Source organism: Oreochromis niloticus, linkage group LG3 (genome assembly GCF_001858045.2).
Source record: "Oreochromis niloticus isolate F11D_XX linkage group LG3, O_niloticus_UMD_NMBU, whole genome shotgun sequence".
Classification (NCBI taxonomy): Eukaryota; Metazoa; Chordata; class Actinopteri; order Cichliformes; family Cichlidae; genus Oreochromis; species Oreochromis niloticus.
This window is the reverse complement of record NC_031967.2, coordinates 50,108,838-50,180,926: the sequence shown is the minus strand read 5'-3', so window position 1 is coordinate 50,180,926 and position 72,089 is coordinate 50,108,838. Positions and strand designations below refer to the sequence as shown.

At 40.8% G+C, this 72,089-nt stretch overlaps 2 protein-coding genes across 2 annotated transcripts in view; both read right to left on the bottom strand.

Moving 5' to 3' along the window:
• LOC109199763 (centrosomal protein of 290 kDa-like) overlaps positions 1–12,465 on the bottom strand; it is a 14,417-nt gene extending 1,952 nt beyond the window's left edge. Inside the window, exons 1-6 of the mRNA XM_025905148.1 lie at positions 12,358–12,465; positions 11,763–11,852; positions 11,368–11,466; positions 10,390–10,488; positions 8,025–8,087; positions 7,158–7,346 (exon numbers count right to left, since the gene is read on the bottom strand). Coding sequence (XP_025760933.1) covers positions 7,158–7,346; positions 8,025–8,087; positions 10,390–10,488; positions 11,368–11,466; positions 11,763–11,852; positions 12,358–12,465 — 648 coding nt within the window. The remainder of the gene's footprint in view (positions 1–7,157; positions 7,347–8,024; positions 8,088–10,389; positions 10,489–11,367; positions 11,467–11,762; positions 11,853–12,357) is intronic.
• Positions 12,466–31,528: 19,063 nt separating this feature from the next.
• LOC109199757 (butyrophilin subfamily 3 member A2-like) lies at positions 31,529–60,481 on the bottom strand. Its single transcript, XM_025905147.1, has 7 exons — positions 60,387–60,481; positions 41,764–41,799; positions 41,297–41,399; positions 33,193–33,534; positions 32,566–32,859; positions 32,404–32,456; positions 31,529–31,537 (listed from the first exon to the last, which is right to left on the bottom strand). The coding sequence occupies exons 3-7, from the start codon at positions 41,388–41,390 to the stop codon at positions 31,529–31,531; spliced, it is 792 nt and encodes a 263-aa protein (XP_025760932.1). The 5' UTR covers positions 41,391–41,399; positions 41,764–41,799; positions 60,387–60,481.
• Positions 60,482–72,089: the final 11,608 nt, after the last annotated feature.

Here is a 72,089-nt window from a genome sequence, read left to right as displayed (position 1 = left end):
CTGTGTAAACCTCAAATATCTGCTCGGTTTATCAAGACACCACATACTTTCAAAAGCGCTCCGACGTTTTCGGAGACGTCTGTTACCCACCAGCTCAATAGCTAAGTGGGGTTCAAGGCTCACTAGAGCCGGTGAGAACACCGGACTCCCGGCAAATCGTTTTCAAACCCACCGCCGTCTTTCGCTACTCAGGTTAAATATATATAAGTCACTTAGATAACTTAAAATGTTACTGTTTGGCTTTTTTTTTAGTATTTTATTTGTTCCTCAGTAAATCGGTTTGGCTGAGATTAAAGTTATAGTTTTTTACACAGCTGAATAAACATCAAGCAGACAACTGATTATCAGAAGTGTGAGATGCTCAAGAATATACTCCAGTGTCCTGTTAGGAGTTTATTAAAGTTTATTAATCTGCAAATTTCATTAAAATTTAATAAACTATCATCTTGTCTTTATTTTTAGTTAGCACATACCTTAAACACTTCAAGCTGTAAGCTAATGATAGTTATATAAGAGGAGATGCATGCTGGTGCAATAAGCTGTACGTTTTACGTCCAATGGATGATGATCTGATTAGTCGCCTAATCACAAAAATAATCGGTGACTAGTCGAGTGTCAAAATAATCGTTTGTGGCAGCCCTAAGAGTGGGGAATGGCAAAGACCAGCCATTACCAGCCAGCCTCTACCTGCAAGCAGCAGCAGCTAAAAAGGCAGTTGTATCTTCATATGAGCTTGTGGGCCATTCAGCTGATCCTTGTAGAGCAGGGGTGGGGAGGCTCCAGGCCTCAAGCTGGTGTCCTGCAGGCTTTAGATGTGTCCTTGACCCATCACAGCTGATTTAAATGGTTAGATTACCTCCTCGAGGGCTGTGTCCCAATTCAGGGTATGCACGCTTGAAGTACGCATTTCAACTGCGAGTACGTCACCGCCACGCGACGACGGCTGTCCCAATTCAAAGTGCACTTCAAATGCATACTCCAAATGCGCCGTCGATTTCCCCAAATATCAAGCGTGGTCCGGTGCACGCTTCGTGGTCCCATATATCCCACAATCCATAGCGCGGCGGTGGGTGTGGATAATTTTGCCGCAAAATAAGGCAGAAGGGAGCGGCCAAAGAGTGAACTGTCAAAAGTAAGTACTGAATATTATGTCACTTATTTATGTGCGAATGTTTAAGAACATTAAAACATTACTGTTGCCACATGTCGGCAAAGTTATGTGACATTAGTGATGTTTGTACTTTCAGCGTCAGCTCGGTTTTAAAGCCTCTACTTCTAAATATGTATATAGCTGACCTTAATCTTACAGAGAATGTAATTATCCATAAAATCATCAAAGTCAGTCATACATCCACAAACACAACAAGCTGAAAGTCAGTGATGCTGCTCGGTTTGCAGTCCTGAATATCACGGCACAAGCAGGATTCACTGCACTGTTAATGTTAGCTATGTTATATTGCTGCCTCTGTTCGGTGGTGTCGAGCCAAACGGACTTTAACGTGTGTTTGAACGAGCTGACGGTTCACTCGTTAAGCTGAAAGAAAGATGCTTTAATCACAGGAGTCACACATGTGTCCACTGTACCATCTGGGAACTCTTCTTGTTTAGCACTCGTAATAACACAAACACTAAATCCTCCTTCTCTTGTGCTGTTTTGTAGCAGTGTATACACCTGAGACTGTCACCTGTCTGTCTGTCCTGCACTCTCTCTCTGTTTCTTTCTCTCTGATTGTGGAATAAAAGTATGAACATGTATTTATAAGTTACACTTGTGTTTGAATCCTGCAGCTTATCACACATTTGATTTCCATGTGTGACAACTGCAAGTGTCCAGAGTGAGGACAGACTGAGGGACCCACTGCTGCACATCATCTGTGAGGCTTTGCACCCCTGATGATCCACCAGGACAAATTCAGCAGAGTGTGAGGAAGAGGAGGAGGAAGAGCCAGCAGCAGCTGACAGATGGAGAGAATAGACAGACTGTTCCCTGTTTGTGAAGGACTGCTAGAAAAGTTTAAAATAACTCATTGTCTGTCCTGAATCAGTCTTATTAGGTAATGTTCAAATAATTTGATCATTCCAGTGTTTTCAGTGTGGGAGAAAGTACTCAGGGCCTTCAAGTTACACACTATGAAAGGCAGCAACAAGTTTAATATTCAGAAACCTAAAGTATGTATCAGCAGCAGAATGGAGCTAAAAATAAATGTTTGTTTCAGTTCTATGAAGCTTTGACTATTTTGGATTAGTAGTACTGCTGTGTTTGTTGCATCATATTGCTGTAATTGTTTATATGCTTTATATATTCTGAGGTAAGTTGATCTATAGTGTTACATCATATTCTATAAGGATGTTATGTGTTTGTATACTTTCTTTGTATACTTTTCTGATCCATTTAGCAGACGTCAGCCTGTTTAAGGCTCTGATATCTGTTCTGTATGACTGAAAGCAGTTATGACATGGTCTGATTTTCTCACCCAATAAAGGAATATTTAATATATCAGTCTACTCTTCATTCTATCAGAAACAGTTATCACAGCTCGTACATTTTGTTTTTACACATATATGTAAGCATTGAGCCAAATTTAGTAATGCTAGACTGTCAAAGATGCTTGCTTCTTTGTCACTGCTTGTAAGAAACCTGTTCATGCTGTGTTGATCTCTTTGCAAAGGTTTTGACTTTCTTTTAAAAAATCCAGATAATCTCTGTACAGAGAAATTTCTTCTGTGACTGATGTTTGGCTGTAGACTGACTCAACATGCAGATCTTAAACTGAGTGGGGAGGGTGTTGGGTCTGTGTTTCCACAAGCCCCACTAGTTTAGAGACTTGTTCATCATGAAGAAAACAAGACATAACAGAACATCTTCAACCCGCTAGCGAGAGAAGTCTTTGGTCAAGAACCAGCTCTTAACCTGTCTCCAGCCCAAAGTCCTTCAAAGAGCAGAGGTCCATTCTTCGTACCTCGCTAAGTAAGTTAGCTGGATTTGATTGTTGACGATTTCGCGTGATCTTGGATCGTTCGGTTCTCCGAAGCTCATCCGGGACTTGCTGTCATAGCAACAGATCCGTAAGCGTAAACCTGCTTGGGAGCAGGCTTACTTTATGTAAACAGGATTAGATCGCGGCCACTCAGGTATGTCCGCTTCATTTATACGAAAGCAACAGCGATATTTCTCCACTGTTTTTCCATAAATAAATATTATCAATGTAACTAAAGATAATGCAGTATTTGATTCTTTTATTGATTTCATACAGATACATACAGGTCATTTCCTAAAAAAAGGGAAATGTACTATTAATCATTCTATTTCATGTATTTGATTATTTCAGATGTAATTCATATTTTAGAGTAGTAATAGTAAATTACTTCGTGTAATCAAGATGAGAGACCACGGCTATATAAGCGAAGGTGGATTTGGGAAGTCTGTCGCAGCCATGTCCTGTCCGTTTGTACGCGAGCAACCCATTGCGGAAGGTGCAAGATTGATAAGGAGAGTTTTCAGAATTCAGCGGATATTGCGGGATAGACGGGATATATATATATATATCTATATATCTATATATAGATATATATATATATATATATATATATCAACTTACTGTGCATGCTTCAGTCACCCCTTGCATGGGAACAGGTAGAAGTGATGGAGTGTTATGTAAAACTACACACAAAAAAACCCACAATGTCAATAAATGTCACAGTACAAAAAGCATTTTAATTAAGGCAACAACCAAATATTTTACATTGTACAAATAGAATTATGAGCTCATGAAGGTGCTGCTGCTACTGCACCCCGGCTGCTGGTCTAAGGAAGAGCTGCCCCCAGGGATGCCCTCAACAATGGGTCTGGTGGCATTCAACCCTAGGGCCAGCTCCTCTGCCGGGGTGTGACGAGGGGGTGCAGGACCACCACCTGTCTTTATTTGCTCTGCCCTTTTCTTGGTTGCTGTTATAAACAAACGAACAGATTATTTCAGGGTCTCTTTTCAGGAGACTAAAAGCAATATAAGTGATAAATATTACCATTCTGTAGAATATTCTTATATTTCACTTTTACTTGTTCCCATGTTCTAGTGGGTCCTGTTGTGGCTCTAATGTGAAAGAGGATATAATGTAATATAATAAATTACTTACGAGTTTAATTTGTCAGCAACTTTCTGCCAGCCCTCTCTCCTTGCTTTTGCAGCCTTTGCAGTGTTCCCTTGCGTTTTAATTAAACTCTGAAACTCCTGAAATCCCTCAATCAAGAGTTCTTGCTCTGCTGCCGTAAAATACTGAGCGCGCTCCTTCGACATCTTCGCCGACCAATCACAGGGTTGCCGATCAATGTTTCTACTATCGATGCGTAGCCCCTTTTAAGCCACCCAGTGATCTCACATTACTTCATCCAGCTATACTAATCGTCAACAACAGGTGTGTTCGGAGAACCGCATTAGCGAGCTCAAAGTTAGCGCGATGATTTGATCTTGGATGTGTCATTTGATCTTGGATGTAGTAAGCGAGGTACGAAGAACGGACCCCAGCTCGCTGGCAGCTATTTATTGACAAACTGTTACAATACACAATAAAACACAAGCACCTCCCACCATAAAACCCCCCAATGGTTTTAAGACAAGACACTATGTGTGTGTGTGTGTGTGTGTGTGTGTGTGTGTGTGTAAGCACCTGTATGCATGTGCAAGAACGTGTGTGTGTGTGTGTGTGTGTGTGACCTCCTGCTCACCAAAAGGGTCATAAAAGCAGGAAGCTTACAACAGAAGAAACAGATCTTCCAGATAGGATGTATCTACAAAAAAACCTCCCCCAGCACAGAGTGGCTGGAGAGGTGGTCAGAGACAAAGGAATGTCTTGATCCTATAATTTGGACTCAGACTTTACAAATTTAAGGAACACAATGACAGCATTCAACAATTAGACTTAACAGAGGGTTAGGACAATGAGACCCTGAGATCCAGCACATATTCTTACATGGACACATCCTGGATTCTTTTTTTATATTTCAGACCTTCAGATTTGGTGAGTAAATATTGATGTGCATTCTATTCATGAAGAGAGTTGAGTCAGTAAATTTTAAATGTTTACAACTGAAAGACAAACCTCATGAGAATTCTTCTCCATCTGATCCTTCAGTGTCGATGTTGTTTTTTTCAACTGCTGGAGCTGCTGTTTGATGTTTTCAGTAATCTCCTCTGACTGCAGGTGAAATGTTACATGAAGAAAGAGCAGAAGGAAGAAATGTTCACGTTTAAGACACAATAATGAAACAACCAGTGTCACATTAAAGCCGCATTATGTAAATATAAGGGAGCTGATGTAGCATGATGTTAACACCATTAAGTGTTGTGGGATAAAGTCAACAATCTTGCAGTGGTAGGATTTCAAAGTTGTGTTTGGTTAATGACACAGAAACTGCCGCTGGACAAAACTGCAGGAATATAAGTGCACAGGTCTGTGGGACTCCGGAGGCAGCCGACAGGTATCGACAGGCCAAGCGGAAGGTGGCTCGGGCAGTGGCTGAAGCAAAAAACTCGGGTGTGGGAGGAGTTCGGAGAGGCCATGGAAAAAGACTTGGTGGCAGGAATACTTAGAGGACCTCCTTAATCCCACTGACACGTCTTCCGAGGAGGAAGCAGAGTCTGGGGATGAGGAGAATGACCCGCCAATTTCCGGGGGCGAGGTCACTGAGGCAGTTAAACAACTCCTTGGTGGCAGAGCCCCTGGTGTTGATGAGGTCCGCCCCAAGTTCCTGAAGGCTCTGGACGTTGTAGGGCTGTCCTGGTTGACACGCCTCTACAATGTTGCGTCGAGATCAGGGGCAGTACCCCTGGACTGGCAGACCGGGGTGGTGGTCCCCATCTTTAAGAAGGGGGACCGGAGGGTGTGTTCCAACTACAGGGGGATCACACTCCTCAGCCTCCCTGGGAAAGTCTATGCCAGGGTGCTGGAAAGGAGAGTTCGTCCGCTAGTCGAACCTCGGATACAGGAGGAACAATGCGGTTTTCGTCCTGGTCACGGAACACTGGACCAGCTCTTTATCCGCTCAAGGATACTTGAGGGTGCATGGGAGTTTGCCCAACCAGTCTACATGTGTTTTGTGGACTTGGAGAAGGCATTAGACCGTGTCACTCGGGGTGTCCTGTGGGAGGTGTTGCGGGAGTATGGGGTGTCTGGCCCATTGCTACGGGCCATTCGATCCCTATACAACCGTTGCAAGAGTTTGGTTCGCATTGCCGGCAAGAAGTCGGACTCGTTTTCGGTGGGTGATGGGCTCCGCCAGGGCTGCCCTTTGTCACCAGTTCTGTTCATAATTTTTATGGACAGGATTTCTAGGCGCAGCCAAGTGGCAGAGGGCTTTCACTTCGGTGGCCTCAGAATCTCATCTCTGCTTTTTGCGGATGATGTGGTTCTGTTGGCTTCATCGGGTGGGGGCCTCCAGCTCGCACTGGAACGGTTCACAGCCGAGTGTGAAGCAGCGGGAATGAGGATCAGCACCTCCAAATCTGAGGCCATGGTTCTCAGCCGGAAAAGGGTGGAGTGCCCACTCCGGGTCGGGGATGAGTTCCTGCCCCAAGTGGAGGAGTTCAAGTATCTCGGGGTCTTCTTCGCGAGTGATGGGAGAAGGGAGCCGGAGATCGACAGACGGATTGGTGCTGCAGCTGCAGTGATGCGGACGCTGTATCGGTCGGTCGTGGTGAAGAGGAAGCTGAGTGTAAAAGCGAAGCTCTCAATTTACCGGTCGATCTACGTCCCTGCCCTCACCTATGGCCACGAGCTGTGGGTAGTGACCGAAAGATGGAGATCGCGGATACAAGCGGCAGAAATGAGCTTCCTCCGAAGGGTGTCTGGCCTCTCCCTTAGAGATAGGGTGAGAAGTTCGGCCATCCGGGAGGGACTCAGAGTAGAGCCGCTGCTCCTCCACATCGAAAGGAGCGAGTTGAGGTGGTTCAGGCATCTGACAAGGATGCCTCCTGGGTGAGGTGTTCCGGGCATGTCCCGCCGGGAGGAGGCCCCGGGGCAGACCCAGGACACGCAGGAGAGATTATATCTCTCAGCTGGCCTGGGAACGCCTTGGTGTTCCCCCAGATAAGCTGGAGGAGGTGGCTGGGGAAAGGGAGGTCTGGGCTTCTCTGCTTAGGCTGCTGTCCCCGCGACCTGGCCTCGGATAAAGCGGATGAAGATGGATGGATGGATGGATGGAGGTCTGTGATCATTGGGAGGATGACAGCATCACATGTGTCCATGTTTACCTCTGTCTGCTGAGAGATGCTTTCACTGACCTTTGATTCCAGTGTAAGAAATGTTTCCATCAGCTTCTGAATGATTTCATCCTTCTCAGAGTTGATCATCTGTCAGAAAGACAGACAGATGTTGATGTTTCTGCAGCACTTTGTTGATAAAAAAATTGACAAAACGATTGAAGTTTCACACTGTGAGTGACATGGGATTTCTTTAAATCACCCTGCCATTCTTTCTTTAGCCAAGACTCCTGAGTTAGAAAACACAAACACTGCAGTTTCTTTTACTCGCGAGGACGGTCACAGAAGCGCTCGCACAGGAGACACTCATGGACTCGCGCTTTGTCACCGTCTGCGTTCTTTATTTATACAAGATTGTTCTGTGTGTGTGTGTGTGTGTGTTTTACAAAGATAACAACGTCACTCAGAGCGGCGGGTTTTTCCCTTTCTACATCTGTATGTTCTTTTAAAAGAGCTGAGGTTTCACTTCTCTACATCTAAATGTTCTTTAAAAACAGGAAGCGGTTAGTATCTGCATAAGTTCATCACACAAGTTACTAGGTGAAAAGTCATGTAGAAATGTGCTTAATGGCAAATCATGAAAGGATACATTTCACGTAGCTGATCACACATATATACAATATTCTAACAGTGAGCAACATGTTTATGTAAAGAAATAAAAGAAATAAAAAGAAATAAGAACTTAATTAATTAAGTTCTATATAGAAATAAGAGAATTAGAATTAATTAGACATTTGGTGTTTTCATGTTTACAATGGAAGAACAAACCTCGTGACATTTGGACTTGAACTCATTCTTCAGTTTCTCTGCTGCTTGTTTCTCCTGCAGGAGCTGATTGATGGTTTCAGTTTTCATGTGAAATGTTACAGGAAGAAAGAGCAGAAGGAAGAAATGTTCATGTTTAAGACACAATAATGAAAACACAACCAGAGTCACATTAAAGCTGCATTATGTGAATATAAGATGGCTCATGTAAATAAGTAATGAAGAAAAAATTATTTAAATGCTTTATTTGAATTATTTAAATAATTCAAGTAAATGAAGACCCAAAAGGATATATTTCAGTTTGAATGTAGTGTCTCCAAAAATAAAAGTAGATTTTACATAAACACACACAAAAACACACTAAAACAAAAAACAAAACAACTATTCATGGTTTATTAATCTTTTCCTTGACTACAGCTGGATTTCAGTGTCACTAAAAGCGTTTTGGTGTCTTGTGTTCATTGGTAAAGTTTAACAGCATCAGTGTCAGAATTACATGTAAAAACATAAAAAGCCTCTTTGACTTTTTTGTTTGTTTCATTATTCCTCTTTTCCTCATCCGTGAGTTTATTTCCCAGCTGCAGGCAGGAGGAAGAAACATCACAGTTTTTAACAGGGACACAATAGTGTTTTAGTACTTTATACTTTTATCTTATGCACAAATTACATATAGGATTTTTTTTTCTTTTTATTGGTCAGTAGGGCACAAACTTTGATCACAGCTTCATCCATGTTGTCCTGTAATGTTACATACCAACATGCACCACTAGAGGGCGGTGTTGTAAAAATGTAGAACAATGATGGCGATCTGATAAACCTACATAGTTGAATGTGGCGTTCATTGAAAGGCACTTGTTCCTTGCTGGGGACTTGTTTCATTATCAGCCACCATTACATTTTGGCAACGAGTGACTGTGGTGATTTTTGCTGAGTCATCGTGGCTGCAAACCTACATCAATGCAACAGGTAAAGTCTGAAGCACAAAGAGCTGCTTTACTTCACTCCTAAAAACAAGATGAATTTTCTACTCACTTCCACATACAGGCGACACTTTTGCCTCTGCTGTTGCTGCCCAAAAACAACACTTTTTATTTAAAGTAAATGTTGTGGAAACACAATCTTTCACAAAGTGAACACAAGCTTCACGTGAGACAGTTATTCAGTAAGTGGCCAGCTTGTGTGACCCTGCTTGTAAATGTGAGTTTGATGACAGAACAGAAGAAATGATCAGCTGTTTGATCGTGTGTTTCGCTTGATCATGAGTCTTGCTTGAATCTGATTGACTCTGGATAAAGATTCTACACTGGCAGCACAAACTGAATCAGCAGTTCAAAAAAACTAAGTCCATAGAACGATCATTTCAGCAATGCACCACGAAAACCACCTGACCTTCAACTGGTTACATACACAAAGAAAATAATTCCTGTGTGAGGCTGAACATTATCCTTTTAGGCAACACTGTTCTACCCCAAAGACTGCTCCTACTGCTTCTGTGATCTCTCCCATCACCTGCTTCCTGCATCCCTGCTGCCCCAGATACTGACTGTGTGCATAAAGTTAAACAACTTTGACAAACAACTTTCATGCCTCCGAACGAGGCATGATTGTAAAACAAAGTGGGCCTAGCAAAAAAGTTTGGGAAACGTACTTTTAAAGAGCCCTTACATGATGATAGCTCCGATTTACACCATGAGGAACCAGAAGATTTTAGCCAGTAGCAAAGTGTATGGATGTGAGCGGCCCAGTAGTAAGCTAGAAAATTAGGTAATGCAAGTCCTCCACTAAATCTGCATCGCTGCAGCAAAGTTTTAGAAACCCTAGGTGGTTTCCCTCCCCAAATGAAAGAACCAATAATCTTGTCCAGTGAAACAAAAAAATGTTTCGGCAAAAATAAGGGAAATGACTGAAATAAAAATAGAAATTTTGGTAAGATGTTAATTTTAACAACATTAATCTTACCGATTAAAGAAAGGGGGAGATTACCCCATCTTTGAATATCAGATGTGATCCTTGATATGTATGTTGATATTGTATGTGTGTGTATGTAAAACTACAAATCTTTCTTGTGTAAATGTAAATTTGTCCGTTATTGTGTAAATACCTAAAGCTATTGTGTACTTCACACACACGGAGAAATGCCAAACTGACTTTCATTGTTCTTCTAACAGTGACAATAAAAAGCTATTCTATTTAGTTCTCCAACCATCAGCACACCAAACACCGCCCTGACTGCCTCCCCCCTCCCCTCTGTTAAAAGTTGTGTTTGGTTAATGACACAGAAACTGCTGCTGGACAAAACTGCAGGAATATAAGTGCACAGTTCTGTGATCATTGGGAGGATGACAGCATCACATGTGTCCATGTTTACCTCTTTGTGCTGAGCGATGCTTTCACTGAGCTTTGATTCCAGTGTAATGAATGTTTCCATCAGCTTCTGAATGAATTCATCCGTCTCAGAGTTGATCGTCTGTGAGAAAGAAAGACAGACAGATGTTGATGTTTCTGCAGCACTTTGTTGATAAAAGTGACAAAATGATTGAAGCTTCACTCTGTGAGCAACATGTTTCCAACCATCGTGTCCTCTTACTCAATCTGATTGGTGTGTTTTTAATGATACAGACTTTATACAGTAACATATAAAGAAAATAAATTATTTTAGTTACCGTCACAGATCCATAAAAGCTAAAGTCACTTTATGTCTTCAGCACTTTATTTAAACACACCTACCTACGGTTGGTGCTACTCTGCTCCAGCTTATGACCTTCAACCACACAAACCCCGCCCCACAAAACATGGAGGTCTCAAATATTCTAAAGTCTGACAGCACATTTATTTTTACTGTCAGTTTAAGGTTTATAGAGTAATGATGAATTTAAACATAACCACAGCTTTTACAAGGATACAGTAACGTATGAATGAAATGAACATGAGCAATATTCTCACTCTTGTCTTTGTCTCTTCACACACAGTTAATCACATCAAACGTAACAATAAACAGAAGTTTTAAATCTCACTTCACTTCCTGCTATTTGATCAGCTGTGTGATAATATCAGTACTTAATAAGGAATAAACTCAAACTTCAACAACATTAAATGCTGCCAGTTAAAAAATAAACAAACATCCTTTTTTACCCACATCCAGAAAATCTCTGTAAAGGAGGCGACTCTGTTCATTTACTGAGATCAACATGTTTGCATATCAGAAATTCTTTGTCTCATATTTTAGACCTTTAGATTCATGTATTTATATAGTGCAGTGTGATGGTGAGTAAGTACTGATGTTCACGATTATACTATTCATAAGTCGAGTCAGCAAAATCACAAAGTTTATAACTGAAAGACAAACCTGCTGATTTTTGGACTCCAGCTGATTCTTCAGTTTCTCTGCTGCTTCCTTCACCTGCTGGAGCCGATTGTTGATTTCAGATTTCTTCTCTGACTGCAGCTGAAATGTTACATGAAGAAAGAGCAGAAGGAAGAAATGTTTAAGACACAATAATGAAACAACCAGAGTCACATTAAAGCTGCATTATGTAAATATAAGGGAGCTGATGTAGCATGATGTTAACAACATTAAGTGTTGTGCGATGAACGTGTTCTTTAATTATTTTTACTTCTTTTTTCTCAATGTTGTTCTACAAAACAATTCACATTAAGCAGAAAGTCACAGAGAGTTACATGCTGAGTGCACAGGTCTGTGATCATTGGGAGGATGACAGCATCACATATGTCCATGTTTACCTCTGTCTGCTTAGAGATGCTTTCACTGAGCTTTGTAAGAAATGTTTCCATCAGCTTCTGAATGAATTCATTCTTTTCAGATTTGATCGTCTGTGAGAAAGAAAGACAGACAGATGTTGATGTTTCTGCAACGCTTTGTTGATAAAAGTGACAAAATGATTGAAGCTTCACACTGTGAGCAACATGTTTCCAACCATTGTGTCCACTTACTCAATCTGATTGGTGTGTTTTTAATGATACAGACTGTACAGAGTAATATATAAAGGAAATAAATTCTTTTGATTACAGTCACAAACACGTGAAAACTATCCGTACATCCTCTTCCACTTATCCCCAGCTGTGTAATGTGAGAGGTATTGTGCACCCTGGACAGGTTGCCAGTCTGTCACAGGGTTAACACACAGACACAGACAACCATTCACTCTCACACTGTGGTAGGAAGCCAGAGCACCCACACAATACAATAGAGTGACATATAAAAACTAATACATGAAGAAGCATTTCTAAATAAATGGACAGGTCAGCAGTCTATCGTAGGGCAACCATTCACAGCTTTGAGCAATTTAGGATCATCTGTTAAACTGACCAAACTAACCGCTTGTCTTTGGACTGTGGGAGGAAGTCGGAGTGTACCCTTACAGACACAGGGAGAACATGCAAATCCCAGCCTGGTGCTGGAGTCAAACCCAAGACCTTCTTGCATCTTGGCAATGATGCTAACCACCACGTCACTGTGCCGCCCTGTTGGAACATGCTGGCTCCCAAACTAAAAGCAGCATTTAGTTCAAACACAACTGCACAAAATCTAATGTTTACTAAATCTAGTTTGACACAACGAAGAAAAGAATTTGACTTTGATGTGAATTAACTGTTCTGAATGACAATAAAGTGAAGTTCCTATTCTATTCTACTCTATTCTATATTCATATACATATTCTATATTCTATATTCATACAGAGATCAAATAAAAACTATTTTATGTAAATATGAGGGAGAAGATCTGACATGGTGTTAACAAAATTGTTGTGGGATGATCTGAAAAAAAGTGTATAGAAATGGATTGATAAGTTGTGTTTTTTGTGATTACATCAGTACACACAAATGTGACAAATATATAACAAATGACAAATATAACCCTTTTCTTCTTAGTCTCTGTTGTTCCTCCTTTAGTTTTTTAAAGTTAGTGTGACTTAATGAAGACAACATAACAGCAGTACAGTACAGCTTGGAAATAACCAGGAGTGATGAATAAATAATAAGTGAATAACAAATATCATGAAACCATGGCTTGGGTCTAACACATGACTTTATAATTAGGTGTTTAGGCTCAAACTGCTTTGAGCCTAAAAACGATGAAATAAAAGGTGTTATGCTGTTCGTTTATTAATCACCGGCAGATTTTGCATAAAAAGAGATGAAAGAGGCAAAACTGAGCACCATAGTGAGGAGTTAAAGTTGTTGTACTTTTTTGTTTTGTTTGGGGTTTTGTCCATATTGCGATACTTCAGCTAGTCCTACAAAAAAGGCACGAACATAAAGGGAGTGATGTGTTTTAAGTTTCTTTCAGCTCAACAAACATCAGCAAACAAAACAGTAAATAACTTTGTGTGCAAGTAAATCCTGTTCATCTGGATGTTTTCAGCGGAAGAAACGTTTCGTGACTCATTCAAGTGACTTCTTCAGTCTCAGCTGACTGCAGGTTTCCAACTTCATAAATAGTAACTACATGAGCATCAAACCACAAACAGAACTATTTCTTACCGAAGACGAGTGAAAATCCTAACATCCATGTCTGCAGGAAAATTACCACATTAGTCTCCTTCACTTACATTACATTCGCTTTTCTTCATTTCTAATATGAAGTAATCCAGTCAGTGAGATGTTATGAGGACAAAAAAACCCAAAAAGTGTCCAACAAGTGTGGCATCTCTTCCTGGAGCCTCCGCTGTTTTCCTTCCCACACATTGACCTACTTTGATGGGATTCCCGACAGCTCGGTACACTCAGCCAGAGGAGGAAAAACGCTTTGTGTCGGTCATGTGACCCACCTGTCACGTGACTCAGACTCGCTCTCCTCCAGTCCTCATTTATAAAGTGCTTTACAAACCCAAATGTGATCCTCTTGAACTGATTTTTAGTTTTACTGTCGTTATTTTCCTCTCAGTTCTCGATTTTATCACTAGTTAGGCTTATGTAAGCCTATCAGCCGCAACCAACCACGTGACGTCATCTACCGCACTGACAGAAGATGGCGCTAAACATGTTTTTAAAACTTTAAGTACTTCTTTCTTAAATCCAGCTTCACAGTTACATCTGGGCGTTTCTCAATATGCGTTCTCGTGTACTCGTGATACGTCATCAGTCGGAGACCAAGTACTGTTCCAATTCGAAGTACGCATCAAGCCGAGAACGCGAAAAAGTCCCGGATGTGTTCTCGCTCCGCCCGTTTTATCGAGCATGCATCGGTGTGGACTTGGTACAGCTAAATATCCCAGAATGCATTTCGTCCAAAACTCAACAGCGGACTCCCGGCACATCGTTTTCAACCCCCCCCCCCCCCGCTCGCGGTCTTCTCACTACTCAGGTTAAAGAAACCCCAGCAGCTGTCTATAGTATTGAGTGTCCACTAAAATAAAAACAAAAGCGTTCTAACATCTCACCTGCTTGTTTTTATTAAGGTATGTACACGTATGTACATGTACACTATTTTTATTATTAGAGGTTTCACTACTGAGGTTAAAAATGATATATAAGTCACGTAGATCACTTCTAAATGTTAATGTTTGGTTTATTTCAGTGTTTTATTTGTTCCTGAGTAAACCGGTTTGGCTGTGATTAAAGTTAAGCTTCATAACATGTTACTCACAGTTAAATTAAGAGGGGACGGCAGTAAAAACTCCGGACCTGTGACATCATCATGTACGCAGGTGTTCCAATTGTACATATCGTGAGTCCGTGCTTGCGTTCTCGGCGAGTCCGTACTCCCGTGCATTCTCGGCCAGTACGTACTCGCCGAGAACGCGAGTACGTACTCGCGTACTTGAGAATTGAGAAACGGCCATCTGTGTCAGTGTTTGAGGGCTCAGTGTGTAAATTAGCTTTTATATGTGCAGCTTTCATGTCCTCATAAAGTAGGGTTGCCAACCGTCCCTTAAAAAACGGAATCGTCCCGTATTTAGAAACAAAAGTACACATATTAAGCTAATAAGGGACACACGTTGTCCCGTAATACAGTGAGAAGTAGTCTATAAATGTTAATGCAATTAACGCTTTGTTTGAAAACATAATTCCCAGCCCCTCTCCTGCTTTGTGACCGATAAGCTGACAGCACACTTATGACAATTCGAGTATGACCATTCAGATTACCGCTTATCTCATTGGTCGAGGAAAGGTCGCTTACGGAGAAAATACCGGAAGATAACAGATGACCACAACAAGAAGCATGGCCAACAGGGAAACAAACGCCGACACTGCGGTGCAAGTCTCGGACAACAGTAAACCTAAAGCTGGGCAGACACTGTGCGATTTTTTCAGTCGCGCAATTCAGCTCCTGCTCAAACTGCACGATTGACTCGCAGGGGTTATAAGTTCGTAGGTCACGATGCAGGGTCTCACACTATACGGCCCGATGCTCTGATGTGACCTGAGTGCTCACACTGTGCGTCCATAAAATGAAAGTTATAACAGAAATGCTGTCGCTCACTCTCCCTCTCTGTCTTTCACTCACACAGACACGCACACCACCACCATCAACTTTGCTAAATTCCTAATGAAAAACATTGATCAGGCACCTGTGATGGAGCATCAATGTAGATCCAACTATTTTCACGGTTGTTGTGGTCGTGATAATTTTGTGAGGCCACATCGAAAAGGCTCGGATGAGCTTGCCATAGTTCTACAAGTTGTGCCTCCATCACTTGTGTCCAGATCACACGCTGCACTGCCGTGCTGCGCCGTCTTTTTCGCTGACGTTTGTGTTTGCGCGTGCGCAGTGTGAAAAGCTGCGGTGACACCCTCACGACGGTGCGAGTAGTGAATACAATACAAGCACTGAAGCTTGTATTGAAAAACGGTTCATTACTTGAAGCTTTTCAACACAGTCCTCTCCGGTGACATCTGGTGGCGAAAATTATGAAGAGCAGCTTGAATCTGCAAAATAAAACGGACTGCTTAATTATCACTGCTCACTCCACAGAGTTGAGTTCTCTCTGATATTGGGCCACCGTTGCATTGCTTTGAAGATGTATTTTTTTTCCCTCGATTGGGGGGCTGAAAAAATTGTAATGCTTATTTGCTTAATACATTTTGATCCATAAACTTTCCTTATGTAAACATGCACCATGGTGTGGTATTACTTTGCCTGTCACTTTTTGATGTTGGTAAATAAAATAGATGCAAAATACATATAATAACATACAACACATTATGGAGCATGCCTCTGCTGTGAGGTCCTGCCTCCAGGTACTTCGCTATCTGTCACCATCAACACACTCCACAAATCCCGTGAATGATTCACTTCCTTATATCCATTTGAATCAGGTACCGAAGCAGTTATGTGCGTAATGAAGCTTCGGACATCACTGGTCACGTGACTTTTGCCAAACGAAGCAAGCCTCGACACAGTGCTTCTGAACCGGTGTGTTGTTTTTTTCGACACACGCTCCAGAGCGTCAGCTTCTAGTGATGGAATTTCCGGCTCTTTTTAGAGAACCGGCTCTTTCGGCTCGACTCACTAAAAAGAGGCGACTCTTTCGGCTCCGAACCGGCTCTTCAGGTTGTTTTGTTGTTTTAATTAATTTATTATTATAATAATATAAAATTATGCACAAAAGGAATTAATTACTAATGTAAAAGTGGTTTTATTTATATATGTTTATATATAAATATATACAGTGGCCCCTAGAGACAAAACACGTACAAACTCCAAAAAGCACGTACAAACTCTAAAACACATTTCTAGCCTTAACTGATCACTTAAATTACACAATTGAAAGCATATGTGTATTGTTTGTGTATTTATACACAAGCACTCATATATATTCAAATAATTAAAAAAAAAAAGTTCATTTACCTCTTACTACCACACACCGGTCGTTGGTACTTGCTGGCTTGTGTAGCCTCTAGGTAACAAAAGCTCAACACTGTGCCTAGCATTCTGGAGCACTTCTGTTGTCTTTTGTACATGTTTTGGAGTTTTTACGTGCTTCTGAGGCTACGTCCACACGTACACGGGTATTTTTGAAAACAGAGATTTTCCGTTTTCATTTTAAAAAATAATCCCGTCCACATGTAAATGCAGAAATGAAGGAAAACGCTGCTAGGAGCATGCCAAACCAACAGGTGCCGATATATTCCTAAACGTGTAGAAATGTTGGCCAATCAGAAGTCTAGAAGCCTCGGTGGGAAATAGTAAACAAAGATGGGGCGTAGAAGCAGAACCGAGTCGTATGTGTGGAGGGACAGTAACTATGTGTGTATATGTAAGCATTTAAACATGTTTAAGCCGTTTATGTTTGGACGAAAGGTGCAAACGCATAGAAAAATCTGCTTTTTCGAAAATACCCAGGTACGTGTGGACGTAGCCTGAGTTTTTATGTGTTTTGTGAGTTTTTACGTGCTTCTGAGTTTTTACGTGTTTTGGAGTATGTACGTGCTTCAGGGTTTGTACGTGTTTTGAAGTTTGTACATGATGCTTTGTCTCTAGGGGCCACCATAAATATACTTTTATTTATTCACTCCACATAAAATATAATAAATAAATCATATAATACAAAAACCAACTAGTCACAGTTCAACTTTTAACTATTTAAATTTTCAGCTTTTTCCTTTTAAACAACTTTAAAATGAAACAACACAAAACACTGCAAACCACACCACAATTAAATATAAATTAAAATATGAAAAGAAGATGCACATTCTCTGTCATATGGGCCTGCATGAATAAACTTTCTGAATCCTTTATCATCTGCAACTAAAAATAGTTGTGGATGATTACTATACCTTTTTAATGTGATGTTGTCGTCCCTGGCTCTCTCTTTCTCTCCCTCCCGCTCTGTTCCTCTGCTACTGCGACTTTAACTACCGCCCCTCCCCCCTCTGCCCAGCGTGAAGCACAAGGCTCGCACGCGGAGTGACACAGAAAAATGTGTGAGAGAGAGGGTGAGAGAAACAAACAAACAAAAAAACCCACGGCTTGCGATAAGGAGCCGGCTCGCGTCATTCACGTCAAAGATCCGGCTCTATTCCGTTCGCGACCGACCCATCACTATCAGCTTCACTCGGGCCATCACTAGTTGCGAGGATTTGCAACTAGTGATGGCCCGACCAAGCGATTGATAATCGGGAGCTGGTCGTGAGGTGTTAATTGCTTCTCGTTATGCCGGGCTCACACTGTGCGATTTTTGGCCCATTTTGAGCCGATTTTTGAGTCGTGCGACCGTTTTGGCAATCGGCCCGAGTTTGTCCGTCATCGTGCGTCGTGCATCGTGTAGTGTACGTGGGGTAACGAGAAGCGATTAACACCTCACGACCAGCTCCCGATCATCAATCGCTTGGTCGGGAGGATCCTCGCGACCGTCGTGAGGGTGTTACCGCAGCTTCTCACACTGCGCACGCGCAAACACAAATGTCAGCGAAAAAGACGGCGCAGCACGGCAGTGCAGCGTGTGATCTGGACACAAGCGATGGAGGCACAACTTGTAGAACTTTGGAAAGCTCATCCGAGCCTTTTCGATGTGGCCTCACAAAATTATCACGACCACAACAACCGTGAAAATAGTTGGATCTACACTGCTGCTCAATCACAGCTGCCTGATCAATGTTTTTCATAAAGTTGATGGTGGTGGTGTGCGTGTCTGTGTGAGTGAAAGACAGAGAGGGAGAGCGAGCGACAGAATTTCTGTTATAACCTTAATTTTATGAACGCACAGTGTGAGCACTCAGGTCGCATCAGAGCATCGGGCCGTATAGTGTGAGACCCTGCATCGTGACCTATGAACTTCTAACCCCTGCGAGTCAATCGTACAGTTTGAGCAGGAGCTGAATCGCGCGAGTGAAAAAATCGCACAGTGTGAGCCCGGCATTACACCACGTATACTACGTGATGCACGACGCACGATGAAGGCCAAAATCGGGCCGATCACCAAATCGGTCTCACGACTCAAAAATCGGCTCAAAATGGGCCATAAATCACACAGTGTAAGCCCAGCAATGTTTGTTCCCCTCAGAGAAAGAAAAAAGGCTGCAAAAGTACTGGGAGGAATGGGAAAAGGAAAACACCTGGCTGGAAAAGTGCACGATAACACCTATAAAACGCACTGCCCTGTGTGCCGGCGCACTTTTTCCATAGGCATGCTTCTAATGGTGGGCACATGAAGAGCATGAGGGGCGTGAAAGCTCGGGGAACCCTTAACCAATTTGCTGTCCACCAGGCCTCGGCAGAAGCAGATATGGTATGTAAACACTGGTTTGTTTTTTTTAAACCCTCTGGTTAAGGTTAATATGGGCATGTGCAGTGAATATCAGCGCTATGTGGCCAGAAGTGTGATAATATAATTTATTTTGAGTAATAAACAACTGCAAGGATAGATGATTACAACAAATAGATGACTAATACATAAAAGTAATACATAGATGAATAGTGATGATGAGTTATGATGCGTAATCATGGGAACAAGCGGGTTTACAAACGGGAGCAGCTGATTAGCATTAGAAAAGCTGACTTAATACCTCAACTGAAGCCAATTGTACTAAATGCACTATATGTGCACTGTTACAAGAATGTTTTTCGTTCTATTGTTTTCTATTAATTTATATAATTTTAAGTTAAGCAGGACAGAGTTCTCTTAAAGAAAGATTTACTTATATTCTCAAAAGTTAAGCATGACAGGCTTCTGTTTAAGAAAGAGACCTGTTTTTTTTGTGTTAATGTTGTCATTTTGAGCTAAAAATAAATGGCTAAATGATCATTTGTTTCACACACAAAAAAGAGCTACAAAATTCACCACACTGGGAAGGGTGAAGACAACTGGGTTGACCGGCCCTGGCCACGAGGTGTCCCTTATTTATTTTTCAGGGAGTTGGCAACCCTATCTTAAAGGTCCAGCTGCTGTTTTTCACAGGGAGAGACAAGAAAGAGCTAACTTCACTCAGAGATGGAGAAATCCCACTTTAACCTCTTTTATCTCCATCTTCTGTTTAGAGGGGTTTTAGATATCACCCTGTTTCAACACACCTAATCAAATGATTAGTTCATTCCCAGGCTTCTGGAGAACTTCAAGACACGTTGAGGAGGTATTTTAGCCATTTAAATCAGCTGTGTTGGCTCAAGGGCACATCTAAAACCTGCAGGACACCGGCCCTCTAGGCCTGGAGTTCGACACTTGTAAAGGAAAAGTCTAACCCTCTACAATGGAGGCAACAGAAAATAGAACTTTTTAAACTTTCTTCCAGAGGTGTGGACTCAAGTCACATGACTTGGACTCGAGTCAGACTCGAGTCATTAATTTTATGACTTTAGACTTGACTTGAAAAAAAATGTTCTAAGACTTGTGACTTGACTTGGACTTTTACACCAATGACCTGGGACTTGAATTGGACTTGAACCGGTTTACTTGAAAAGACTTGATATTTCACCCCAAATATAAAATTTAACACGCACATTATATAGAAAGTGTGCACCATTAATTCAATTTATTTATTCACACCACACTCCGTACGTATGTGTGTGTGAGCTGTAGCACAGCCAATCAAATTAACCAGATTTTTTTTAAAAAGAAGAAAAAAAATGCTCAAAAATGCTGCAAGGAGTTATTTTCTTCAGGTACATAAACTATGAAGTAGTCGACAAAAAACCGAAATGCTATATGCAAAACATGCAAGAAGAGAATCACAGACAGAGATGGAACAACTTCCAACTTTCTCCGACAGTTAAAAAGAATAAAGAGCATAAAGAGCCGTAGGTGGTGCTTCTCTTTTGCTAAGATGAGATAGCTGACTTCATCTAACTAGCAAATGTTGTCCAGGCTCTGTTGGTGATACAGTTGTTTTTTTTTTTAAATGTGTATGATATTTTTGTCATGCGATTTTAAAGCCAGTCCTACAAGCACATCCAACAATAACATGCAGCTTATCTCTATGGAACGCCAGGACTGCCATAATGAATTAATTACATACACCATTAAAAAATTAATTAAATGTGTCAATAATTAATTAAAATTGGAATTAATTAATTAAATAAATAGTTATGACACATGTAATTAATTAATTATTGACACATTTAATTAATTATTTATGTATTTCACATTTTAATTAATTATTGACACATTTAATTAATTAATTATTGACACATTTAATTAATTATTTATGTATTTCACATTTTAATTAATTATTGACACATTTAATTAATTATTTAATGATATATTTATTTATTTCATTTTGGCAGTCCTGGCGCCTGGCTCTCACCATGAATTAATTTTATCTGTCAGACTCACCCATCAAACTCAGGGGGCGGGGTTTACGCTGCCTATGCAGCTTCTCTAACATTTGATTGGTTGCCGTGCAATGTAAGTCAAAACAGGTCGATCCTAGATAATCGATTGCTTCTATAGACTTGAGGCAGCCAGGTATCCCAGAATGCATTTCAAATCACAGGCAGCAATGGTGGTGGTGGTGTAGTTTTAAAATACCCCGTTTTTCTGTCACCAGTGTTTTAGCCGCGAATGTCGCGCCGTAATCTTCACATGTCTGGTCAGGTTGTCAGCATAGAACATGTTTGCAAAAGTGCTCAGATGTTTTCAGAGATTTCACTTGCTAACAGTCAGCATGCAGAGTGCACCGAGGGGGTTACGTCAACCGGTTTGTTTACATATTCCACTCTCCGTGTTCCACATGTTGCATTCGCAGATTCTCATTTTCACCGAACGATCGTCTCTTTCCACCTGGTCTTGTGTCTCTGTGCTTCTGTAGCATAAAGAACGAGCTGACATTTTTCTCACGACACCAGCGATCAGCTCAACAGGCCCTCAGTTTACCTGCATGCATCCTCCTCACTTGTCAGCTGTTTAACACCTGCTGCTAATTCAAGAAACACGCCCACGTTACCTGGTGATAGTCACAGTTTAACTGGGCAGCTGGTGCTCGATATAACGCAATGTCAGCGCATTTTTCTGCACAAGATAAGTAAATAAAGTATTTTTCCAGAGCGCAGAGCTGCTGTTTCCTTAAAGAGCACTTTATAGGCGAACCCACTTTATCAGCGGCTGATGTCCAATCACCGGCACACAGCTTTGAAACCTCACCTGAGTTTTAGCTCTCAGTGGTTAAACGCTGGACTTAATTCACTCAGGTTTTGTCTGTCGGGCCACGTTTACTTCGCTGTTTTATTTACAACTGAGCAAATCGGTTTGGCTGAGGCTAAAGTTACGTTTCATAACTGCATAGTTTTACAGACGTTTAATGGTTCACTGGCACATGTATAGACTGAACTATTCGCTTTTCTTTATCTGGTGTGTTTTGGATTTAACAGTGAATTTTGAGATTAAACTGACTTTTAAAATGTTTTTTATACAAAGAGGAAAGAGAAGGCGCATTTCCACTGAGAGGAGCAGAGTTTGCAACAGCATGTTCATCATGAAAACTGCAACCTGGACAGAAATATTATATCATCTGTTTTTTAATAGTTATTCAACTGTATTCTAAACACCAGCTATCTGTTAGAATTTTTAGAGTTTACTTAACTAAAAATAAATGAGGTTAACATATAATTTGTGTGATTTTTCTCTCTCTCTTTTTTTTTTTTTTTTTTTGCTTTTTCGGTCATGTTATGTTTAACTGTCAAAGGCTTGTTACAAACTATGAAACACATCGTGCAGACTTCTGGATGTTAGAAGAAAACTAATACTGCTCATGAATGAGACTAAAGGCAGGGAGGTGTCCTTTAAAACTAAACATGTTAGTAGGACCTCCCTATTTATATCATAGTTTATGATATAGCACGTGTATTTCAGTAATAGCCTACTGATTTCAGTGCAGTGGTGAACAGTCACAAAGCTCACATGGGCGTTATCTGTGATACTCCTTAACTATAATTTATCCAAGTTAACTTCAGTTAACCATTCAGACAGTTCTTTTGCAATGAAAAACATAAACACCTACACTGTAAAATGTAATTCTAGATGTTTGTTATTTCAACATATTATTCTATATCAGTTTGACGATAGATGACTGAAGTTGTTGTTATAACATAGAAATACAAGTTAAAAACGTCCCAATTACACCAAAAAAAGCTAACTTGAAAACTCATGTCCAGCTAAATCAGCAACTTATGTGAACTTGACAATGTGGGTAAGTTGAGCACAGCAGGATTCAAAACTGCCTCACGTGACTGCTACCGAGGTGCATCATGGGGAATTGGCGGTTAACGACATGCTCACTTTACTTGGACGTTTTCTAATCGTCTTCTTTGGAATATGCTTTCAAGGTGAGTAACATTGGTTGTAACTATAAGGAAAGAGAGCTACAAAAGTTGGAACATGTTTTGAATTTATGGCATGATGTGTGTTTTTCTCTTTTACCGAAATGTTTGCTTTAGCTAATGTAACTTTAGCCGACAAGGTCCAGCTTGTGTGTCATGACCAAACCTGACCTAATAAACTGACATATGGCCTTTTTTATGGGTTTAATTTGGCACTGACCAAATCACAAGTATTGTGCCGCTAGCTTTAAGGTTGTGCACTCAACCACTGTTGCAATATTAGCAAGCTAACTCAGCTAATTAATAAAGCTTATTTCATATTGTCTCTGTACTTGTAAATTTCTTTCAGGTTCACAGGCTGTTGTATTTTGGTGGAAGTTCATTTTGGCAATATTTCCAATAACTGGCTGGGTTCAAAAAGAACTTTTTGGCAGGACTCCGATGCTTGTTGTCATCTGTTTACCCCTATGTAATCACTTAAGTTGTTATTAACTGCTGCATGCTAAGCTGCAAGAGTGCACTGAGGACTGAGACAAAATATGGTCTACAAACCAGCATTATATTAGTTTTTATCAGATAGTCCTCCAGTGTGCTTATTTTTTGCTTTAATTATATTGTGCAGTTATTTGTTACCCTGAAATGCTTTATGCTTAACAACAGCTCACCATTTTAACTTATTTTTGAACTCTTGTGATCAGTATGACTAGATTGTGTGAGTTTCCATACTAAAAGAGCTGTAGTGATAAAATAATTGGCATCAGAGACACTGATTTTTGGCATGGTATACTGCAGAAGTTTTTTTTTTTGCATAATTTACCTTTTAATTAAACTGCATTCTCTGTATTGTAACAAAACTAACATTGTTTATATGTCTTAAAATTAGCAAACATGAATAAATGGCGAAAACAATATAATTATAACATATATTTTTATTTTACTTATTTTAGGTCGGTGAAGCCAAACTTGATGCTGGGGATTTATTTTTGTCAGTGGAGTCAAATGGTAAGTTACAATTTGTGCATTTTGTCATACTGGAAACACCACAGATTATATTGTAACTTAATAGCTCTGTAGAACAAATGATATAAAGATTGTAGTGTCAGGGTACTTCTTAAGAAGTAATATTGCACTATTGATGATCGCATGCAGGTGGCATAAACTAAATATTCAGATGTGTTACCAACAAATGATTCATTAACAAAAGCAATGGAGCAGACTGTTTAGGTCTTGTGGTTGTAATAACATCCATAACTGCAGGTTTGTCATTAATTTATTTTCACAGGTCTAGATGATCACATCTGACTTTGTCATTTAAATGAGGTGGACTTGCAAACTTTGCACTCTTTTGGGTAAATTGCTGTCCACTACATATACACAGAATGTGCACAGTATTTCAGATCTAAAAAGGGAGTATGTAATGGACTTGCTGGCTTTAATGTAAAAAGCCTGTTGTGTAACTTTAATGAGGCAGTTGGACTAAAACAGTATTGCTCATCAAGGTAAACATCTGAGGAATAAGGAAACTGTTACTTGTCCTTTTACTCAGTGTTCTTTTAATCGCACATTTACTAAAGTTTTACATCACATATGTCATTTTCACAATCATTCTACTTTAAAAGATTTCAAGTCAGAGCTTATTGTTCTCTGAACTTCCTTGTTTGCTGAACGGCAGGTAAAGTGCATCTTTTTGTTTGTTTGCTTTTGTGTGTTTGTGTTTTCTCTAATGGGCCTCAGATGACCGTTTGCTTAAATTTGGGTCTCAAAGGATCTTTTTTTTATTCTGCCTGTACTCTCCACCCCTCTTCTTCTATTGCTCAGGTTGAAGCAGAATTTGCCGGTCTTACATCTGTTGACCTGAAAGGGTTCCTTTTTGCTGTGCTTGACCATTATGGAGAGGTTCGTGGAGCTGTACAAAATCAAGAGCGGCATAGAAGGGCTAACTAGGCTCATAAAATGCTTCAATGATGATGTAAGTGTTCAACTGCGAAATGTTCTCCTTTGTTTAAGTTTTAGGTTATCCAGTTCAACTGATGAACTCATTGAAAGAAAGCTGATAAGTAAAGTCTGTGATCATATTTCACAACTGGACATTTAGTGTGGTAACTTTTACAGAATCTATGTATATTGGTGGTAGGTTGGATATCATATTCTACTTGAATGTCCTGATAAGCCTGATTCAAAATCTCCAATGATAATCATATATTGATGGAATTATGTATCAAAAAGCTGTGAATTTGGAGCTGTCTACATGCTTCATAAACACTGTTTAAAAAGTGTTTTTGTTTTCTTTTTGACTTCTTTGACCAGAGCCCTACACAAAGGAAGAGGACAGAGGACCTCATTTTCTAAAGGAAGAGCCCTCACACACTTTAAAGACTGTGAAGGTTAGCATTGTTTCTTTTAGTAAATTCAATAATGACAGCACCACAGTGGATTTTAAATTAAAAAGTACATGTGTACTTTTTCCTCACCAAATGTATTATTACAAGATCTTTGACACTGGAGTTGGTCTAGGTTTCAGAGAAACTAACTGGCAAGCTAGCATTGATATTATTAGTGTCTTGTGTTTATTCATGTCTTCACCAGGGTCTTTGACATTTCGCTGCTGTACTGTTCACTTCAGCTTTACGTTTGATTTCTGACATTGTATATTGTAATGGCAGAGATATTAAGGGGCTGCAGTGGCTGCTACAGCTGTGGGGGGCAATACTTTGGTAAAAAATAAACTTTAATCAATAAACTGATTAAAGAAGCATTGTCTATGGAGCCATAATCTGATCCTGTAGTGTAGCTGCAGTTTGCACATTTCATGTATTCTCAGCCAGATTTGGTTTAGAGCACAGCCAATATTTAGCATAAGTAGATTTAAATTCACACACTGGTGATGGCAAGCTACATTGTAGCCACAGCCACCCTGGGGCACACTGACAGAGGCGAGGCTGCCGGACACTGGCACCACCGGGCCCTCTGACCACCACCAGTAGGCAACAGGTGAAGTGTCTTGCCCAAGGACACAACGACTGAAACTGTCGGAGCCGGGGCTCGAACCGGCAACCTTCCGATTATAAGACGAACTGTCAACTCTTGAGTCACGATTCAGTCATCCACCCATATGTGTGAATGACTGAATGTGTAAAGCGCTTTGGAGTCCTTAGGGGACTAGTAAAGCGCTATACAAATACAGGCCATTTACCATTTAAATTGAAAATTTTGTTTGAATTCTGCAATTGAAGACATGCTCAGTTATTTATGAACACGGTCTTTGTTTAAAGCAAGAAATGGATTTGTAACATGGGGGTCCATATCTCATTCTGAAAAAACTTTAACAACTAATAAGTGTTACCCAAAGCCAATCACCATCATCCAAGGCATCAGTATGGCTCTTCTTTGGAAAGACATGAATTCTTAAGCACATGGGATATTGTGTAATTGTAATTGTGTAATTTTTTTTTTTTTTTTTTGTCTTTGAACCCTTTTATAGCCGACAGGTATTGAAGACACGTTTTCTAAGAGGATGAAAGTTGGCATTGCGATGGTGAAAGAAGAAGACATCATCGATGTGTTGGTTGTCCTTGAGGCGGCAGTAATCCTGTCTAATCTGAGGGATGTCTCAAGTGCCATTTCCATGCTGATGGGCCTTCTTTTTGCCCTCAACATAGACTATCCAAAGGAACTTAAGGACATCTTTGAAGTCATTCAGAACATCCTAATGAACATTGGTGGAAGGCAGTGCATCTCACTAGTGCATGGTCTAAGACACAGACTCTTGCAGAAAGCCATGCAGAACTGTAATTGTATGCTCACAGCATACAATTGCCTTAGTGTTAAGGACAGTTTTTATTTTACTGTTTGTTTTTTTAATTCTTGCAAGTTCTCATTCTCACTTTTGTATGTCACTAAATGACTACACTTTACATTCCAGATTAGACAATTACTCATTTGTTCATGGTTTAAGAAACTTATGTGAACAACAATGTAATGGTGGACTCTGCAGATGCTTATCTCATGCAAGTCAGTAGTTTTTCCTTTGTTTTGCAATTGAGCAGACTCAAACTAATGTTTCTGAAATATCCATCTTATCAAATGTTTCAGAAGCATGCACTCATTTTCAGAGATATTGGTTCTGTGGAATTTGTTGCAATTGTAAACGAAGACAAATACAAGAGTTTGATGTCTTAGTTGTTATAAACTGATCTTTACTGTCACTTATCAAAGGTTTTGTACTATTTTAATATTTCACGTTTTATGCTAACAGGTGTGACTGAGCACAATGAAGTTTAAAAATTTTGCAAATGTAAAGAATAACTTTTCTAAAATAGCAAGTGTCCCGTTGATACATTACATTAATGCAGACTTTAGGAGCAGTAGTGATTCTTGTGAAGTAACAACATAGAGTATTGGTCAGAATTTAATCTTCACCCAAACTGGGCTCAAGACCAAGTTCAAATTTATTGTTTCACAGGGAGCAGCCTTTGAGTTTTGATGGATTGTGAGCCTGATGAGCTACGTCACTGATTTTTCTGTTTCTCAGATGACTAAGATGGCACAATAAATGGTGAATGTTGGGTGCTCATGAGTAATTGTCTTGTCATGTTCTTAAAACAAAGTTTCTGTATGAAATGATCAGATAGACTTTAATGGAATCTGTGGGTTTTTATTTTTTTTTCTGTAAACAACAGAAAATTAATTTAAAGGAATGTAGATATTTAAACCTGAGATCTAAGATAAACCTAACAGGTAGTTTTGCTGAAATGGATGTTAGAAAGCTAAAAAAACAAAACAAAACTTAAGATGTTTAATACACATTTTTCTTTACATCCAGTCAATCAACTCTGATAATTAAAATGAAACTGATTTACAAGTTCACTCAGCTACCTTAAGGAGCTCAGTTAATTAATAAACTTAAATCAACTTAGCTAACAGATTATGTTAGTTAAGCTAAAATAGATTCCTAAGTTAAAAGAACTACTAAAGTATTTGAATTAACTAAAAAACCCAAGTCAACTGAACTAGGACAAGAGTTTAAACAATAGATTATTTTAATTTAGCTGAAAGGGTTTTCCCAAGTAAAAATGACAATTAAAGGAGTTGAACTGACTAACAAATCTCAGCCAACTAAACTAAGACAAAAGTTTAGACAACATGTGATTTTTCATTAAGATAACAATTGGTTGTGTTATAAGAACAAACTCTATTTCTTGACTTAACTTAAAATTTTAAGGCAGCCCTGTACCTGATATTTTTAAGTTGAAACAACAAGTTATATTTTACAGTGTATGCTGCGTAATGTTTACAATATAGCTGCTTATGCAGTAACCATGGTAACCACGGACTCTGAGCGGCTGGATCGACGGAGGTCAGACAACAATTTTACATGTATGATCTTAAAACAGGACCCAGCCATTATCCGTCCTGGCCTCATATCAAATGTGAACGCAGACTGAGTCTATGTTTGACATTTGCTTTATATCTAATCTTCCTCTCAAACATTTAAACAGCAGCGAGTCTGCAGCTGAGGGAACACGAACTCAAATTGTCGGAACAGGTTCGATCGTGGATTCATTTGGTAATTTATTAAATGTATAACTGTTATTCTAATCTGCTGCTGAGTCTCTTACACTGATGAAAATGCAGAAAACACAGATCACGAACACCAGTTCAACCAATCACTTTCATTCCACTTTGATCTGCGACAAACTGACGGTTCATCTCTGTTACAGTGTTGCGTTAGACTGCTATATTTTTGTGTTCTTTATGCTGTAGATTTTTACGTCTCTGGAATAGTTGGCAGTATTAAGGATGATTTTCTGTAAAATCATATTGATATGACCCATGACATATTCGTAGATGACAGTTAGATATGTCAGCTGGGAAACTCTGGGTTAACTCAGAGAGCTGAAGATATCGTGGATATGCTGACCTCGCTCCGTGGTGTACAGGTCCGTTTACCCTCATGATTAATATTCACAATAAAAATATTAGCCGAACATCATGAAGTCTGTATGTGTTTCATAGTGTCGAACAACCTTTGTACAGTTAAAGCCAGCAGCTACTACATGACGGAAACACCAACGTTTTCTCTTTTATGCGTTTATACGCAGGTCACGGTGATTACTGAACAAAAACCCAAAGATCAGCTGTTAATCGAATTTATTTGCTCTCTCTCCTCCTTAAACATGTTTTTAATGTTAGTTATAATTCAGAATTGGCGACTGAAACACGTAGGACACATAAGAATGTCAGGAAATAAAACCCCGATAAATATAACCTCAGTAAAAGAAGTCAGTGTCAGCGGGGATTATTACAGCTGTGTACCGGGGCCTGCGCTTTGTCGGCGGTAATAACAGCTCGATTGCTTGCGAGGCGAGCGGGTCTATCCCACGCTTTGCCGTGAGACTGGGCAGACATCTCCGAAATCATCGAAGCACTTTTGCAAAGAGGCTGTATCTTGACAAACCGACCAGACATATGAAGATTAAACCACTACATTCTTGGCTAAAAAAATATTAAAACGGTATTTGGTGACACACAAACAGGGTTTTTCAAAGTTCAGTTCTGTTAGTTTCCAATGGTTGTGTGCTAAAAACAATGGCCACCAGGCCACAGCAATGGTTTTGACTCGATCAGCGTTAACCCCGCCCCCTGAGTTTGATGGGTGAGTCTGACAGATAAAATTAATTCATGGTGAGAGCCAGGCACCAGGACTGCCAAAATGAAATAAATAAATATATCATTAAATAATTAATTAAATACATAAATAATTAATTAAATGTGTCAATAATTAATTAGTTACATATGTCAATAATTAATTAAAATGTGAAATACATAAATAATTAATTAAATGTGTCAATAATTAATTACATGTGTCATAACTATTTATTTAATTAATTAATTCCAATTTTAATTAATTATTGCCACATTTAATTAATTATTTAATGGTGTATTTAATTAATTCATTATGGCAGTCCTGGCGTTCCATATATCTCAGAATTGTCGGTGAAAATTATTCTTGGAGCTAAGTTTAATTGAGCTGCATTTTATAGAGGTACAATTTCACAATTTGTGTATATTTTCTAAGTTCACTATTTCGTCATGTGTTGAGAAAAACAGAGATTTATAAATTACATCGTCTAATGTTTACATTTAGCATATAACTGCAACATTCTTTTTTCGTTTTGTTTTTTTGTTTTAAAGACTCGAAAGGACTTCATACTCAAACATACATACAAGTTTCATACTTGTGACTTTACTCGGACTTTTATACCAATGACTTGAGACTCGACTCTGACTTGCCTGACATTACTTGAGACTTGAGGATAAAGACTTGAGACTTACTTGAGACTTGCAAAACAATGACTTGGTCCCACCTCTGCTTTCTTCTTTTTGTCCGCTGTATAGGAATTTCTTTCACTTATGTATTAATCACGTTATTGTAATGCCTTGGTGCCACTGGATGTCTGACACCCATACTGTAAGAAGGAAGTTGGGGGAAGCAGACCACTCCACAGGAAGAGTCTTTTGTCTCTTCGAGGACTCTGGGAGGTAGCAAAGGAGTGTGAACCTTAAGGTGTGAAACAGCTCTGTACTGCCTTTTGTTCCTGGAGAAGGTATTTAACTGAGAGCCATGCTAGGCTCAGTGAGACTCCATCAAGCTTGGTTGTATGTTGTCTTTGTGTGTTTGGATTAAAGAATGTTGGCTACCGCTCACAGCTCATCTGCAGGCTTTATTTAATGGAAAACTTCCACAACACCGCACAATCTCTATTTAAGAAGTTCAAGCTAATTACAGTTATTAGAATTAAAATTTAGACTAAACTAATGTTTGTATTCCCATTTACTGATATTATTTTTTTTATTAGTTTGCACTAAAATAGTTGGTAGAAACATCTTGCAAAGAGCTACTTTTACTGTTTTACTCTGAGTAAATTCAGAATCTGTACTTTTTCATTTTTACTTGTAAAGAAATTTAATCAGTAGTTCAACTTTTATTGAGTATTTTTTAACACTAGTATCTGTACATAAACTTAAGTACAGAATATCCCTACTTTTGTCACCTCTGGTGTCACCATTAGGTTGATGATTTGTGTCAATCTGTGTGATTGTACTCTTAAGGTTCATATTGTTGAATAGTAATTATGTGAAGGTGCATTTGTGGCCTTTTTATGTAGTAACACAAAAGTAATAAAAGACATAATGTAATGCATTGCTCACTCTAGGTAATAAATAATGTAACACATTACTTTAAAGTGTTATGTGAATGACATCATGAGTGCAACACTGGTTAAAGCTACAATCAGTAAATCTGCACATATGACATAAAACACAGTGATGAGGTAGAAAAACTTGTTTTTCATTGTTGGGTCGTAAATTAAAATCAAATTTAAATTTAAATAAATTAAATAAATTAAATTAACAATAAATTTAAATCAATATGTTTCTTTTATTTATGAGCGCACATGTGCACACCTTGTGTTTGTCGGTGATGTGTTTTCATCGACCAAAGTCCAGGAAAAGTTTGATTATATAAAATAATTTCATTGGTAGCAACATTTTTACTAAAACAGAGATTGTTGTGACATTACTCAAGTAGTATTGTAATAATGATAAATAAAAACACATTATTTCTGCTTCATTCCTTTAACATCAAAAGAGAATTCTTTCCACTCACTAGTAAATACACATAATGTACATAATGTCTGTGTGGTAATTGTGTGCAGTTTTTTTCCTTTCCTGTTGAGCATTATTTCAGGTAGTTTTATTGTGAAATCCTGATTAGTATTTAATTTCATTTTTGAAAAACAGTAAACATTTTGATATTTAACTTATTTGTGTTTATCTACTCACGTATGAAGTCTGCTTCTTAGTTTTGGTAGAAGAGCTGCTGGTATTAAGTAGCTCTGTCTCTTCTTCAGTGGAAACTTGAACATCTCCAGTGTGATCCTTTGGCCTTCTGTTGTTCTCTTTTTGACAATAAAATTAAACAAGAAGGAAATGTCCTAACTTGGATTAAAATATTAACCCTCTCATCAGAGTCTCAAGGAAAACATCGATTCACAGTAGCGGTAAACAATAATTAATCAGTGACTTACTCATCATGTGTTTCCTCTTTCCAAGTAAAAGAACAACAACTGATAAAATTAACAGAATGATGCAAAGAGCCAAACTAACAGCCAACCCAGTGATGACAGCAGAAGAACTGGACGGGATCTCAAAGAAATCTTCTGAAATGGTAAAAAAAAAACAAAAAAAAAACAACAACAATTTTTTTTTCTAGAAATCTGGACTTCTGATCTGTCATTTCTGTCATAAATGCAATAATATAATTTGAACCTGGAACATGTATGTGTGTCTCTCTGCTCTGGCTGATTTTCCTCTGTTGGACTCTGCAGGTGATGTTGTTGCTGTGTCTCTTCTCCACAGTCACTCTGCTGCTGACAGTATAGAGGTCATCAGGACCTCTGAGGGTCTCTGTAGGTCCAGCAGAGAGGAGGTTTCCCTCACCGTCCAACCACAGCAGCTCAGGCTCTGGATACCAGCCTGCAGACTCACACTGTAACACCACTCCTCCTCTGTTTTTGTCAATCCCTGATAAAGTGATGACAGGTGAGGTGGCAGTATCTGATGCTGAGCAAAAGAAAACATGAAATTTCATAGTCAACAGGCTTCAATGAAATTACAAGATGCAAAAATACACTTGTGTACCTGTAAAGCTAATAGAGTTCTGAATTCATAAATTTGGTCACTTACAAAGAAATGAAGAGTCTAAATTTTTTATGTTAGCTTAATTTTGATGGAGAGCAATTATTAAACAAAAAATCCAGTACAAAAGAAAAATTTCTACAGAATCATTTTTTTCCATTCCGACCTCTCCATCACCATCAGGAAGAACAAAGAGCTTTCAAATGATCCCAGGGACAAGACTACACAATACAAGACCATCAACATGAATCTACTTACCAACAACTAGCTCAACGAAAGCATCTTTTTTCATCTCTGGAATATAGCATCTGTATGTCCCTGTATCATTAAATTTCACTTTGGAGATTCTCAGTGAAATATTTCCATGCTTGTGTTCATCAACAAACACTGACGTCCTTCCTTTGAAAGAAGGATTTTTTAGTGTTTCGATTTCCTGACTGCCACGTGAAACGTAGACAAATTTAGTGTCAAGCGAAGAGCTTGTCCACTCCAGTGTCATTGCAGAAACATCAGATGCAGGTTCCAGATGACATGGCAAAATGACATCCTCACCAGCTCTTGCCACCAGGACCTGAGATGGACCAATCAACTGAGGCTGACCTGAAAACAAGTAATCATAATTCTTAAATAAGAACTTGCTAGAAGGAGGGTTTTTTTTTATCATTATCTCACAATATCTTTTTAAATTACTGAACGTAAAGGTGTGATGTTGTAGTGGAATTTTGTATGGCATGTATACATACATACATGAAAGTTTATGTATAACTTTCATGTGGAGTTTTAGGCATGCGGTGATTTTCTCTCTCACACACACACACACACACACACACACACACACACACACACAATAGCATCTCTTACATGGTAACAGAGATACTGAAAACAACATAATGAAATCACTGTCCTGTACACACACACACACACACACACACACACACACACACACACTCTATAAACCTACACTGGAGTGTTTATTTTTATGTAATGCATTTAACTCATATATTTGATGTAGTTAGGCCAAGTATTATTCACATGGATATCATAAGATTATCACAGAAACTATGCTATTTGTTGTACTAATGTGTGACCTTTGACCATGTTGTGACCTATTGTCAGAATGCAAAGCAAAGGGTTAATCTAGGGGTGTCCCTTTGGGCCGGGCCATCAGCCAGAGCCCTGCGTGAACTCTGGCCCGTACTTGACCCTGCACCTGCTGTTCCTGGGCACGTGGGAAAGTTACTCAGCAGCAGGAGGTGGGACTACTGGTACCTTTAAAAGGGGGCCTGGGAAAGCCCTCGGGGCTTTTTCCTGCTGTCTGTCCGTGGGGTTGGTCCCTACCTGCATGCACTTACGGCGAACACCCTAGGGGAGCTTTGTTTTTCCTTCTGTTTTGCTGACCTGCACTGTTCAATAAAACAGCTGGCATAGAACTTTGCTCCTCTCCTGTAATTTTTCTGTTTTTGACTTTAATTGAAATTGGGAAGCTGAGAGCCACCTATTGCTAATCTGAAGAATTACTCTCAACTGTGACAACCACAATGTGGAGACTGTAGAGTGTGAGATTGTGATAATATCTTATGCCATGTTATACCCCTAATTAAAGGTTGTGAAATTATGTAGTTTTATTTTGCATTATTCTCCTGAATTAGGAGAAGTGACGATTGTGTGAAATTAAAGAGAGAAAAGAGGGCAATTTGGAGCCACATAGAGATAGACGGGCATAATTGGGTGTAATACTCTGTGGTGTGAAGAAAAAAGAGGAGTCAAAGCAGTAAGAGGTGAGTAGTGGTGTGAAATATGTTGGGTTTTAAATCTGACATAGAGAAAGGAGAAATAAAGCGAGAGTGGAGAATTATTGAGAAGCAGAGAGAGGAATGTGTTGTGAGACTGGCGTGCAGTTTGCGCTGTAAAGGTGGGCTCGTCGCCTGCTCGTCTATGTCATAGTGATGAAAATTATATTAAATAGATCTTTTAGTGTGTTAATACAGATGGCTACGGACCTGGACCAACCGCCCACCACAAGCACAGCGGCTGAAGCAAAATTACAGAAATGGGAACCACACCCAGCAAGAATCAGCAGCTCGGGAACCGCGAACAGCGAGGAGAGAATTAGAGGAGAAATTAAAAGAAGCTGTACACATAAAACTGAGTTTAAATTTAGGGCCGACTGACTTGTGTAGGTTGGGAAGGCGTCCGGAGCATCGCAACAAAAGGTGAAACAAAAACACACACACAAGCAGAGAAATGTGAGAGAAAGGCACCTTTTAAGGAAACGCCTTGTTTGAGAAAAAGTTAAAAATAACTCGCCTACAAACGCACACACACGCAATGAAAAAACAGCTTACACTCATGAACATGTGCAGATTTTCCAGCAAGGTTAAAGCAGCAAAAATTGACATACACCTGTTGTTAAATAATGAATTTTATCCATTACTAAAAAATAAACTCTCTGGGTTGCAGGACAACAACTTAACTTAAAACAAAAAGAGACTGGTATGACCAACCAGCGATGAAACAACAAATTTAGTGGTTAAGAGTCAAATTGTGAGATGTTTTCTGCTGATTGTACAACACAAGTGATTACTGAAGGAAGGAAAATTCCTTGTTGTGCTTTTAAACATGATCTTAAGAATTTTAACATGTACCTGTGTTGTCCTGTCAACTTGGTGGGTTATGAGTTGATTATATGGTGAGAAAAAACAAAAAAGCGGGAGAAACGACTGACACAGGGCCTGGCCCGGTGTTTCTCCCCTCTCTTTGTAACACAGCCAAAACAACATCATTTTCCTGTTTGTCTGTTTTTGTTTTGTTTTTGTTTTTTCTGTTTATATGTTTAATTACAGGCTGCGGAAAGCCGAGGCTGACCTGGACTCCTGCTCTCCCCTCTACGATGTTAGACATGACCCTAACCAAACGCTGCAGCAGCTGGACCCACGACAACAACCTGAAAATGTCAACAGTGCTGCAGGAAAGCGATCTCATGCAGCAGAGACGGAGAGCGTTAAACCCAAGGCTCGTTTCACTACACGGGGGAGATTTCCAGACAGCTTCAGCTGACAGAGCTGTGATGAGACGCCCATTAAGCCCGAATGGAAACTGAGGCCGAGCAACATAATGCTGACCTTGATAACTCTGCGTTAACACTGTGCAGAACAGTGACGGACCAACACGGGTAATCGGGCAGCAAAAGGGGCGTGCCAGAGACAGGAGGAGCAACTGAGGTCAGGAGGCACCTCAGAATGGACAAAAACGCAGAAGAAGATGCAGGTTTCACCTGCGGTGAACATGGACACTGGAGAAAGGACTGGCCCAATGGGGGTCAGAACTTCGAGTCCACCGTTGATAATCACGTCTGCACAATACAGTGTGTGGAGTGACGGTATTTTAGCACTTTTCTGCCGAGAAGGGAAGAAGGCCATTGCAGGGGACACTCTGAATGTAAATATAGGATCTAGATCCAGTAGCAGCGGATGTTGCGCCGGGCGGCCAGAGACAGAACTCAATGCGTGACTGTATGGTAAGAACTGAGTAAATGTGTGGTGTGTAAGATTGCAGAGAATGGTTGTGTGGGAAAAGATTGTGTGTGTAAAAACAGGGAAAATGGGGTTAAAAATGGGGAACAAAAAAAAAAAAAAAAGAGAGAGAGGAGTGTAGAAATGTGTGTAAAAGTTGTTTCCAACTAGCGGGAGAGGGTGGTACTGCAGGCCACCAGCTCCCCTAGGGTGGACACACAAACATTTCGCAGACTTGTTGATAAAAAATAAGCAAAAAAGGAAAATAAGCAATAAAATAGGAAGAGGGTTTGGTGTTTTTCAACATAGAACAAATACAGTCTTTCTGGGTTTTTAAGAAAGGGGAGTTTCAGAACTAGAGAGGGGAGACGTGTTGTTTTAAGCAATGAGAACAATGATCAAAATGTCTCAGTGTGTCACTTGCTGGTGAGGAGCAGACCCGGATCAATTTTCCACGTGCAGCAGTCGGAAGAAATTATAGGTTAACATCATTAGAAACACTCAAGCCAAGTTTTGGCTGAATTATTTTACAGCTTAACTTCCATGTGTTTGTCACCCTGAGAACACAAGCTCCAAGAATCTCTCCCTGAAGACAAGAAATGCAGTTCCAGAACAACGAGATGGATATCAAGAGCTCACAGCAGTGTCCTGAGCAGTGAAGAAAAGGTCCAGCAGCAGCAGCTGTGCAAGACAGCGACAGCAAGGAGAAAAATGGCCTCATCATGACTGGATGGATGGATGTGCATTTCCAACGAGCTGCAACTTCACTGTGTGTGAATGGACTTTGAAAAGACTCTCTGAAATGGACATTTGCCACTTTTGGAGCAAAATGGCAAGATGAGACAGTGGAAAACACAGGACAAAGCTGAATGACAACTGACTCACTGGACTGCAGCAAGGGGGGAGAGATGAGATGAGACCACAGTGGAAGGAGCAGGGGAGAACATGGCTGTTTTAGTGTGGGAATGAAATTTGGGTTTAGGAAACTGGGAAGAAAAAATGACTGCCTTGCGTGGAGAATTGAAAAGTGTCTGGAGCACCGCAAAGAGGAGAGGTACACAAAAATCACACAAACAGAAAAACGCATTAATCCTACTAACACAAACACACATGCAATGAAGCTCATGAAGATCAAATAGCATTTTAAGCATGCATTTCTGTTACCATCATCTTGTCCGGTTCACTTAGTGGGTTAAGAAGTGATACATAGACTAGTGAACTGGTATTATTTTGGGGAAGGATGATTGAATCATTGCAGGGGTGAACAGAATGCTGCAGGAGGGTCAGATGAGTGGAGACTAATAGATTATTGAGTTTCTTGTTTCTGATGTGTGGGGGAGGTCTTAACATGACACACATCTGGTTACATGGGGGAAAACAAAAAACCCATTATCAAATAGAATATTGCTGTTGTGTGAGGTGTGTGACTGGTGGATGAAAGTTTTGGGGATTTTGCATTTTCTTTTGGTACCACTTTGAAACTGCCAATTAGTTTTGTTTTGATCTATCACTCTAAGAGAGTATGCTTAGACAACTTCTAAAAAGAGGCCTTCATATTTTTTGATTTTTAACAGTGCACTGAGATATTTTTTTTTTGTTTAGCAATTTTCTCTTTTGAAGCAGGCCTGCAAGATCGGGATCGAAAGCGCTACACAACATGTTGAACAATCGCAAGTGAGTTTCTCCAAAAATTAAAATGGGCTCGGGAGAAAGCCACTTATTTTGGACAATCAGAAAACAAGTCCCTGCCAAAAAGGATTCAGCGAGGTAATCCAGTCTAAATTCTTTTTTCCTTTTTTGAAATGACGTCATTGCTGGCAGTAGAAACTTATTGCGTCACGAGAGGTTCTACTGTCAGCAAATAAAAAATGGGGACTGACTGGACTGACTATGCAAGATTGCACCTCCACCCAGAGTGACAAAAGGGTGGATGTATGTATGTTTCTTTTTACAGGAGCAGAAAGATGAAAGCAACAGGTTGCATGGGCTTTGGGGCCGTGCTGACTTAACCCTTCAATTGCCACTTTCTGTGTCTTGTATTGTTTACAGTGCAGAGGTCACTGTGAGAAAGTGTGCATACAGATGCGTTGCGCTAACATCTACATCTATTTTTCCACAGCAGAGGGTTAATCATATGATCTAATCACATGATTTACGGCAGGACAAACCACTGGCTACTGTGTTTTTTTTTTCTTATGACAGGGCCTGGAGTGAGACTACTCCAGGGGAGAAGCACTGGGAATTTTTAAGTGACAATGCACAACTTTATTGTGCATGTCTAATTGTGCTAAGCTGACATTTGGCAAAAGAGGGTTTTCCAGGGAAGCTTTCATTTTTAAATTGCAGAGACCATGACATGAGAGATATGGAAGAAGAGACTGAAGTGCAGATGCAGACCATGACTGGGAGAGAACGCTTCAAGAGGACCAGCGAGAAGCAGGGACCATGTCCAGGACAGCTGACAAACCACAGTGGGTTGCACCACTGGGCTTCCAAAGGATTGTCACGAGGAGATTTTGAACAGCAAAATCTTAAATAAAATGAAAAAATTTCGCCGTTGACGTTGAGGAAGACAACTAAGGTGTACGACGTGCTCTGCCTTAAATCTACAGCCGTGGTGGAACAGAAATCGAGGGATGGAGAGAGCGTGCCAAGCTCCAAAGGTGACTGCACAGAGGGAGATCAGCTTTGGAATTATGACTCTGTAAACGGCACAGACACCAGGAGCCATGACCTGGCCTGGGAATGTCCAGCAAATGCTGTTTCACTTTGCCATGCAAAGTACTTTGGCACTCTGGAGAAGACCTTTCCTCTGTATCATTGTTGTTGCCATTTGCATGTGAGAGATTAGATTGTGGGGAGAATTAAAGATGAACAAAGGGTGGTGGGAGAACAGTGAAGTGAGGATACACAGTGTGAAACTCCTTTAAGTGTACAATAATGTTGATGTGATATATGGTAAATGGCCTGTATTTATATAGCGCTTTACTAGTCCCTAAGGACCCCAAAGCGCTTTACATATCCAGTCATCCACCCATTCACACACACACACACACACACACATTCACACACTGGTGATGGCAAGCTACATTGTAGCCACAGCCACCCTGGGGCGCACTGACAGAGGCGAGGCTGCCGGACACTGGCGCCACCGGGCCCTCTGACCACCACCAGAATATACAGAATGTCAGGAAAGAAATTCTGGTATTAATGTGATTCTTGATTTAAGAATCAATGGGTGGGATTGTATAGGATTTTTTTTTACTTATGTACTAATGATATTATTTTATTGTATAATGCCTTGGTGCCACTGGATTTAAACATGTCTGAAACCCATACTGTAAGAAGGAAGTTGGGGGAAGCAGACCACTCCACAGGAAGGAATCTTTTGTCTCTTCGAGGACTCTGGGAGGTAGCAAGGGAGTGTGAACCTTAAGGTGTGAAACAGCTGTGTACTGCCTTTTTTTCCTGAAGAAGGTATTTAACTGAGAGCCATGTTAGGCTCAGGGAGACTGCTGACCGTCTGTCCCGCGGACATGCAGGCTCTCTATCAAGCTTGGTTGTCTGTTCTTTGTGTGTTTGGATTAAAGAATGTTGGCTACCGCTCGTCTGCAGGCTTTATTTAAATGGAAAACTTCCACAACACTGTCATGTATTTATGTCTAGACTAAATCAGTGCTGGCAGAGGCCTACTGTCACGGCTGGCGGGGCGAGCCGTGTGGTGTAGGAGGAAAAAGACCCAAAATGCAGGCTGTTGACTGGTGATGAGAGTGATGTTTATTTACAGAAGTGGCAGAGACACAAACAGGCAAAGAAGGGTGGGTAGCTAACCAAGACCTAAACTGGAGGAAACTAAAGAACAGACCTGAACATGGTACGGGGAACAGAGAATGCAGCGAGACGCCGTTACACAGAAAAACACAGACGATTCAACGACGAGCAGAAGCCAACACACTATAAATACACACCAGGTAATGAGGAGACGACATGCAGGGGTGGACACAGCTGACACTAATGGACATAATGAGAAGCAGACCTACAAAGTAAAACCGGAAACACACAGACTGTTTTACAACACAAAACGCAGGGACCCGAATGGAGCACAGAGGGGAGACACAGGTAGGGATAATAAACACGACAACCAAACCAAAGAATTATTACAAAATCAGAATAAACACCAAACACAAGATGAAACCACAATGAAACACAAAATGCTGGGTCAACGGCCCAGAACCATGACACCTACAGCATCACATGGCCAATCACAATCACTATGAATTCATAAAGAGCTAAAAATGGTTTCAGCAATTCCCTACAAGATGTAGCTGTGCAAGCAGCCATGTCTCAAATAAGCATCTTCTCTGATTCTAAAACTATTAACATTAATGTTAGTTTCAGAATATAGTGTATGTTGATATAGAATATTATATACCTTTCCTATTTAAATACCTCTGCTGACCGAAACTGAAATGTGTTGGTTCATAAAAATAAAACAGTTCTGTATCCTGCCAGTGTTGCTTTGACTTCTTAAAATATGGATCTTAATGAAGGCACATTAAGAGCACAAATATTCAGTAGGTAGATAGGTGGCCCCATGATTGGAAGGTCGGGGGTTTGATTCCCCTGAACAGCTACCCCGAGGTACCCCTGAGCAAGGTACCATCCCTACACACTGCTCCCCGGGCGCCCAATGGCTGCCCACTGTTTCACTGAGTGAATGGGTTTAATGCAGTGAGGAATTTCCCCACGGGGGTCAATAAAGTACACTTTCTTTCTTTCTAATATAAATAATTAAAATGTGTGCTTGAAATATGACAAAAAACAACAATATATATTTATGTATGAATTACCATTACAGACATCCTTCAGGAGAATGATGAAGATCAGAACACTGAAAGCTTTGAGCAGTGACTGAGGAAACAGTCCGTTCAGCTGATGAGCCATCCTGCAGCTCTGAAAACAGACAGAAAACATGAATACAATGGAAACCACTGCTGTCTGGAAAATTCTGATTTATTTCAGTAAAATAAGTTGAACAATTAAGACTAAATAAATTCCTGGGAGGAATTCTTGTCTGTCATCTAATTTAGCTTTTTTTCGTATACTGTCTTATGCAATTACAGTACTGTCACCTACTGTAAAGGTACAGAAACATCTGGTTTATAGATTGACCTTTTCCACCCACATAAAAGCTTTAGAACAACTTAAACTTGGACCATATTCTTCAAACCCAGTTTGACTCCAAAGTTTTGACTGATTTTTAGACAAAAGCTACACGTCACATTGATAATATCATTAAATTTAAAAGACAACATACCTGTTGACTGTGCTCTCTCTGCAACTCACTGAATGACTGTTAATGAAAAACAAGTACAAATGATCAGTGATAGTTTCACTTACAGTGTGAACTTTGAGCCTGTTACTAGAGAGCCATTGCAGGGGGGGCGCAGGATGAAAATGAAAAAAATAAATAAATAAAAGAACGCTTGGACACTGCTAGCATAATGGACAGGTTTTTGATGGGGCTCCCACACAAACGCAAAGCAGGAGATGAAGCATCACCAAATATGTTTCCAAACCAACCTTTCAAGCCAAAGACTAGAAAATATGGTGAAGTATCTCTTCCCTTTGGCTTCACCTGCACAAGTGCCAAGGTAGGTCTCTGCAACAGAATTACTTTCCCCTGCGTTGGGAGACTCCTATACTTCTTTCTAAATACTTTGGAATAGCAAGTCACACAAGTCACAAGTAATGTTAATTGTTTTACACAACATACTAGGGCAGACCTTCCCAAAGTGTGGGGCCCGCCTCCTAGGAGGGGCACAGAGCCATTGCAGGGGGGCACGGTATGAATGGTATGGATACTGCTAGCACGGGGCGCCCATATAAATGCAAAGCAGGGGATGAAGCATCGCTGAATATGTTTCCAAACCAACTTCATTCTAAGCCAAAGACTAGAAAATATGGTGAAGCAAATCTTCCCTTTGGTTTCACCTGCACAAGTGCCAAGGTAGGTCTCCCCTGGAGAATTGGTTTTCCCTTTGTCAGGAGCACGAGCTGGGCTCTTCAATTCAAGGACAAACAGTATCCCACATTCTTGATTTTTAGCTCACAAATATTTCTTATAATGGCTAACTATTCCTGACATTTTGGAGATGTTATTTCTTTATACAGTAAAGTTACAGTGGGATACAAATAATATTAGGCTGATCGTGCCATAATTTGTTCCCCCTGTCCCAATCACGGACAAACAGTATCCCACAGTTGTTTATGTGTTTAAACCCATTTTGCACAGAGAGGGATTTTTTTAAAATGTATTGATAGCAATGTTGAGTATTATTACACAGGAAGAAAAACATCCATCCATCCATTCGCTTTCGCTTATCCTTTTCAGGGTTGAAGGGGGCGCTTGAGCCAGGACTGCCATAATGAATTAATTAAATACACCATTAAATAATTAATTAAATGTGGCAATAATTAATTAAAATCGGAAATAATTAATTACATAAATATTTACAATACATGTAATGAATTAATTATTGACATATTTAATTCATTATTGACACATTTAAGTAATTATTTAATGGTGTATTTAATTAATTCATTATGGCAGTCCTGGCAATCAACCTAACCCCACAAACAGCATATCTTTGGACTGTGGGAGTAAGCCAGAGTACCCAGAGGAAACCCACACAAACAGAGGGAGACCATACAAATTCCAGACAGAACTTTTGATTTGAACAGCAGGGCTCGCAAAATCGCTAGCCCGACGTCCCGGGGCTAGCGATTTTTCCAGTCGGGCTACCAAAATCCATCTCAGCCCTGCCCGTCGGGCTATCATAGGAAGAAAAGATATGTCAAGGCTTTTGCATTCTTTCGCAAATGTAGCTGAGTAATTATGTCATCGGCATCGATGAGCCACTGTCAATATGTGACACATTGAAATCACGTTTGAATTTGCGCTTGTTTTTTGCTTTCACTTTGCGATCGCGCGAACTGTGTATAGAGAGCGGCAGCACTGATTGGTAAGTCACAGATTGCGCACCAATTCCTCTGACATCGTCTTATCAATCGTTAGCTTACTATCAAACATGACAAGTGAAATCTCCTGCAGCAAGCTTAAACATGTGATAGAGGTTGATTGCGCAGAGAATTGCTGATCGTTATGCAAGTACGTGTGTAAGAGCAGATGGATTTTAGTTCTGCAGAGCCAAACAAGACAGGTCAGGGTGAAGAAGGGGCAGCCAAAGAAAAGCCTACCACAAAACGGAAAAGTTATGACAAATCAGACTATGAGCGAAAAAGAAAGCGCAGCTTTTTTAGTTTCATGGACAAAAGAATTTATGTGGCTGGATTATGACGAGCTAAATGACATAATGTTCTGCCGGGTGTGTTGTTGGTTTTCCCTCGATTTCTGACTTGACAACTGCCTTTGTTACTGGGACCAGTCATTTTAAGAAAGACCCCATCAGAACCCATGAGAAATGCAAGAAATACATTATTGCTCAGTCTGCAGTATCTTTCCCAGAACAAACCACTGGCAAAATTTAGCAGTCTTTGCAAACTTCAAAAAGCAAATGTCCTAGATCTTGGTTCCACTTGCCTCTTACCCGTAATTTCAGTGGAAATTTCAAATTCAGGATTTGACACAGACTGATTCATGTTCTACACAGTTCTTGCAAGTTCATAGCAATTTCTGTTCAATTAGAACCAAATATTTGAGTTGATGATTGTAATTTGTTGTTGTAATTTGTGTTTTAAATATTTTTAGATTGATATTTTGTTTCCTTTACAATATTATACTTTAATGTATAATATTGTAAAGGAAACAAAACATCAATCAAAAAATTTTCCTCTTTTTTTTTTTTAAAATTTGGGATACTTAAATTTATTTTGGGCTACCAAAAACTGAAGAGTGCCTGCCCGAAGGGCTACCAGGAATTTGAAATTTTGCAAGCCCTGAAGAGGGTCTTCTTTCTTTGAGGTAACAGTGCTAATCACCAGGCCATTGAGCAGTCAATCCAAAAAAAATAGGAAAGCAATGATTCCAAAGCTTGATGCAGAATTATCTTTACTTTTTTGTTCTTGGCAGGTTAAACCACAATAAATAATAATAGCATACACGTGTAGTGTGTATTCTCCTCTTCCTATTATAACCCCATTGATTTTCCTGTGGTTTGAAATCTCGTGCGAGTCTGTGATATCACATGTCCAGGCAATTATTTAGACTCTTGTAAATGTACTAACCAGACAATTTCATTTTTTAAAATATTTTTATTGAAAAAAGAAAACAACAGTACTTGCAGTTACCAAAATAAAATTAAGCTTTTTTCATTTTCCTAAGTAAACATACTTATATATATAAAAAAACAACTAAACAAAAACGCATTCTAAAACAAAGACGCCCCCCCCCCCCCCCTCCCCCTACACACACACACACACACACACACACACACACACACACAGATCAACACAACCATCAAACATATTACAGGAATATAACAGTAACAGAAGTACATTTAAACAGGCAATACCTCTAGTGTAGTAAAATAAGAGATAAAGGGTTGCCACTTGTGAAAAAATTTGGCTGTGCAACCTCTCAACGTATATTTAATTTTTTCAAGTTTTAAAAAAACATGACATCTTTAAGCCACCGGGAAATAGTAGGATACTTAACAGACTTCCAATGCAACAATATTAGACGTCTCGCTAGTAGGGATGTGAAGGCTATAATATCCTTTTGTGTGGAATCAAGTGTAAATGAGCAATCAGGAATCCCAAATACAGCAATCAGAGGACAAGGATGAAGAGTTACCCCAAGAACAGTTGACATAATAGCAAAATACCCTGTCCAGAAACGTTGTAGCTCAGGACACAGAAAAAACATGTGGCTAAGGTCACAAGGAGAACCGTGGCATTTATCACATTTATTTTTCACTTCTGGATACAATTCAGAAAGTCTAGACTTAGAGAAATGCACCGTGTATGACCTTAAACTGAATAAGTCCAAGACGAGCACAGGAGGTGGAAGATCGTACCCTCGCAATAGCCTGTTCCCAAGACTCCTCATGTATTCGAATTCCTAGTTCTCCTTCCCATGTTCACTTAAGCTTAACATTAGAGTGGTTACTAAAAGACAGAATAGCATCATAGAGTTTCGAAATGGTTCCTCTGTGATGAGGAATAAACGATAACATAGTTTCCCACTGCTGTTCTGGAGATAAAGAGGGGAAATTTGGGAAACACTTGGCAACAAAATTTCGAATTTGAAAATAGCGAAACAAATGGGTAATAGGGAGATTATAACGAGAAGACAAATTGGGAAAACTATCGAAAACACCATCCACATATAAATGTTTTAACTGTTTTATACCCTTGTCACACCACACTGAGAATGTCGAGTCCAAAAGTGAAGGGGGAAACAAATGGTTGTGGCTTAGAGGACCCGAGGAAGATGGCATTACAAAATTAAAGTGACGTCTAAACTGAAACCAGATCTTGAGTGTGTTAAGAACCACCTGATTATCAGTATACAGACAGGGTTTTACGGGTAAAGAGGAATAGAGCAAAGCTGGTAAAGAAGAGCCCTTACATGATGATAGCTCCGATTTACACCACGAGGAACCAGAAGATTTTAGCCAGTAGCAAAGTTTAAGGATGTGAGCGGCCCAGTAGTAAGCTAGAAAATTAGGTAATGCAAGTCCTCCACTAAATCTGCATCGCTGCAGCAAAGTTTTAGAAACCCTAGGTGGCTTCCCTCCCCAAATGAAAGAATCTTGTCCAGTGAAACAAAAAAATGTTAAGGGAATTGACTGAAATAAAAATAAAAATTTTGGTAAGATGTTCATTCTAACAACATTAATCTTACCGATTAAAGAAAGGGGGAGATTACCCCATCTTTGAATATCAGATGTGATCCTTGATATGAGAGGAGACAAATTTGCTGATTTAAGGCCAGATAGAGAGCGAGTCACGTTAATCCCTAAGTACTTAAACCCAGATGGACTGAGACGAAAGTGTAGATCGGACTGTTGAACTTGACGTGCTGCCGTATTTACAGGAAAACACTCACTTTTCCCTAAATTAAATTTATAACCTGAAAACGAACTGAAGTTCTCCAGAATACTTAATACTTCGTACAAAAACAGCAGGGATGGAGCATGCAGGGTCAGTCATAAATAATAACAAGTCATCCGCATACAATGATACTTTATGAGTAATTCCATTACGGATGATTCCCCTGAACACAGAAGAGGATCTCAATGTAATGGACAGAGGCTCGATGGCAATGGCAAAGAGTAAAGGTGACAGAGGGCAACCTTGACGACAACCACGACCCAGCGCAAAATAATCAGAGTAAACATCATTACAATTTCATTTTTTTGAGTGAACTAGAGGAACAGTTCCAACTCCCTGCTTCATACTATGTGAGTAATTGTTCTTAGGTTTCTCTTTATATCTTAAGGTTTACTGTATACATGTTAATACATCAAATAATTTATGGCGTTCCTGTGCTAATTTAGTAATGCTTTTAGTTATTCTGCTGGGGACACATGTTTAAAATAGCTTTACCCGACAAAGGATGAGTGAGTTAGAGAAGTTAGAAAGACAATTTAATCAGAATTTTGATTCATCTGTAAACGTCTTGTGATGTTTCCAATTTTCAGCTGCAGCTACTCTTCGTGTGACTCCTAACAGACTCCCAACACTTTCAGTTCAAGTTTTTATCTTTTGATTGTGAGAGTCCTGATGTTCTACTGAACTGAGAGGAGTCAGAACCACTGAGGAAAAGTTAGAACATTTTAGTCCAGCATGTAATAGTAAAAGAACTTTGTCTTCATACACAACTACTCAAACTTATCTAGCAGACAGTGCAGAGTACTGGTGTGAGGTTAAAGAGGGTCAGAGAAGCAACAGTGTCAACATTATCATAACTGGTAAGTTCATCATTTTTGTGAAATTAGTACATGGCTCACTCTAACCCTATTTACCCGCCCCTGTTGCTTGTCATGTGTTACGATGTGAACATTCATGTGTTTTTTTCCTTGGGCAAGACACTTTACCCTACCACCTACTGGTGATGGCCAGAGGGGCCGATGGCGCGATATGGCAGCCTCACTTCTATCAGTCTGCCCCAGGGCAGCTGTGGCCTCAACTGTAGTTTGCCTCCACCAGTGTGTGAATGTGAGAGTGAATGAATAGTGGAATTGTAAAGCGCTTTGGGTGCCTAGAAAAGCGCTATATAAATCCAATTCATTATTATTATTAGAGTTCTGTTTTTCTCCACTGCATGGTGGTGTGTAAACTTCAAATATCTGCTCGATGAGGAAAAAATGGCGGCGCATTAGCTAGACGCACACGTCTCTCCTCCGTAAATCTTTGCCAAGACACCTAACGTAATATCAACTTTTGAATTTAAACTCTAACGGTATCCGCGCTTAGGACTCTTTTATGTCGTCTGCACCAGGTAAATCGGGCAGGGGTCGTAGTAAACCCTCACAACCTAAAATTGATTTCGGACCAACTAAACAAAGTGGAAAAGCTAAAGCTAGCGTCATGTCGGAAGAGTCAATTAGCGCTGAAGAGGAAGGACCAAGCCACGCTCCGATTCTTGAAGCTATCAAAGACTTGAAAACCGACTTCTCCAACAGGTTTGACGGAATAATGGCTGCAATTGAGGGAGTGAGAAACGAGGTCGGAGAGTGCAAGGAGCGTATTGTAAATGTCGAGACACGCATTTCCGACACTGAGGACACGGTCGTTAGCCTTCAGAGAAAAGTTCAGAGTCTCGAAAAGAAAACCAGAGATATGGAGGACAAAGTAATGGACTTGGAAACAAGGGCCAGGAGGGCTAACCTGAGACTGGTGAATTTACCGGAGAAGGTGGAGGGAACGGATGCTTGCGCATTTCTGGAAACCTGGATCCCGGAGACGCTGGACATCCCTCTGCTGAAGTCAAAGCCATTCCTGGAAAGGGCGCACCGAATCGGCCCGAGAAACGACCCAAACGCCCCCCCAAGAACACTGATCATGAAATTCCTGAGCGATAGGGATAAGGCAATGGTGCTGAAAGCGACCAAAATCAAAAAGCAAATACTCTACGAGGACAAACCGGTGCGTTTCTACCCGGACATGGCAGCCGGAATACATAAGATGCAGAAAGAGTTCGACTCCGTGAGACGACAGCTCCGCAGCATGGGGATAAGACACGGGATGCTTCTCCCCGCCAGGCTCCTGGTGACCTACAAGGATAAAACACTGACTTTTGGCAAACCGGAGGACGCAGAGACTTTCGTTACGCAGATCCAAGCAGAGCGGGATGAATAGCGGTACGGATAGAGTTGGTAAAATAATTGAACGTTTTGCCTGACAGCTAATTCCTGGGGCTACTGTGAACTGAACATTGAAATATATTCACACTGAACATCTGTACATGCCTCCGTTATATCTGTATGGGGGTTAAAGAAGCTGGCGATTACCTGCTTTGTGAGTATACCCCCCCCCTCTTTTTTATTTTATTTTTATTTTTTATTTTTTTTTATTTTGGGGGATTGATTACTTTTTGTTTTCCAGGAGGACTCTCTGAGTTATAGTTACATTTAAATAGAGTTAAAGCACAGTAGACCCCTAACATTTAATTTACTTACATGAGTATATTTGGGATAGCAATATATTCTTGGCAAAGCATTTATTATTTGTATGTAAAAGCTAACAATGGAGGGAGTGTTTGAGTTTAGGATAAGTCAATATCAATGTTGGATCATTCCTCAATAACTGTGGACTGGTCATTAGCATTACTGGAGTGTGTAGTAAGGAGAAGGGGAAACTGGCCTTTAGGTCAGAGGGGTTGTGTTCAATGGTTGATGCAGTTAGAAGCATCTGTGTTGTCTGCAATGTTTTGGTTGTTTAAAGGTACACTTCTATATACTAGCATGAGAAGATCATCTGAAAATAGCAGCTATGTCCAATGTTTTAGAAATTAAGATGACATCGTGGAACTGTAGAGGGCTGCAAAAACTTAAAAAAGTTAAACAAGTGATGAGAAGGTTAAAAGATATGCATTCCAAAATAATTTTTCTCCAAGAGACTCATCTTACTGGAAAAGAGGACTTAAAGATTAGGCGGAGGTGGCAGGGAGAGGTATTTTCAGCACCATTTAACTCCCAAGCGAGAGGGGTTTTGACTCTAATACACAAGTCCGTCCCCTTTAATGTTTGTAAGGTAATTGCAGATAAGATGGGAAGGTATTTGATTGTTCAGGGTACTCTCTATACAGAACCCCTGATTTTAGTTAATATTTATGCCCCAAATAAGGATGAACCATCTTTTTTTAATAACTTGTTCTGCACGCTGTCAGCACTTGATGGTCAATATATTTTGGCGGGAGACTTCAACTGCACTTTGAACCCAAGTATAGATAAATCATCACATCTAGACAAATCTCACAGCCAGAGTAGGGAAACCATTCTTCAGTTTGCCAAGGAATTAAATCTTATGGATATATGGAGAGACAGGAATCCTGGTGTATCTACATATTCATGTTATTCAAGCACACATAAATCATACTCACGAATAGACTACTTTTTAATCTCAGCAAGTCTGTCCTATAAAGTGAACGGTTGTGATTATGGCAGTGTCCTTATCTCAGACCATGCCCCAGCCAGTCTGGTCTATTTGGATCCAGGGCTAGTACGAGATCCCCCAAAATGGAAATTTCAGCAAAAATGGATGAAGGACAAAGACCTAATGGCGTACCTTGACAAACATATTACTGATTACTTTGAGCTCAATACTTCTGAAACATCTCCGTGTATTAGATGGGAAGCATTCAAAGCCTTCATTAGAGGCCAAATAATTAGCTTCACTAGCTCAAAATCTAAGAAGGCCAGACAAAAGCTGAAATTACTGGAATCAAAAATTAAAGCTACTGGGGATATGTACTTTAAGAACCCCTGTCCCAAGCTGCACCAAAGTTTGCTGTTATTAAGAGCCCAATATAATGAAATCTCAGCTTCAAAAGCTACAGCTAACTTATTAAAACTTAAGCAGTCCGTTTTTGATCAAGGGGAGAAATCAGGTAAAATTCTGGCTTGGCGTATAAAACAATTCCAATTAGAAAGATCAATCACTGCACTTAAAAATGATAAAGGGGAAACGATCTCTGACCCTGCTGCAATAAGTGACTCTTTCAAGGTCTATTATGAAAGGTTATACAGTTCTGAATTAAACCCAGGTGAACCAGACCCAAACTTTTTCTCTTTTCTTAACAATATGAATATCCCCAGAATAGAAGAGGAGGAATCCTTGAGACTGGGAGCTAAATTGACTCTGGACGAAATCTCAGAGGCAATAATGAGTATGAATTCTGGAAAGGCTGCAGGGCCAGACGGTCTGCCAATTGATATCTATAAAAAGTTTGCATCCAAATTAAAGGCACCCCTTTTGGAAATGTTTTCTGAATCTGCTCAAAAGGGGATACTCCCACCCACTCTGAGAGGGGCCTTAATTACACTTCTTCCCAAACCTGGAAAATCGAATGATAAATGTGAAAACCTGCGGCCAATTAGCCTCTTAAACTCAGATTTAAAGATACTCTGTAAAATTCTAGCAAAGAGACTGGAGTGCCTTTTGCCAGATATCATCAAGGAAGATCAAAATGGGTTCATGGTTGGGCGTCAGGGATTCCATAATGTTCGACGAGTGTTAAATATTTTACATGAGCACGGGGGGGTCTTCAGATACAGCTTTCTTGGCACTAGATGCCGAGAAGGCTTTTGATAGGGTAGAATGGCCCTATTTGCTTGAGATTCTTGGTCGCTTTGGTTTGGGAGAGGGATTCTGTAACTGGGTCAAGCTTCTATATAATAACCCATATGCTGAAATAATTACCAATAATGTTATCTCAAAACCAGTTGAGATTGGAAGAGGTTGTAGACAAGGTTGCCCCCTATCCCCCCTTTTATTTATAATTGCAATTGAACCACTTGCTATTGCTATAAGAGAACACGGTATGATCAAGGGTATAGAGATCGGAGGGCTCGACCATCGAATAGCTCTTTATGCTGACGATGTGATCCTCTTTCTTAAAAATCTGGGACAATCTATTCCAGCCATTTTAGACTTAATTGGAAAATTTGGACATATTTCTGGTTATAAAATCAATAAATCAAAATCTTCTATAATGCTTTTGAACTCAGAAGAAAGGATGAATCCACCTAAATACACCTGCCCTTTTAGAAATGTGAATCAGTTCACTTATCTAGGTATTCAGATTGTCCCGAAATTGGAAGAGGTGGTGAACCATAATTATAGTCCAATTATGACTGACATATCCAAATCAGTGGAGAGATGGTCGAGTCTCCAAATTTCACTGATTGGTAGAATAAATATACTAAAGATGAACGTGCTCCCTAAGCTTCTGTATCTGTTTCAGAATATCCCCTTGCCACCTCCCTCAGACTTTTTCCTTAAAATAAGAAAACTGTTTAATCAGTTTTTATGGAATAACAAGCGTCCCAGACTTCGCTTATCACTTTTATACTTGCCCTTTGATGCAGGAGGGCTGCAATGTCCTAACATGGTTTGGTATTACTGGGCAGCCCAGTTAAGAACTATAATGTTCTATTATGCTGCAGAAAAGCCCCCCGCATGGAGAACTATTGAGTCTCTCTCTCTTAGGCTTCCACTTCCTACATATGTATACTCTGATAAATATAATAAACTCAAAGACATTACGCTTAATCCTATAGTTAAAAACATGATTTATATCTTACATGTCACTCAAAGATATTTAAACGTAAAATCTCCCCTCTCCGTTTTTAGCCCGATTTGGGGCAACAATTATTTTGCCCCAGGTAGAGGGGACGGTGGTTTTAAAATATGGGCAGACTCGGGGCTGGGACTGGTGAAAGATGCTTTCGGGGGTGATGGAAGACTTTTAAGTTTTGAACAACTAATCTCTAAATTTAATATCCCCCGAAAGCACTTTTTCAAATACCTACAGCTTAGGAGTTTTATCAGGTCTTATCATAATGATTTTACACAAATTCCCCCGCTGTCCGCATTAGAGAAAATCCTAACCAAAAACCCCACTGGTAGTGGAATGATATCTGAACTATATAACTTGATGATGACATCCTCCCCTGATTCATCTGCTGCTAAGCTTGATGCTTGGAGGTATGACTTACAGGAGGAATTGACAGTGGAACAATGGAGTAAAGCATGTAAGCTAGCCCAAACACAGACAGGTAACACACATCTAAAATTGCTACAATTTAATTGGTTGATGAGAGTGTACATAACACCAGAAAAACTTAACAAATTTAATATGCAGATCCCTGACATCTGTAATAGATGTGAAAAAGATAAGGGCACATTGCTCCACTGTTTATGGTCATGTCCAAAAATAAAGGAGTTTTGGGAAGAGGTTAGAGTAATGATAAAGGAGATTTTGTCAATTAAACTTGTGATGGATCCCAAACTTTTCCTACTGGGATTATATCCTGTAGGATGTAACATAAATCATTTTGAAAAAATCTTCATAGATATGGGAATACTACAAGCAAAGAGAGTGATAGCTCTAATGTGGAGAAGCCTTGGCAAACCAAGTATTTCACATTGGTTCAAAGAATTGTCTTTATGTTTACCATTAGAGAAAATTACATATACTCTAAAAGATAAACAAGAAATTTTCCAGAAAATTTGGGGGCGCTACATCCAGTATATTAAGAATAAAGATCTATCTGGTTTACTGCGTGAGACAGGGACAGCCTAACTATTCCCTGTACAGGACCACAACCATATGCTGCGACCTGAAAATTATTCTTTAAAATCTGTCAGAAGTCTCATGGACTCAAGTGCTTTCATTGAATGTACCTTGTGTTTCGTTTATTGTGTAATTTTTTGATTTTTTTGTGTGTATGTACTTTATATATGTATATATGTAAAACTTTAATAAACATAATGTTGAAAAAAAAATATATATATCTGCTCGATTTATCAAGACGTCACATATTTGCATAACTGCTCTAACGTTTTCGGAGATGCCTGTTGTACATTTTGTAGTTTTTCTTTAATGCTACCTGTTCTGATCTGTTATTTTTGTGACACTATTCTGAGCGCGTGTAATAAAAAATTTGCAGGTGCAAGTGTTGCATTTTGAGGAGAAATTTATTTTTTGCGAAGAAAAGCTAAATTTGAGTGAACAAAATTCATTGCTACGTGCAAAAAATGTATTTCAGTGTTTGCTATTATTCATACACACATACAATAGCAGCCCCTCTCGCTCAGTTTTTGCACTTGCACTCGCTCGTAATGTGTTGCTCGCGCGTTCAACATTTCTGCCTGTGCACATTCAACTCTTTCTGTGCACCGTTATATTTGTGCCACAAAACCAGCCAATCACAGAGTTGGATGCAAAAAAAATCTGATTGGCTGTTCTGGTCTCCAATCAGCTCGAAATGATGAAATGCAATATCCCAGAATCCATTTTGTCTAAAACTCAAACGAGCCAGTGGCGGAGAAACAAAGAGTGGTGGAGTTTGAAATATTACTCTGTCTGGGTCACAAAATAAACTTTTAAGATATTTTCATGCGAGACTGGTGGTGTGTAAACTTCTAATATCTGCTCGATTTATCAAGACGTCACATATTTGCATAACTGCTCTAACGTTTTCGGAGATGCCTGTTACCCACCAGCTGACTAGGTGGTCACTCTGGTTAAACTTAATATATAAGGCTGAACTGACAAAACAGAATCACTGACTACACCACCAGGTATTATAGGAAAAACCATAAAGCCTTTGAACTAAAACAAACACTGTTGTGGTACATATGTATGATTTGTATCACCTTCATGTTTCCCTCTCACCACATATCCAAACCGATATCATGACCAGCAGCTTTTACAGCTGTGGCTCCAGCAAACATCAGCTGATACTAGAAAGTAATATTAAATAAATTCTAACAACAGCTTATCAAGCTTAAACGTGCTGCTGTTGTTTAGCGCAACATCTGCTGGTTTCCTCTTTCTGGCACAAAGTGGGCGATAAACAAACAAGAGAGACAATCAGCTGATCATTGATCAGTTTCATTAGTAGCGCTTTTTGATACGGGCGACAGGGGCGGTTGCCCGGGGCGGCATCATGGTGGGGGGCGGCATCACGGGCATCGACAAAAATATAAAATATAAAATAAATAAAATGCTCGTACTCATGCTGCCCCGACGTCATGTCAGCGCATACTGGGGATGGCATGGGCACCGATCGGTTTTCTATCACCCATTTGCTGGGAGTAAGGGCGCCCTCTGTTTGCGAGGTGCGCCTGCTGCTTGCGGTACAGGGAGGAGAGGGCGGGGCGGCGGGGGATTCTCTGGCTGGCTGGAGCAGCATCTAATAACCAACTTGCAAAATAAAAGAAAATAAAAACAACCCAACAAACACGAAAACACCAGACATTATGATACAGACTTATAATTTGCGCCGATGTTTTCTCGAAATTCTATACGCGAAAAGTGAGCGTGAGAGCCCTCGGTGCGCCTGCTCGCTGATGAAGTCAAAGTAAACTTTATTGTCATCTCCGTTACCTACAGTCCAGTATATAGAGACACAAGACGAAGAGGCTCCAGTTACAGCAGTGGAGTAAACAAACAATAAATATAAGAAGAGTAAGAAAATAAATATACACTTTAGGATTAGGGGTAATAACAATTTAAAATGTATATTTATTTGATGATTTAAAGTCTCACACACAACCTGTCGAAAGTGGAGGAAGACCTGCTGCTTCCAAATTGCTTCCACATTACAATCATAGTGTTGTAAATCCAAGCTCATTATGTATTCATGATTTAAATCCTGGGTTGTGCAAAATCCCAAAAATACACCTTAGTTCACAGATTCACTTTGTCTAAGGTGTAGGTCTGTTAGGTTATGTTGTGGCGATCCTCGAGTTGGGGGATTTGTGTTCATACTGGAGTGCAAAATTAAAACCAATGGAAGATGGACAAGAAAAGTTCAAAGCCATCAGGTGCTCAGTTTAGAAAAAATAGAAAAGAAGATGAGGAGAAACGAGCCAAAGATCCAGGAAAGCAGATGTGTCATTGGATAATGGCAGGTCATCCTGAAACAATCAGAATCAGAATACTTTATTAATCCCTAAGGAAATGATGTGGGTTACAGTTGCTCCAAGAAGAAATGGTAAAAGTAACAGTAACAGACTAAACTCCAAAATACATTATGTTACAGATTTTAATATTAATTAGTTGTTGTCAGTTGTTGATTTGTCCTGTCCTCATTGTATGACAAATTATGATGGCTGTTTGGTAGCTGTTTGCATACAATGCATACTCTCTATCTCTTCATATGTGTGTGTGTGTGTGTGTGTGTATGTGTTTTTCTCTGGTGAAATTCAGTATGGTTCCAAAAACAGTTTTGTGTTAATGTACAATCCTTAACATGTTTTATGTGTGTGTGTGTGTGTGTGTGTGTGTATGGGGGGGGGGGGGGGCTAATCCACCACCTTTATTTATACCGTTACAAAAACAAACAAATAGACATAAAAATGAAAAATCACCATCGGCCCACCGGGCAAATGCCCGGTATGCCCAATGGAAAATCCAGCTATGCGGTCAGCTGGTGGGTAACAGGCATCTCCGAAAATGTTAGAGCACTTGTCAAGACATCACATATTTGCATAAATCGAGCAGATATTAGAAGTTTACACACCACCATTCTCACATGAAAATATCTTAGAAGTTTATTTTGTGACCCAGACAGAGTAATATTTCAAACTCCACCACTCTGTGTTTCTCCGCCACTGGGATATTGCATTTCAACAAGCCTGGATATTTCAGTTTCAAATGTATACATATTTCATATGTTCTGTTGTGTTCATCTTATGATGTTGAAGTTTTCAGTGCTGGCACAGTTTGTATATTAAATGTGCTCACTGATGAATCTGATGTTGATGTGAAAATGGTTTCACACACATCCATATAAATCACTCTTGGGGCTCCCTGGTGGTCACACAGCTCCATATTATAATTGGCAAAAACGAAAGAATTGCATGCATTAGCCTACAATTACAAAAGGGTTGAATCAGATGGATTAGAATAATAATTTTAAAATATCTCTACTTTTATTTAAAAAATGCTGACATTACAGACAGCATGGTTTTATACTACAAGAGAGTATTACAAGAGAGATGTGGTTTGAATAGAACTGAATGGGGCATTTTTGTGTTGAGAGTAGTGATGGGATTTCCGGCTCTTTTTAGAGAACCGGCTCTTCAGGTTGTTTTGTTGCTTTAATTAATTTATTATTACAATAATATAAAATTATGCACAAAAGGAATTACTAATGTAAAAAAAGTGGTTTTATTTATATATGTTTATATATAAATATATACAGTGGCCCCTAGAGACACGTACAAACTCCAAAAAGCACGTACAAACTCTAAAACACATTTCTAGCGTTAACTGAACTTCCAAAACAGAGCTACCTAGATCACTTAAATTACACAATTGAAAGCATATGTGTATTGTTTGTGTATTTATACACAAGCACTCATATATATTCAAATAATTAAAAAGAAAAGTTCATTTACCTCTTACTACCACACACCGGTCGTTGGTACTTGCTGGCTTGTGTAGCCTCTAGGTAACAAAAGCTCAACACTGCGCCTAGCATTCTGGAGCACTTCTGTTGTCTTTTGTACATGTTTTGGGTTTTTACGTGCTTCTGAGGCTACGTCCACACGTACACGGGTATTTTTGAAAACAGAGATTTTCCGTTTTCGTTTTAAAAAATAATCCCGTCCACATGTAAATGCAGAAATGAAGGAAAACGCTGCTAGGAGCATGCCAAAGCAACAGGTGCCGATATATTCCTAAACGTGTAGAAATGTTGGCCAATCAGAAGTCTAGAAGCCTCGGTGGGAAATGGTAAACAAAGATGGGGCATAGAAGCAGAACCGAGTTGTATGTGTGGAGGGACAGTAACTGTGTGTATATATGTAAGCATTTAAACACTGCAGAGAGTACAATTAACAGTAACAGTATTGTAGAAATTCATTTCACCGAAACAAAACGTGGCGCAGAGTGTGACGTCAAAAAGGCGCACATCTTTGACGCTGCGTTTTCTTCGTTTTCCTCATCCACGGGTAAATGCAAAAACAGAGTTTTCAAAAATATCCACCCTGACAGGCATTTTTAGAAATCTCCGTTTTCAAAAATACCCGGGTACGTGTGGATGTAGCCTGAGTTTTTATGTGTTTTGGAGTTTTTATGTGCTTCTGAGTTTTTACGTGTTTTGGAGTATGTACTTGCTGCTTTGTCTCTAGGGGCCACCGTAAATATACTTTTATTTATTCACTCCTCATAAAATGTAATAAATAAATTATATAATACAAAAGCCAACTATTTACATTTCAGCTTTTAACTATTTAAATTTTCAGCTTTTTCCTTTTTAACAAATTTAAAGTGAAACAACACAAAACACTGCAAACCACAACACAATAAAATATAAAATAAAATATGCAAAACAAAAATGCAAAGATGCACATTCTCTGTCATATAGGATGCATGAATAAACTTTCTGAATCCTTTATCATCCGCAACTAAAAATAGTTGTGGATGATTACTATACCTTTCTAATGTGACGTTGTTGTCCCTGGCTCTCTTTCTCTCTCTTTCCCTCCTGCTCTGTTCCTGTGCTACTGTGAGTTTAACTACCGCCCCTCCCCCCTCTGCCCAGCGCAAAGCACAAGGCTCGCGTGCGGAGTGAAGAGGAAAAAAAGTGCGAGAGAGAGAGAGAGGGTAAGAGAAAGAAAAAAAAAAAAAAACCCACGGCTCGCGATAAGGAGCCGGCTCGCGTCCTTCACTTCAAAGATCCGGCTCTAAGAGCCATTTCGTTCGCAAACGACCCATCACTAGTTGAGAGGCAATACACAAAAATAATGATGCAGTCAAACAATTTTTTTTTCTGTTCTTTGTCCAAGAATCTAATCATCCTAACCATCCTCATCCTATTTATTATATGGAAAATTTAATTTTTTGAGTTTTTTCAACAAAAAAAAAAAAACTAATTCAAATGTTTCAACTGATATTGAAAGGCTTAAAATGCTGAAAATAATTTAATGTTTGGTCATTTTGAAAAGGGCTCAAGTTGATTAAGTGATTTATGAAAAAAAGCTAAAAAAATCTTGTTTTTTTTATGGCAGTTTTTGTGCGGAAAGATTTTTGTACACAAATGTGTCAAAATGGTGCAAAATGCATCAGCAGATGATGGATGATATGTAAGAGTAAAAGACTGGATTAAAGAAAAAGCAGATTGTTGCATGGATTTTGCAGGCAATCTATAACACAATGATCGTGATATTAAAAAACCCTTAGCATGAGCTGTGATTCTTTGGGCTAGTGCTCTCGCCCATTGAGCACTATTTTACTTAATTCTAGTTTGAATGCAGAAAAGTGAGCTCTGTAGCTTTGTGTGACAAATGTAGGAATGTTTAGCTTATTTTAGAGTTTAGGAATGTGTTAGATAGGATATAGAATTGTTATAGAGAAATTGACACTGCCCTGGATATAAATAAAGGCCTGACTGTGTCATGAACTTAGGAGTAGATTTTAGGAGACCCTCCCCCACTTGAACTGTGAAACTAAGACAAAAAGGAGTTAATCTTAAGTGGAAATTCCTCAGGGCATACCTGGGTGGGGGTCTCAACATTTGTAACTGGATAACTGTGGTCTGGAAGGAAGATGGGTTTTTATGACCCCTAGGAAGAGACACACACTCACAGTGTTTTAACTGATATACTCCCACACCTATATGCACACTCACTCACGTGCACACACGTACACAGGTATCCGCACACAGTCACTCATGAGCACTCACATAGACACGCGGGAACGTGCACACACAGGCACTCACGTGCTCATGCACATAGACACAGACACAGAGTTTGCAGCACACCGTGGGGGTTTTATGATGGGGTCACTTCTATAAAGCTGGCTGTAACTAACAAAGGGGTGAAGATTTTACAGAGGGACACCGGCCTCGTCTTCCCTTCTAGAAGAATGTATGCTTAAATAAAGATGAATAAAGTTTTTGTAAAAATGACTACTGGGTCTGGTGCATCTCTGGAGGCCCGAGGAATAAAAAAGAACCGGGGTAAAACTGATTTCCCAACACAAACTACAGAACAAACCCGATGAGTCTAAAACTTAAAATCAGTCAAACACCTCCAAATATTCATATACGTAAATTCTACAAACATGCTTTATCTTCAGTCGTTTCAGACAGCTGGGCTTCTGAGTTTGTATCAAGCAGTCATTTCCAGAGGAGAACCCAAAACAATTCATGTGAGTTGACTCCACCCACTCTGTAACCAGCAGACTAATCAGCAGCAGTGTTTTATCTCTATTTGGCAAATACATTAAAGAAAAGCATAAAGGTTAAGCCAAGGCTGGAGGTGACCAATCAAACACTCACCAAGAACACAGATCAGCTTAGACTATGACCTTTTATTTTGAAATGAACCTGCTCCATAACAGTGTAACTTAAGCACATAACTAAAACTGAAAGTTCAGAGTTCCTTTAAGTCACCTCGATGAGACAAAGTCCTGCTTTAAGTGCAGGTCTCTGCACGACTCCAAAAACAGTTTTTTATACACATAAATACAGCTTTTCTCACACTTTGTTGCTACATTTGGAGCTTTGTGGAAACTTTTAACAACTGACAGACATTTGTTATCTTGTATGAGCTCACAGCTCACAGTTTGACGGAGAAAAAACAACCTGACTTCATTCAGTAACATGTAGAAAATATCCCTTTGTTTTTTTTACTACAGTTTTACTGTTTTGTTATAAGGTTCTTGTTTGTTTCTTCTCTGATTCAAAAACAAAACAAACAATAAAGAAACCAAATTAAAAAAAAAAGGCTTACCACAGACAAAGACCCCAGACTCCGACACAGTGATCCAAGCTATCGCTCTCAAAGTGAAACGAGTGGCTGGAGCCGAGCAGGAAACAAAAAAATATGAGACAAGTATGAACGAGTCATTGCAAACCAGACACTCCGGTCGGATCACTTTCTGACATTCATTGGTCTATTTATCAGATAAACACTGAGCATGACAAACACAGAGACAGTTGACCTTGGTTGCATATTGCATCAGATCAGTACAGATCATGTGTAAAAAAAGAGGAGGAGCTAAAAATGGTTTCTGAGGGTTTCTTATTACCTTCAACAAGGAGCTCATGTTTTGGTTAGCATTTGCATTTCATCAAAGTACATCAAAGTGTAAAAACCCACAGTGTGTAATTCCTGTCCATGTTTGCCAAGTCCTTAAATCAACAGCTCGATTCATCTTATCTACCTGTCAGACTATGAAAATCTAATCTTTTTTAGAGCTATAAAAAGCAGTGCTCCACACTTCTATTCTGGTGTAAAATGTCTTAAGGTACACACTTCAGTAGTATGCACTGTTTTCTGAACCAGATAAGTTGAGTATCACAAACATTACTTTAATGCTGAATAAGAAAACATTACTCATTAATGCTTAACCTAATAATAACAAATGCTTAAAAAATTTCCCACGTGTGGGACTAATAAAGGTTATCTTATCTTATCTAAAGATCAATATCACTGTAATTTTCATGTCACTTAACAGTTTAACAACAAAAAAATACTCCTATACACCTTGTGTCAAAATTTGATTGATGACCCTAGCCTTGACCTTTTGACCCCCCCCCACCACCACCACCGGAAGTACTCCGGAAGTGTGTAATTTGATCCCTAAGCGTGACGAATTGCATCCGGAGAGGGGAGGGGGGAAACGCCGGAAGTGTGTAATATGATCCATAATCGCGCCACCTGTTGCGCCATCTGTGGTGAGAAATAAAAAAAAAAAAAAAACTTTTTAGAGGGAGGGGGTCTGTGGAGGGAGGAGAATAAAAACAGAGAGGACGGCGCACTATGCACAGACACAAGATGGATCCTTTCATTCTGCAGCCCTGCGTTCCTCTGTACTTGGACGGGGAAGAGATCTGCTCTCCCGAGGCCGTAAGCGTGGGAGGCAGCAGCGGCGAGTGGTCTTCATCGATTATCAGCGACACCCCCGTCACCGTCTACAGTAACAGATCAGAAGCAACCGATGCTCCGCGGAAAGAAGGGAGAAATAAGAACGTCTTCATGTTCCGCAGCCAGATACCGGCTCCGAGGAGCTTGCGGGGAGAATGGACTCTGCCTTTTGAGGGGTGTGGAAAGTGGGGCTACGTCTTCAAATACAGCATATTTACTATTGAAGGCCTCAATCCAGACCTTTTGACCCTACCAGAAATACTCCGGAAGTGTCTAGTCATTTTCAGACCTGTGCATCATGTCCCATAAGCATGAGGCTCCCCTCATGCTTATGGGATATGGTTGCTGGGGAGATCAGAGAGGGAGGGGGGATCCTGAAGCATAGGAGTGACGCAGCTGTTGAGTCAGTGCTGTATAGAGAGACAGAGCGGCAGTTAGTTTTCCACAAACTCATAGTTTGAATTCTGTTTAAATATTATGACAATTTTCTCTGTATTTCTTCTTTTTTTTTACAATAGCGGATGTATTTTACTTTCTTAAGCTGCACCGGCGCCTGTAATGAAAAAAAAGAGTGACTTCCTATTGCATTTTAATAGTATTTTATTTTCTTATAATACAGACATAATAAAAAAAACTTTAAGATTATTTGCCTAGCAACAAATTGTATTTTTATAGAGTGGGGTGGAGACAGGCTACACCATCGCTTGTAACCTACAGGCCGCCCACCTCATTTGTGTAAATAAATAAATAAATAAAATGAATAAATAAATAACCCTTAGTGAATACTTAGGGAACTTACTTAAACAATTAAAACACCCTTGGATGTGCTACTTTTCCTTTTGAGAGTCCCTTTTACAAGGGACTGAAAAACAAACCATAAAAGATAATTGCCGAGGCAGGAGGTCCTGTTTCACTCACACACACACACCCCGCGGGTCAAGGAGGAGTGAGACAGCAGATATCAGTTTTTTTCTCACTGCTTATAACCTATAACACGCCCCAAAAAATATATTATTATTATTAAAACATCTATATGAGGTATGTTTTGCGCAGCCTGCTCCTTGTCAGACCAAAGTAGAGAGTTTTTTCTTCATTATTTTTAGCTACTTTTACAATGGGTTTTCTCAATAGACAGAAAATGATCTTGTACTACGCACACTAAGGAGTCAACAGCCAATATTATCATCTCTCATTGCTTGTAACCCGGTAAATAATTTCGTACATCTCCCCATAAAAATAACCCTTAGTGGAAAAAAGCTCATATTCAAATAAGTTTATTAAAGCACCCTCCTCTGTGGGAAAGAGTTCTTTTCTCAGAGTCAAGTTTACAACAGGAGCGAGTTTTGTCAACAGGAGGCGAGTTTTGTCATGAGCAAGAACAAGCGTAGACAACTGTTGCCCATAAAGTAAAACAAATATCCACCTCTAAGTCGTATTTTACCGCCGGAGAATGTGGAAAACAGACAACCCTCACAAGAAGGCACCCAAAAAGGAAATTGGACACCCCAACTTTCTTTCCCCCCTCTCCCGACTGCACACACACACACACACACACACACACACACAAAACAGAGACCCGAACGGTGAGAAAAAAAAAAAAAAACCCTCTCTAACTGACGATATTGTCAGGAGAAAGATGCGAAAAAACAGATGCCTCGCTAGACGAGGATAAAAATGAGAGGGCAGTCAAAAGAGCCGTTATCTGCTCAGACCCCTACTGTGACAGTTCTACCAATCGCGAAGAAGAGTCCGTGAATATTATGTCTGCATTCCGTCCAAACAACGCCGTCGATCAGAGCGCCGGGGCCAGCTCGCCAGAACTTTTCCTGCCTCACCCCGGTAAGTTTTTTTCTTTACGATTTTAAATTATATATCAACAAAGATGTCAATAATTTGATTACGTTCTTTTAGATTTCTACATCTACATGGGGCGATTGTGGCTCAAGAGTTGGGAGTTCGCCTTGTAATCGGAAGGTTGCCGGTTCGATCCCCGGCTTGGGCAGTCTCGGTCGTTGTGTCCTTGGGCAAGACACTTCACCCGTTGCCTACTGGTGGTGGTCAGAGGGACCGATGGCGCCAGTGTCCGGCAGCCTCGCCTCTGTCAGTGCGCCCCAGGGTGGCTGTGGCTACAACGTAGCTTTAAAATACCTTTTAAATCTGAAGGTAAACAGTATTTCTACAAAATAACGTATTCGAAAAGCCGAGCATGCTATACCGCCCCTCCCGACTTGGAGTGGTATAACGTGTGCTAGAAAGTTTTTAAAATCTTTTTTCTCTTTGTTTTATTTCTTGACAGTCGAAATTGAGAATATACCTATTCAAACCCCCGCTACAGACAATCGGGCGGAGGAGCGAGGTAAATAAAAGTTTCTTTTTAAAAAAAATACAAAGAATGTGAGATAACCCGCGCATGCTGTCCCAGAGAGACACAATTTGTTTTCTTAAATCTTTTTCCCTTTTGTTTTTCTTGAAAGAGAATATACCCATTCAAACCCCCACTACAGACAATCGAGCGGAGGAGCGAGGTAAATTAAAGTTTTTTTCTTTTTTAAAATACGAAGGATATGCAGCGCATGCCGTCCGAGAGAGGTACAATGTGTTTTCTTAAACTTTTTTCTCTTGTTTTTCTCGACAGAGAATATACCAGCCGATACAGAAAATCAGGCGGAGGAACCATCCAGAGCTCCTCCTCTCAGGAGACTGAGAGGTAATTGACGGGGGGATGAATCGGCCCTAATAAATAATTATGTTGTATTAATAAAGTTCTCCGCTCTATAAAATAAAAAATTTAAAAAATGTGTGGTTTTTTAACTCTCAACTTTATACAGCAAGAATAAATAAAATGTTTGTGCAAAACATGATCATCCTTTCGAAGGAGTAAAAAATACATTTTGTTTGTCTTTTCTTACAGGCCGACGGCGACTTCATAAGAGGAGGATCCTCGGAGACCTCAAATTCATGTACGCCATAACCGTCCGTGCATATGCATCAATATATCGACACAAGGATCTGTAAAGGGATGCAAAGTAAAAGCATACACATGTAAAAGTCTGTGAATTAAGAAATAAAGAAAATAATGTCGGAAGAACGCTGCATTCCTGACGCTTTGTTGGAAGCCGTGGCAGAATTGAACAGAGACGTTGATCATATAGCACCACCGATCGACCCCCTACAGCCTTTAGAAAACGCTTTGCAGGCCCTCCTTCAAAACTTTGAAAACGAACGGCGTGCCGACCGACTGAACTTTGACCCTCTGCAGCCGTTAGAAAATGCTCTTCAGCTCTACGGCCAGCAGAGGGAGGAGCGCTCTGTGGAACGGCAGCAGCAGGTGCAGCCTGCGGAGGAAGAGCAGCAGGTGCAGCCTGCAGAGGAGCAGCCTGCGGAGCATCAGCACGGAGGAGGAGGATCTCGGGTACAGAACGATGCGGTGACTCGCCGTGAACAATTTAATAATTTTGAAATAAGGCGAGTATTTAACATTCCCTCTCCGGATGACGCGGCCGATCTCGCTCAATTTTACCTCGACGTCAGGGACAATTTTGTAGATCTAGCGGATAGGGTCAGACCGGAAGTTAGTCGTAATGATCGGGTTCAACTGGAGATCATCAGCGAGCATGCGCGAAATCACGCCGTTTTTAACGTCGACGAAAGCGCCGAAAACATTGTACCGGCTTTTGAGGACCTGTTGGCCAGGCTGATACAATCAAACGGCACGATCGTGGTAGGCTCTCCCCTAGAAATTGTTGTGCAAGTAATTAGAAATCCTAGAGGTGGCGGACGTAAAAAGATTCACAAAATGTTAGATGATGAAATTCTAATCAAAAAGCGGCGCTGTCTGTACGTGGTAAAAAACAAAAACGATAATCTCTGCTTCGCCATTAACTTGGCTCACCTCACCGACCCTCATTTCACAGATAAACAGGCCCTGGAACGCGGCAGAGAGCTGCAACGTTTAGCGGGGCTGAGCGATCGGACCCAGGTAACCCTCACCAACATAGATAAATTTGAGCAAATACTAAATCGTAAAATCGTTGTGTTTTACCGCCCGCCCGAGGACAGGACTCTTTCGCTAATCGAAACAGAGTCCCCAAACACGCCTGACCCGCTGTACTTATTCTTATTCCGGCATCACTATTATGGGATAAAAAATCTAAAAACATTTTTAGGAGTCCCGTACATTTGCGAGGAGTGTCACTGCGGGTACCAAAAACGCGAGGAACACGTCTGCCAAAATCGCTGCAACCTCTGTTTCGACCCCACATGCCCCGCTCACTTTCTGGACGCTGTAATCTGTCCGGATTGTAACAGGTCATGTCACACTCGCGAGTGTTACTTGAAGCACAAACAGCCCAGACTTCACTCTAGTTCAGGCCTCAGCGTTTGTCAACAACTGTATAAATGCCCGGACTGCAAACTCCTCTCCCGTCGCGAAAAGCACAGGTGCAGAGCCGCCAGATGTAAAATCTGCGGCGCGGAGCTTCCTCCCGACAAAAATCAGCACCTGTGTTACATTCAACCTCTGAAACACGAAAGCCTCGATACCGCTTCCATAATCTTTTATGACTTTGAAACCTTCCCAGACCGGGAGGGGACGCACGTCCCTTAACCTAGTGTGCACAAAATCGTTAGAAGGAGAAGAGTGGCACGCTTACGGTGTAGACTGCGTTGAAAAGTTTGTTCAAAGATACAGAAGGAAAAGATACAGGGAGGCCACGTTCATTGCGCACAACTCCAAAGGATTCGATAGCTATTTAATTCTCAGCCACCTGGTGGGAGAGGGCATGACGCCCTCGCTCATCATGCAAGGCAGTAAAATTATATGTTTCACAGAATCCGATTTCCTTCTCAAATTCATAGACTCGCTTTCTTTCCTCACCATGCGTCTCAGTGCCATGCCCAAAGCTTTAGGCTTCGAGGACAAATCCAAGGGTTTTTTTCCCCACAAATTCAGCTCGCAGGGCCGTTTAAAATACGTGGGCCTGTACCCCCTCCTTCGGATTACGGGGTAGAGCGCATGTCCCTCGCCGAACGGGAGGAGTTTCTGCGTTGGCACGGCGAGGACTCGCGAGGCGTCTTTAACTTTGAAAAAGAGTCGCTGTATTACTGTCAAAATGACGTTAATATCCTGAGGGAGGCGTGCATAAAGTTCAGAGACGGGTTTATAGGCGAAACTAAAGTCGACCCTTTCAGCCGCGTCACTATAGCTTCCGCATGCATGAAAGTGTTTCTCACCAATTTCCTTCCCAAAAACACTCTGGCCATCTCCTCGCCAGACAACTACGGACGCACGTCCAAAGCCTATTCGCACGCGTCCATTCAGTGGCTGGAGTGGGTAGCTCGCTCTCAGAAAATCCCCATTCAACACGCTCTCACAACGGGAGGGGAGAAAAAAATAGGCCCGTACTTTGTTGACGGATATGCGCTGATTAATGGTGAAAAGTGGGTGTGGGAATTTCTGGGGTGCTTATATCACAGCTGTCCAAAGTGCTACAGGCCCGAGGAAATCTGCCCTTTGACCCGCGCTCCTTACGGGGACCTGCACGCCTCTACCGAGGCGAGGCTCCGGGAGCTGAGAAACGTTTACCGAGTCCGCACGGTCACGCTGTGGGAGCACGAGTGGAGCGAGATGAAAAAATCGAACGAGGAGGTTAAAAAGTTTTTGCAAAGCTACGAAGCTCCAGAACCTCTGTCTCCTCGCTCGGGCCTTTACGGAGGACGCACTTCGGCCTTGAGGCTGCGTTACAGCGCCTCGCCCGGAGAAAATGTGTATTATGTAGACGTCACATCCCTGTACCCTTACGTCAACGCCAGGCGCGCTTACCCTCTCCATCACCCCAAAATCATCAGAGAGAATTTTTCCGACCCTCGTCATTATTTCGGGCTGATCAGAGCCACCGTGTACCCGCCGCGCGGGCTCTATTTCCCCGTTCTACCGTACAAAACCCACGGAGGTAAATTAATATTTTCCCTCTGCCGCACCTGCGCCGAGACTAATCACCCAAGCGGCCCGTGCCCTCACGATGACGAGGCCAGAGCTCTCACCAGGGTCTGGGTCACCGTCGAGTTTAAAAAAGCCTTAGAATTGGGTTACAGGGTGGCTAAAATCACAGAGGTCTGGCACTTTGATCACTGCAGCAGCGACATCTTTGCCGGCTATATTAACACTTTTCTCAAAGGCAAACAGGAAGCCTCCGGCTATCCTCCGGAAGCTCGCGACGAGGAGGAGAGGAGCAAATACGTGGAAGAGTACCACAGGCATCAGGGCATACGTTTAGACCCGTCAAAAATCGAGGTGAACCCGGCCAAAAGACAGGTATCAAAATTGTGTCTCAACAGTTTCTGGGGAAAGTTTGCTCAGAGAACCAACCTGACTCAGACCACTCTGGTCAGAAAGCCCAGTCAGTTTTTTAACTACGTCTTTTCGGGCAAGTACAACTTTTAAACACGTCTCTTTTTTAAAGACCAAAAAACAGGACGTGACGTTAATTGAGTGGAGCTATAACGAGCGTTGCGTGATACCTCCCGGCGCGACCAATAACGTTTTCATCGCCGCTTTCACCACAGCCTACGCCCGCCTAAAACTCAACAACAACAAACAAACAACAACAACAACAACAACAAACAAAACAAACAACAACAACAACAACCAACAAACAAACAACAACAACAAACAAAAACAACAAAAACAAACAAAACAAAACATCGCCGCTTTCACCACAGCCTACGCCCGCCTAAAACTCTACGAGTATTTAGAAAAATTGCAGCGCAACGTTCTGTACACCGACACCGACTCTCTGATCTACGTAGTGAAAGAGGGGGAGGAACCTTTAGAGCAACTATCTAGGGGATCTCACTGACGAATTAGACGGGGGACACCATCCAGGAATTTGTCTCCGCAGGTCCAAAGAGCTACGCCTACCGGACCAGAAACAAGAAGAAACTTGTGGTAAAAATGAAAGGTATAACGCAGACGAGAGAATGTTGCGAGCGGGTCAATTTTGACAGTATGAGCGAGCTGGTGGAAAGTTACCTTTCTGGTATGAAGGAGGAGCTCGAGACCCCTCAGCACAGCATTCAGAGGGATAAGAGAGGGTTTGTGCTCAAAAACAGAACATTTCAGAAAATGTTTCGCGTGGTCTACCACAAGAGGCGCCTCTTTCCAGACGGCACAACTCTGCCTTTCGGGTACTAGTGTGTTTTGTTTGTTTGTTTTCTTCTAAAATGGAGGAAATTGAATTTGACCACAGACTGAAAGTGCCTTTTTCCTGTCTCGTTGTGGGGCCTAGCGGGTGTGGGAAAACTCATTTTGTAAAGTGTGTTTTGGAAAACTGTGAACGCTCCATGAATACTGTGCCCGCGAATATTGTGTGGATTTATACTTCTTTTCAACCCATGTACAAAGAACTGTCAAAGACCAATAAAAACATTAAATTTGTCGAGGGGCTGCCTGATTCTTTTGAAGATTTCCAAGACGCTCTGGTGGGTCTGGATGACGTCATCTTTCAGGCCTCGGATCACCCGGAAGTGGTTAAAATTTTCACTCAATACCGCCACCATAAAAACGTCTCCGTCATGATGCTGACGCAGAACGTTTTCCATCAAGGTAAATACAGCCGCACCATCAGCTTAAACTCCAATTATATGGTGCTGTTTAAAAACCCCAGAGACAAGCAGCAGATTGAGATTTTGGCCCGTCAAATTTTCCCTTCGCAAAAAACATTTTTCTCAGACAGTTTCAAAGACGCCACTGAGGAGCCCCACGGGTATTTAATCCTCGATCTCACTCCCTCATGCCCAGAACGCTACAGAGTGCGCGCCGGTCTACTCCCGGGGCAGTATCCCGTCATCTACCTGCCCAAATCAAAGTAGCAGCTCGCCATGTCTCAGCGTATAAAAAGGAACGCCGTCTTACTACAAGCTCTGTACCACGCGTCGCCGCAGAAACGCAAAGACATTCTCGCTCACAGCTCCCCGGATTTCCTCCAAGCGCTGTGCGAGATAGCTTTAAATCTTTTAAAGGGGAACATACCTCTTTCCGCTTCTCAATACCAAAAACTGAAATGTCAGAAAAAGATCATCAGGCTGCTGGCCGACAAGAAAACGAGCTTAAACCGTAAACGCCAAGTTTTAAAGAAACAGACGGGAGGGTTTCTTTTCCCTCTGCTGTCCGCCGCCGTGCCTATTCTGGGAAACCTGCTGGGAGGAATATTTCAGAAACGCTGAGATGTTTAAAAAAATGATTCTCGTTCCCTCTCACGAGATGAAAAAACTGACCCGACCCGCCGAGCCCACGGTCAGAGAAGCCGCCAAAGACGATTTGGACGAAAGGATGAAAGCTATATTGGAGGATCCGAGGCTAAACTCGTACGAAAAACTCAAAAGATACGAGTCTCTGCTGCGGAGATATCTCACACTCTATAAACAGGGTCGGGACGAGGAGAGTCGGGTGACTTTCCACCTGCCGCCCGAGGAGCCTCAGCAGCAAGTGCAGCAGCAAGTGCAGCAGCAGCAGGTGCATCATCAGGAGCAGCCCGGGGAAGAGGATGAAATGGTGGAAGAAGTATTAAAATCCCTACCCCCTCGGGACCGCAAAAACGCACGCTACATTATGCAGAAATTAGCGGAGGGGGGAGGAGGATGGACAAAGAGGGGGGAATTTGTTTACAAGGGGGATGCGGTGCGGGGCTCTCACATGATCGACCTATTTAAAAACCTCTCCATCTCTTTTAAAAGTAAAAACCAAACGCATCCCAAAGGATGGACGGCGTTTTTAACTACTTTGGTCGAATCAAACATCCCCTCATCCTCCATACATAACCGCAGAGCTCGCGAGGAGTACGCGCGTCTTAAATCCGATGAGGAGGAGGGAGGACAGACACCTGTGCGAAGGGAGAGAAAACCCGCTCGGGTCAAAAAGTTGCTTTCCCCGACCTGGACCGCTGTATAAATCGGTGTTTTTGTTCTGTTTTGTTTTTTCACAAATGAAATAAGAAACGCTGCAACAATCTTTTTTGTTTACGTTTCTTTATTTGATACACGCATCTTTAAACTTTTGTAAGGAGCAGGCCCCGTGATGACCTCTGCGAGAGCGAGCGGGGCAGCGTCCTTTCAGAAAGTCAGACACCATGTCATCATTTTTAAACACATCGTTATAGTACAGAGTAAGTATTTTGCCGACGGATAACCCCTGAACCTTGTGACATAGATAAAAAATGCAATGTTGCCCGCAAACGACAGACAGAGGGTGCTGAAGCTGACGATCATGATAGAGTATTTTGTCAGAGCGGCCTTCCAGAAACTCTGAGATGACCGAGGGATAGTGAGCAAAGTTGGGAGGGAATCCGTAAGAGTAAAAAAAAGTAGAGGAGCCGTCCTTTTCCAGAGTCAGAGCTAGCCAGTGTTCTCCGCTCAAGTGAGATGGGTGAGTGTTTACTATAAAGTAGGCGGGTGCTTTAAAGTCGCTTCTCAAAAAGGCCAGCTGGTCCGAGGCCCAAACCCCGCAGAAAACGTCTCCCAAAGCGCGATGCAGAATGTGCTCCAGCTGAAGATTATCCATGTATTTTTTAATAATAATCCACCAGCACCTGCCTTTTAGAGTCAATCTCCAAAATGGAGTCGTAGCAGGCGTACACGATGAGCGTGGTGGTCTGAGGCAGAGGAACTCTGAATCTCATTTCCAGCCTCAAATTTCCGTTGGAGACGGGAGACAGGGCGTCCGCGTCCTCGCTGGGCTCCAGATTAAAGGCAAACAGGGCGTACCCCTCGTTAAATTCCCGGCCGTCGATGCTCAGAGGTAAATCTTTGAGGTGTCTCCCAGTGGCGGAAAACATGTGGTAAAACTCTCTGACTGAATTTTCGCGGTCAAACTGGGGCTGGAAAGCTTTGGCGGGCACCTGCCTGCCGTCCTGACACAGCGCCAGATACTCCACATCGTTGTGTCTAAAGTTGAAAGGCGACAGGTCCCTCCTCCCGGTGAAGGCGTCGTGATGAACCATGCCCAGGACCACGTATTTAGGCATGGCTCCCAGAAAGAGATTCTCTTGGTTGCAGATCCTGGAATTTTCACGGATGGAGTAGGTTTTCACAGAAACGCGTGAAAGAGGATAGAGGGCGTTTCCTTTCATCAGGGCCGCGGCGTGCCCCAGCCTGACGGTGGGGGAAACCGTGACCTTTTTGATGTACAGAGAGGCCGCGGTTATCTTCAGAGCAAACTGTGAATCGCGAGTCCCCATCAGGCAGAAGGCGTCGCTGTTGCGTATCAATTTAATTCTCAAATCCACAGAGTTCAGGGGGTGACGTAGGAGCAGTGACATGTAAAGACGCGTGGCTGAGTTGCTCTGTGGGGATACGCTATTTTTTCATATAAATACTGTGACATTGGGCACCAACGCGTTATCTGTCGTCAGCTGAGTTACCACTGCAAACGTGCGCATCACCCAAGGGAACTTTGCAACAATGTCAGGGTCCAAAAACACCAGAAAGACTGATGGAGCCAAGACAATTGATAGCAATGCTACATCCCCGGACACGGCCGCGCTAATGGCTGCCATAGCTAACTCGGAGAAG

Coding starts and splice junctions, on each gene's coding strand:
- LOC109199757 (XM_025905147.1), bottom strand. CDS start 41,390: ATGGCTCATCAGCTGAACGGACTGTTTCCTCAGTCACTGCTCAAAGCT. Junction 33,535..41,296: donor CCTGAAGGATGTCTGTAATG/GTAATTCATACA, acceptor ACTTGTTTTCAG/GTCAGCCTCAGTTGATTGGT. Junction 32,860..33,192: donor TTTCGTTGAGCTAGTTGTTG/GTAAGTAGATTC, acceptor TCTTTTGCTCAG/CATCAGATACTGCCACCTCA.